General features: G+C 39.9%; 1 pseudogene; it reads left to right on the top strand.

Moving 5' to 3' along the window:
- Positions 1 to 49517: 49517 nt before the first annotated feature.
- LOC118848107 lies at positions 49518 to 50439 on the top strand (annotated as a pseudogene).
- The last annotated feature ends 21650 nt before the right edge of the window (positions 50440 to 72089 follow it).

Here is a 72089-nt window from a genome sequence, read left to right as displayed (position 1 = left end):
TGAATGACTTAGCTATTCTCAACAATACAATGGTCCAAGACAATCCCAAAGGACTAATGTTGAAACGTGTTATCTGCCTCCAGAGAAAGAATACAGAATGAAGCATGCTATTTTTCACTTTCTGTCTTGCTTTTTTTTCTTTCGTCCAAGTCTTCTTCTACAAAATGACTAATATGGAAATGTTTTACATAATTGCACATGTATAACCTATATCTGATTGTTTAGCATCTCAAGGAGGGGAGAGAGGAAGGAGATATAAAATTTGGAACTCAACACCTTAAATAAAATATTTTTAAAAAAATTAAAAGAATTCCTCCCTCCAAAAGAAATTTTAAAGGAAGAAAAAGGGGAAAAGAAGGAAGAGAAGAAAGAGGAGCAGGAGGAGCAGGAGGAGAAGTAAAAGGAAGAGGTAAAAGAGAAGAAGGAAAAAAGGAAGAGAAGATAATAGAGGACGAAGAAGAAATAACAGAGGAGGAAGAAGAGGACAAAGTTTTAAAAATAGTTTGGAAAAGTCTAAGAGAAGTTTCTTTGCTTCCTTTCCGTTTTGGGGACCCATCACCCAGCCAGAAAGTTGCTCCTAATTCCTCTGGTTCTCATGCGCTGTCTAGTACACTTTATGCTACCCCCTCCATGCCCAGGTCTCCTACCTCAGGTTTCATCTTCCTGGGCAATGATCTATTCTCAGGACTGACCACTTTTCTTTCTCCATATCAAAACCTACTCTCAGATACTAATCTTTGGAAAGAAGATAATGTCTGCAAAAAGCAAAATGTTAAGATTAATTATACATAATATAATTAATTAGCAGCACTGAGGATCATATGATTTTAATATCAAATTAGTCACTATTGATTGTCAACTTTCCCCTGCCTTCCTCTCCATTTCCAATGGTGTGACCCTCATTCAAGCCTTCATCACTTCATTCCTGGATTATTGTAAAGGCCTCCTAATTATGCTACTTCGCTCCAAGTTCTTCTGTCCCTCCTCATCATATCACTCCCCTGATCAAAAATCTTCAGTGATTCACCATTGCTTACATTATGACATCCTTATCCTGGCATTCAAGGCCTCCCATTATTTGGCCCTAACTTAACTTTCTAAAAATATCTATTATGTACAAATTGCTATTGCTTTTAAATATATAATAAAGTTATGCAAATTTCTTTTTTTCCTATTTTTCTCTCTCCCCCCACTCTAGTGATGGCTACCATTAGACACAAACATATATATACATATACATACATATATATGTATATATATAATTATTCAATACATACTTCCATTTATCTGTTCTTTCTCTGGATGCAGAGAACATCTTTCTTCATATGTCTTTTATGGTTAATTTGGGTATAAGTCGAAGTGACTTATTTGTTCAAAGTTGTTCTTAAAACAGTATTGCTATTACTGTATTCAGTGTTCTCTTGGTTCTGTTCATTTCGCTCTTCATTATTTCGTGCAAGTCTTTCTATGTTTTTCTAAGATCACTGAACTCATCGTTCTTATAGCACAGTAATATTCCATCACAATCATATGCCACAACTTTTTTAGTCATTCCCCAATTGACAGGCATCCCTGTAATTTGCAACTTACCTTTCAGCAGAGCAATAATCCTAAAGTATATTTAAGTCAGGAGTGGTAATAGAGATCCTGTAGTAATAGTGCTTAAAAACTTCATGTGATAGCTGGACATCTTTATAAAGTTTCATCCAGTCCAAGGGTTCTTAACCTTTTTCATGTCATGGGTCCCTCTAGCAGTCTGGTGAAACTGATGGGCCTCTTCTAAGAAGAATTATTTTAAATGCACACAATAAAAATAAAATACATAGGATTGTATAAGACACTTAAAGTTAAGAAAAATAAAAGTGTAATTTTTTTCCCTATTCAAGTTCATGGAAGCTCTGAATTTTATCCATAGGTCCCAAGGGGTCTGTGGATCCCAGATTAAGAACCCCTGATCTAGTCCAAGCTTCTTGTTTCTAGCAGAAGGAACTGAGGCTTAGAGAGTCTTTGACTTGTCCAAAGCCGTGTAGGTAGTGCATAACAGAATCTAGATTTGAACTCAAATCTTGACTTCAAACCTAGTTCTAATTCCATAACGTTTCTACCATCTGCCTCCCTGGAAACTGAAGCTCAAGAAAGCAATCACCCCTGTGAACTTATCCAGCCATTCTGGAGAGCAATTTGGAACTATGCCCAAAGGGCTATAAAACTCTGCATACCCTTTGACCCAACAATATCACTTCTAGGTCTGTATCCCCAAGAGAGCATAAAAATGGGAAAAGGACCCACATGTACAAAAACATTTATAACAGCTCTTTTTGTGGTAGCCAAGAATTGAAAATTGAGGGGATGCCCATTGATTGAGGAATGGCTAAACAAGTTGTGGTATGTGAATGTAATGGAATACTATTGTGCTATAAGAAATGATAAGCCGGTAGACTTTAGAAAAAACCTGGAAAAACTTACATGAACTGGTGCTGAGTAAAGCAAGCAGAACCAGAAGAACATTTTTAATAGCAACAGCAATATTATGCGATGACTAACTTTGCTAGACAGCTCTTCTCAGCAATGCAAGGATCTAAGAAAACTCCAAAGAGCTTGTGATGGAAAATGCTATCCACATCCAAAAAAAGAACCACGGAATCTGAATGCAGATCAAAGCATACTATTTTCACGCTCTCTCTCTCTCTCTCTCTCTCTCTCTCTCTCTCTCTCTCACGGTTACTTATCAGTGTACAAACTTTAGCCCCACGCCTGAGGAGTTTACACTGGTAGAACAGCAGAAAGAACTCTGGGTTTGGAGTCAGGAAGACCTGAGTTCAAAATTGTCCTCAAATACCTACTAGATGTGTGACCCTGTGTCCCTCTGTCTCAGTTTCCTCATCTGTAAAACAGGGATAATAATGACGCCTACCTCCCAGCGTTGTTGTGAAGATAAAATGAGATGATATTTGTAATCAAGCCCTTAGCTTTGTAGCTGACACATAGTAGGTGTCTTCATTACTACCATCATCATCATCAAGGCCTGTTTCCTTTCTGCCTCTTTTATGCAACATGCCTAGCAGAGGACCCTTGCATAGTGATTGTCCAATAAATGTTTGTTGAATGGAATTGAATTACAAGACAAAATCTTGGCTTCTAAATTGAAGTAAAAGGGAACAAAAAGTGGCCGAACGGGACGAAATTTATCTATGAGTGCTTCAGAGAGGTATTAAGTTTTTAACTGGACCTTGAAGGACTGATAGGCATGGATTAGCAGGGAATCCAAGACCTTGAACTCAGAAGTCATCTAGTTCAACTCCTTCATTTTGGAGGGAAGGAAACTCAGGCTTACAGGAAGAGAAGTGACTTATCCAAGGTCATTCAGCAGAACCAAGATTCAAACCCAGGTCATCTGACAGAAAATCCCATGCCCTTACCTCCTTCTGCTGAGTTAGGAGAATGGCATGTGTAAAGAACACTGAGACAGGAGTTAGCAGTTTGTTTGGAGCAATAGCGATCTCTTAGCGGGTCTCTTAGCAGAGGTAGGAGAATGGTGGTGGGGACCAAGGAGTGACAAAGTAGGAAACTGGGATGTTTGTGGGTTGGGGGAAGGGAGGGAGGGAGTCATCTGCATCAAGATGCCACTCAGAAAGTGTGTCTTACTGAAAGGAATTACAAATCCAAGGTCACGGCTGCAACTTTTGGATTTTGCCTGCCACTGCCTTAGTCCTGGGCAGGTCTGCACAGCTAAAAGCAGACGCTGCATGTTTGTTGATGTTATGGATGGCCCAACAATCTCTGGCCTTTGGAACCAGATGCACACACACGCACACACCCACACCACTCAAATGCTTTTGGATCTATTGCAGAAGACAAGTTCCATAGCATAAAATTTCTGTACTATGCAGTTCTTCCTCCTCCCACGAAAACGGTGCCTGGGAACTCAGGTGAACTCCCCCACAAGCCCTCCTCCTAGCCAGTGAGGCCAGAAAGCAGAATGCTGAGTTGCTGGGGTCAGGAACTCCAGGAAAGAATGTAAAATATGGGAGCATTTTGCTTACATGAACAAAAGTGTGGGTGGTTAGAATCTGCAGGAGATTTTAGATTAAAAGAGTTTCCAAAGACATTTTTTCATAGGTCAGTAAAGAAAAGAAAAAAAGCATATCCCATGCCTTAGGCCCCCAAATTCCTAAGGCTGGGACCCTTTCTTGGGAGTTATGGTTTAAAAGAGTTTCCCATGGACTCCCCTGTTGTGGGTAACTCCCATCCCCAACAAGACTTTTCTACTACTTTGAATTTGAAGTGGGAATAAAACCCCTCCAGATGCTTCTGGCAACCTTTTGGTACCCTATATCCTCTATTTTTAACAGGACACCTTTGGTATCCTCTATTTTTAACCCTTGGAGTTGCCTCCTTGAAGAGATATCATGGCACTGTAGAAAGAGTGTGAGATTTAGTTAAAAGACCTAAGTTCAAATTCTAGCCATGCAATCTCCTACCTATGTGACCTTGGGCAAATAATATAATGTTTCTGGGCCTCTGTTTTCTCATTCTTAGAATGAGGGAGGTTGGACTAGATCAGAGGTAGGGAACTTGGGGCCCTGAGGTCACACGTGGCCCTCTAGGTCCTCAAGTGCAGCCTTTTGACTAAATTCAAAAAGGAAAAGAAATTGGATTCAGTAAAGGGATGCACTTGAGGACCTAGAGGACTATACATGGCCTCAGGGCTGCAGGTTCCCCATCCCTGGACTAGATGGTTTTAGAGGAAAGGTCTTTTCCATTTTTAATCTATGACTCTTTGACATTTTTGTGGAGACTACAGCTGAATTATCCTTCTCAGATCAGGTCAGGTATGGTGTCCAGGTCACTTTGCAATGTGGCTAGGGATTCAGACTAGTGCTACTGACTCCCTGGAGGAATGCCCCTTGGTGAGAAGCTGGATTAGCATAAACTGACTTTTTCTTCACCTTTCCCCCCCTTTTCATGAGAGCATTCCTTTGAGCTGTGCAAAGACATTCCCTGTCTGCCTCCCTCTGAGAGAAGACTCACGAGCTAAGGCCACACAATATACCTCTTACCCCTGGGCATCTGTTGGCAGGGTAGCTCCCCTCCAATGTCTGTCTCCTCCAGCAGGGGAGTCAGGCTTCCCAGCATGGGGCAGGAACAAACATTTGGGTTGGATAACTCAATCGAGTAGGTGACCCTGGCCCTTAGAGATTTCAATAGTAATGCTGAGTAGAGGATAGGAAGAGGGCTTGGGAGGGCTGTGTTCCAGGAAGTCTTTAGAATTCAAAGTCAAGGAAGAGGCAATTAAGTTCATTGTGGAATTTGTCAGGAAAGGGGAACTGCCAGTAACACTGCCCTAGTGAATAGAGCCTTTTAGCACCCCCTGATAAGGCACTGAATATCCCTGGGTCCAGCTTCCAGTGAAATACTTCAGCAGATAAAAAGGTAGATAGGTAGGTAGGAAGGTAGATCTATAGATAAAACATTTTTTAAACACTTACTAAGTGTCAGACATCATACAGAACACTAGAGATACAAATACAAATAAACAAGATAGTCCCTGGCCTCAAAGAGCTTACTTTCCAATGGGGGGAAACACAATACACAAAAGGAGAAATAAAAGGGGTGCAGGGGAGAGTACTCACAGAGTGGTGGGAAGTGCTACAGAAAGCCTGGATCTGGGAAGATAAGGCCAAATCTGATCTGTCAGAGCCCAAGGAGGTTCCAGGCACAGGAGACTGAAATGGTGATAGAAGCAGAGACCTTATGGTATGGCAGGGAAGAAAAAAAAAGTTCATTATGAAATAATTTGGATCTCAGGCAGGTTCCTATCCTTCTCCCCTGTGAGCTTTTCACATAGAACTCTCTAAGGGTATGGGGAAAAAAGTCCATTTCAGTCAGACTTTACCCTTTTCAGACCTAAATTCATATATGGAAGGACCAGACATCCACTTGGCAATTAGCATAGACAATGATCTTGCCATCCAGGCATCTGTACCTTTTCCTGAACTTATTTATGTGGACAAACAGGTGAAATTCAGAAGTGAAAAAATGGTAGAATCCTGAACACCATAGCTGTTCCGTGGTTTGGGAGAAAATAACCATTCCTTGGGTTATTGGCTGAGCTCTATAGGTGAAAATTAAGGAAACATATTTGTTAGGTCTCTAAGGGCATAGAGGACAGTAGCAGAGAGTAGCTGGTGCCACCTCATACATTTCACTCTACGGCCATGAAATCAGTATATAATGATTCAGAATATTAGCATTAAGAAAAAACCATACTAGTGAGACTAGTGATTTTACTGGCCTAAAATGACAGCAAGTGTCTATATTCAATGTGTAACCTGTGTTCCATGCACTCAAAGGGAAAACGGTACCAACTGGTGCTACTCATCTAGAAAGTATAGCACCAGCAAGCCTTAGGAACTTGTATGTATTGACCTTCTGTCTCTAGGAAGATGTAATAATATAAAACATATCATAGTCGTGACTATTTCATCCAGTATACAAAGGCATACTAACCAGAAAGCTATACTGTTGCTACATTGTTAAAAGGGAAATATTCCTCTGGCATGGTTTCCTTGCCAGAATTTACTCCAAGGTATTTAGTAGTTTGAAGACAAATTTCTTAAGGCAAACGTACCAATGCATGAGCATCTCAACTACACCCTGCTGAATATGGTAGCAACCTTAAGGCCAGAATAGAAAACTCAGTGGAGTCAGCACTTAACGTTACTAGTGCATGCGAACAACGACACACTGATGTCACAGGCCACGGGACCATATCTGTCAACGTTTGGTCAAGAATTCCATTTGCTTATTGTCTTGTACTTTAGAGTTTTAAAATATTGAAAAGACGTAGAGACTCATAACCAGAACATGTCTTAATTGGGATATGTGTTGATGGAGGTTTACTGATTAACTATGGCCTCAGCTCAGGAAAGTTCTAGAAGAAATAAGTGGCAAGACTTATTTTCCTTATAACTGCCTCTCTATTTGTGACTTCTATATGTGCATGCTCTCCTTTTGATGCTGTGTATAGGACAGTCTGCCCCAGGTTTATAAGGAACAAATTATGTTTCTTATTGTGCCATTTCAGTAAATGCCTTTGCTTTTGACTTTCTTTGACTATTGAAAGGGAACCATAACGATTCATTGGATGAGTACACTCCTTGGTACACTGGATGAAATAGTGAGTCATTACTTCAGTATAGTTTATCAGTCAATGCACACAAGTTCCAAGAGCTTGCTAGTATACATACTTTCCGGCTGTATATATTAGCAAGGGCTTCTGAGCTATAATTTTGAGATTGCAGGCTCACAAAGTGCCTTGAATCTAAGGTAGTTGATCTGATTCACTACTGAGAGTTGAGGTGGGGGAAGTCAGAGAGGACTTTGCAAGTCTTCACCGACTGCTTTGTGATTAAATGAATCTTATAGTAAAGCAACCTCTGAAAAGCAGACTTCAAAAGACTGGAGTTGGAATTTCTCAGTTAGAAGGAATCCTAAAGAATTACTTTAACCCTCTTATTCCAGAAGAAACTGAGGTCACAAAATCCCAGAATTTGAGAGATGGAATGAACCTCAGCATCTATCTAGTTCATCTCATACTCAAAAGGAATCTCAGTTACAAACACACAGGAGGTCCATCATACAGCTTCTGCATAAAGACCTCCAATGAGCAGCAACCCATTACCTCTCAAGGCAGCACACTTTACCTTGGAATTGTTGTACTTATAAGGGAGTTTTTTGTTTTGTTTTATTTTTTTCCCAACATCAATTTGTCTCTTTGCAATTTCTACCCATTGCTTGTGGTTCAGTGCTCTAAGACCAGGTCTAATCTCTCTTCATATAATAGTTCATGAGACACTTAAAGACAATTCTCACGTGCTCCCTGAGTTTCCTCTTCTCCAGGGTGAATATCCCTAGTCCCTTCAGCTGATTGATGTGACAAGAACTTAAGGCCCTTTACTATCATGATTGACCTCTTCTGGACAACCTCCATTTTGGCAGGCAAAGCATGGCATTCAAAATGGAACCCAGACAGATGTGATCTGAATAGGTTGGAGTACGGAAGACTATCATTTCCTTATTTCTAGAAGCTACACCTCTCTAAATGAAGTTCAAGATGACATTAGTTTTTTTGGCTGTCATACTACACTTCTGAGTCAAATTAAGATTACAGTCCATTATAACCCTTGGATTAGGGCAGCTAAGTGGTGCAGTGAGTAGAGCACCAGCCCTGAAGTCAGGAGGACCTGAGTTCAAATCCAGCCTCAGACACTTGACACACTGACTAGCTGTGTGACCTTGGGCAAGTCACTTAACCCTAATTGCCCTGCAAAAAAAAAAACAAACCCTTGCATCATTTTTTAAAACTGCTGTGTAGCCATACTTTCCCCATTCTGTACTTATTAAATTCACTTTTTTGAACTCAAGTGTAAAACCTTTAACTTATTCCTACTGAATTTCATCTTTTTAAATTCAATGCAATTCTCTCCTAGAGTGGATCACTGGTCCACAACTTCTGGTGGGGATAAATAAGAATAAAATGTAATTGGGAAATGTTTAATAAAATAAATAAAAATATGATACAACATAGATGTTGTTAATTTGTGGTTTTTTAAGTCAATATGCCACTTACAGGGATTCATTTCTACTGAGTTTGAAACCATTACTCTGGCAGTTAGATGGTGCAGTGGGTAGAGTGCTAGGACTAAAGTGAGGATGCATCTTCCTGAGCTCAAATCTGGCCTCAGACACTAACCGTGTGACCCTGGGTAAGTCATTTAACCCTGCTTGCCTCAGTTTCCACATCTATCAAATGAGATGGAGAAAGAAATAGCAAACCACTCCAATTTCTTTGCCAAGAAAACCCCAAATGGGATCATGAAGAATCTGAAATGACTGACCAACAACAATCAGTGCTCTAGGCCTCTAAATGCTTTTAATGTAAACACCTATTGGTAAATTTTTTTGATGTGTATATTTACTCATTTTAAAATATGTATTGCTGCGCTATCATTGCCTACATTACAAAATTTACATTAAAATGGACGTTTTAAATGGACAAGTGTGAAATAATAGGAGAGGATAGTACTAGAAGCTAAGAACCATGGTGAGTAGGAGGATAGTGGCACACTTGACAGTGATAGGGAAGTTTGGAATAGGGGTGGGTTTAGGGATAAAGATAATGGATTCTATTTTTGACACGTTTTTTGAGATGCCTATGAACATCTGATTTGAAATGTCCAGTAGGAAATTGGTGATCTAGGACTGCAACTCAGGAGCAAAACTAGGGATACCTTATAGGTCTGGTCATCATCAGGATAGGGATGATATTTGAACCTGTGGGAGCTAATCTGATCACCAAGTGATATAATATAAAGTGAGAAGAGAAGAGGGCCTAGGAAGGAGCACCGGGGGATACCCACAGGAGAATGATTCAGCAAAGACTAAGTAGAAGCAATCAGACAGAAGAACCAAGAAAGAGTAATGTCATGAAAACCCAAAGAGGAAAGATTATACATAGAGAAGGTGATCAATAGCATCAAACGCTTCAGAAAGTTTAAGAAAGATAAGGATCGAGAAAAAGCCACTAGTTTTGGCAATAAAGAGAACCATGGTAAATTCAGAAAGTACAGTTTTGGCTAAATGATGAAGTCAGAAGCCAGGTGCAAAGGGTTGCAAAAAAGAGTTAGAGAAGAGAAAGTTGAGGCACTTAACATAGGAAGCTTTTTTCAAAGACTTTAGCTAAGAAAAGGAGGTCAAGAATCAGTAAGGATTATAAGATCCAGTTTTTTATATTGTAATTTTTAAGGATGGGAGAGATATGGAAGTGTCTGTAGGTAGTAGGGGGAAATCCAAGAGATACAGAGAAATTGAAGGTAAGAGAAAGAGTGGGAATGATAGTGGGGGCAATCTGCTGCAGAAAGTGGCAGGAGGTAGGATCAAGCTTGCATGCAGAGGGACGGATTTGGCAATGTCAAGACTGCCTCTTCACCAAAGACTGGAGTGAGTGGAGCGGAGAGGTGTAGAAGATACCAAAGAGGTACAAAAAGGAGATACAGGGATAAAATAGCCTCAAAAAAGTTTTGTAGGTGAACTATGAGATGAGGTTTTCAGCTGAAAAGGTGAAGAGGGAGGGGTATGTCATTCATGGGAGGCTTGGGAAAGGGAAAGAATGTTTAAAACAGCTGCTGTGGTGAGTGAGATAGAGAATAAGAGAGAGTAGGATTGCCTTACTGCAAGTGAGGGCCCACTTACAATTAGATAACATATATTTGTCATGGACTCTGTCAACATAGTTTCATGATTTCTTGAGCTCCGTTTAACATCGCATGAGTTGGAGGAAAACAGGTAGATGGAAAGAGTAATCCTCGGAGGCAGAGAGGTAGTTCAGGGGATAAAGGATTGGGCCTGGAGTCAGGAAAACCTGAGTACAATTCTAGCCTCAGACATTTACTAGCTGTGTGACCCCTGGGAAAGTCATTTAACCTCTGTTTACTTTAATCCACTGGAGGAGGAAATGGTAAATCATTCCAGTATCTTTGCCAAGAAAACCCCATGGACAGGATGGTCCATGGGGTCATGAAGCATCATCACGACTGAACAACTGAACAGCAACGAGAGTAATCCAGGGTTGGGGTTTCACAAGGGATAGAGTGAGGGGGCAAAGAATGATAATGTAAAATTGCAATGGTTCACCAAGGGATCTAGACTAGGAGTGGAGGAAAGTGTAGCCAAAGCAAGAATGATGGCCTGGGAAAGTGATCAGAAGTACAGGGATTGAAGGATATAGTACAAGGTACCACAGGTACCATATGGTATAAGGTACCAAGGTTAAAGTACAAGAAAAGTTGGAATAATGAAAGATTATGAATAGAATTATGATGAAAGAATTCCAGATGTCATAATTATGAACGTGGAACAGGTTTTAATTATTTCCATTTATCCACCTTGCTTTTTACATATTTATTTGCACTCTATTTCCCCCTTTAGACTGTAAGCTCCTTGAGGGCAGGGACTGTCTTTTGCCTTTTTTTGTATCCCTAGTGCTTAGCACAGCACCTGGCACATAGTAGGCACTTCATAAATGTTGATTGATTGATTGGGTGATGGCAAGATCGAGAGTATGACTGTCCCTGTGTGTAACTGAGGTGGATTGAAAGAGTAAGTCAGTCATGGGAGTTAAGTAGATTGAGGAACTTGGAAGTATTTGAGGGAACAACAACATATAGGTTGAAACCTCCTAGTGTGAAGGTAGGAGTTAAGGTGGAAAGGAAGACTGTGATCAGGGCACTGAACTCATTGCAGAAGGAGGGAGAATGTTCTGAAGGTCAGCAGATAATAGCCACCAGAATCTGGGATATGTTGCACATGCAGTCTAAAGTCTTCTTAAAAAAATCAGTTGCGTGTGATTTTTTTTCTCAAGTACTGCATATTTTAGTTCACTTTTATATCTTGGGACCAAAAAGCCTAACTGGTGTCTTTTTAGGGTATTTCAGTACTTTGAAAGATCTATGATTTTGTCATTCATGCCAGTAATCCTTTAAATGATGCAAATCACAACCCATCCATGCTCACCTATCCTTTGTGACTCTGGTCTACATATGATAATCTACATAAGATCATCACAGTGGGTCCACCCCCTGTGTCTCTCCTTAGAATATTTGACATTGTGCACATTCTGAGGTGACATTCTAGGTGTCCCACCCTTTGCTCCTGTCATGTGACCAGCTCATCTTTTCTTCCAGTCATTAATTTTTTTCCTGTGCAATTTTTCATTTGTTATGTGTTACAGCTTACTCATGCCTGTCTCATCTTTAGGGTGATAATAAGGAAAAGACTAAGAGTTCTATAGACTGATCCTAAGCTCCCTTTCAGGCACTTGTTCCTCCCTTTTCTAAATATCCTTGCATTACATGTACCTTTCCTGGCCCACTATTGTCAACATGAGCCTCCTCTCCTTGATCCATTCCTCTCCCCAAAGGAATATGCAAATAGTAAATTCTTTGGGGGGAATTTTCACTTTCTGGCAAGCATCCATCTCAAATTCAGCCATACATGCTTACCGCGTGACTCTGAGAAAGGTAAAATCACTCTGAACCTTAGTGTCCTCATATGTAAAATGGAGGTATAACAGCTACTTCACTGGGTTGTTGTAAAATTAAAATAAGATATATGTAAAGTGCTTTGCAAATCTTAAAACTGTACAAATGTATACTTCTATTTGTTATTAATAATTATATCATTAGTGTTTCTTCATTCCCTGGCTACTGAATATACAAGGTGGCTCAAAGAAAAGGAATTCCAAAAACAAAAAGTCTCAAAATCTAAAGCAGAAGGGAATAAGGTGGGGGGGTGGAGGTGAAGAGGGAAGTGTGAGGATCTCAACAAGGCATCTGCTCCACCGGTCTGAGTGGCACAAATCTGTGGAAACTTGCTCCCTCCCTGAATCAATGTGTAGAACCAGGCGTTGTTCAATATAGCTCTGAAGCTTCTCATCCCCCTAAGGCAAACAGAACAGAATCTCTGGGGCCTGGAGTATATTGTCCAAAACTAGAGGGCAATTTACTGATTATTTATAACAAGCCATTCTACTGACTAAGGTATTGAGCCAGGGCCATATTTTTTTTAAAAATAACAGAAAATGTAGGCAAAAAATAACAGAGTTGGAAGAATATGGACAAACAAAAGCCAAATGCCAAGACCTCAAATGTTAATAGTCTTTTCACCTCTGGCCTATGAACTGAGATCCTCATTGCTGTTTTAGGGCATTCTGCCTAGATAGTAACAACTGTCCCTTCACCATCCACAGCTGACAAGTTTGGACAGAGAAGGATGGAAATGGAACATTAGGACATGAGTTTCTGTCCATTCCTTTTACTAAGGTTCCAAAGAGAAGAGTCAGCTTGATGGGAAATTACTCACAGGATTCATCAGATGTGGGGAATTTGGGCTGGGATAAGATTCCCTTCCAGCTGGAGGGAAAAAAGAAAGAAAACAACTTAGTGTTCTTAACTCTCCCCCCACTACACACACCTCCTGGGAGGCCTTGATCTCTCCCTTGTCAGAAAAGAAGTCTCCTTTAATCATCGCTCTAAGTAAAGTATGTCTCTATTGTGGCTATTTGGGCCGCTGTCATCAGAGCCAACACAAAAATCTGGAAATGAAAATGTCAGCTTCACTGTAGAGTTTAAAAAAAAAATTCAAAAAGATATAATGAAATAGATTATGCTCCAGGTTTAAACCTTCTCATTATTTTGTCTCAATTCAGGAGGCCCTTATATTAAAGGACATTTACTTTTTTCCTCTCCCTGAATGTAGTTGAATTGTCAAGTGACACTTTGTTGAAAATATTAAAACCTGGAGGTCAAGCAGAACCTGGCTTGAAAGTAAGGAGAAATTCTTTTTTTTTAGCAAAAGTGCATATTTGGAATTGTAAATGCAAATTCTTTGGAGGCAGGATTGCCTTTCTGGCCAACAAGTACATGTGAAAGCAGGTTTTGCTTTCATTTTCAACACATGTTAGAAATAGATACTTATTCTCAGCTTTATCCAGAGAGATCTAATGAAAGTTGTTGGAGAAGAGGGTTGGAGCAGAGAGAGAGAAAAGGAGGAAAAGAAAAGGAGAGGCACTGGGGAGAAAAATAGGGACAATAGGTGAGAGAAAGAGGGTAAGAATAAGGGAAATAAGGTGGAGAGAAAAAGAGACAGACAGACAGAGAGAGAGGAGAGGGGGGAGAAAGAGAGAAAAGGTAAGAAAGAAAGAGAAAGAGACAGAAAAAAAGAGACACACAGAGAGAGCACATGACTTGTGAAAGCAGTTTGACAATTCAAATCATGTCTTTCTACTGAGATCTTTGTAGTGAGGAGATTTAGAGTAGGAGAGTCATATAACCACAGACTCAAAGTTGGAAAGATACTTGGAAATCCTCCAGTCTATCCCTTATCCAAAGTATTAATCCCTTCTATTACATCTTTGTTGTTGTTCAGTAATGTCCAACTCTTCATGACCCCATGGACCACACTGTCCATGGGGTTTTTCTTGACAAAGACACTGGAGTGGCTTGCCATTAACCAACAGGTTAAGTGACTTGCCTGGGTGAGACAGCTAGAAGTGTCTGTGGCTGGATTTGAACTCAGGTCTTCCTGATCCCAGGTTCAACACTCTATCCACTGAGCCACCTAGCTTCTTCCTTTACCACTTCTAGCCTCTGTTTAAATATTTCCAGTGATGGAAAGTTCACAGCTCTAGCTCATACCCTTGGGCTACTATTCCAAACCCTCACTGGCAGTTCTGCTCCTCAAAAGGCAGCTGGCTACTTCTTCACTCAGGAGGCTAAGGGACACTGAGGAGCCAGAGTGTGGTTTTCTGATACAATAACTAGAGCCCCCACCAGTGTGCTTCTGCCAATAATCAGGAGAAGCACACTGGTTGGGCTCTAGCTATTGTATTAGATATCAATTAAATATCAGTTAACCAGCCAGATCTAGTTATCTTTTCAAAAGAGACATTTACTAAACTGATACATACTAAATAGGCCTAGGAAAAAGGGTTAGCACAAAACATGTCCCCAAAAGTCTTTGACACACTTTCCTACAAGTATAGATAGAATCCAGGGTAAAGTAAACTCAAGCTTTGAATGCATGATATGGCAAAAAGGGTAATTCACAGCTCCTCAAAGTTTTCTTTTATCCCCTCTTTGTGGGGCCCTTATCAGGTTACCTGTAGGTATGGTGTATTTTTCTGCTCGGTTTCTCATAGAGTATGGAGGCTGCCTTTGCTCGGTGTGCCTAGGTTTGTCCTTGCTCCTTAAGCAAAAACTGCCACCAGTCACTGGTCTTCTAGGGGGCATTGTTAGGATGTAGTTAATTCTAGAGGTGCTGGGGAGCCACTGGAGTCTACAGAGTAGACAAGTGGCATGGTCAGACCTGCCCAAGACACTGAGCTAGGTGCTACGGATGCAAAGACAAAAAATATTAACTAATGCTTTTTCCTTTGAAAGGAAAAGTCTACTGATATCAAAGGAATTTTCCCATACTATTTTTTAAAAAAATCATCTTTATCCCAATCTTTTTGAAAGTGGAATCACTTTGTCCTCTTTTAATTGCTCTTATCTTGTCAGACCTGATGTGATTTCTCTCCCCATTACTCAGGTTCTCTGAATATTTCTACAAGGGAATATCTACACCAATGACAGCATAGTTCCATAAGAGCATTAGAATATGGCCTCACCATAGTCTAGGGAGTGGAGTAGTCCCATGATACTGAACATAAGGAAATTAAAACAGAAACGTTAAGTGACCAGATTAAAGTCATTTAGCAGTAGAAGAAAAAGGACCAGAAGCTACAAACTTTATGCTTCTGTGACCTAGTCTGGACTTGTATAAAGAATTGCTCCCATGTTCCCTTCAGACCCAAAGGAAAATTCTACTATAGCCAACAGAAAGGGAATACAAAACATCCCAAGGCCATTCACTTTTTGTTCCTCAAATTCTTCCTCATCTTACCTGCCTCTCTTAACTGCCACATCACCAATTTAATTCCTGTCACCTTTCTATTTCCAACCTGTAAAAGATGAAAAGGAGAGGATAAGTGATATTTGAAGGATAGGAAGGCAGGAAGGCAGGAAGGCAGGAAGGCAGGAAGGAAGGAAGGAAGGAAGGAAGGAAGGAAGGAAAGAAGGAAGGAAGAAAAAAGAAAAAGAAAGAAAGATCTTCATGTAGCTTAGCTTGGCTTACTGGTCGTGTGCATTTCTGTAATTAGCTAGGTTGGTACTCTAAAAGCAGTCTGTTAAAGTCTTTCCAGCATGGTATATCCTTCCAGAGCTTACATTCCACTGGCATTTAAAACCCAATGTCTAAACTTCTAGAACCAAATATTGCCTGCATGCCATAATGAAGCATCAGAATAAGAATTTAATGACGAGTCAATTCTAATGAGGAAGGAAATGGAATTTGTCTGAAGGAGCCAATGTATGTGCAAGCAGAATCACCAAATAACTTAGATTTTAAAAATAAACGTACAGAAAATGGAAGTAAAGACAGGTAATAGAGTGTAACAGGCCATTCAGAGATCTCCCCTGAGAAATGTGGTCCAGTATTTCAAAAAGATAGTATTCCCTACTGAGTTCAGGAAAATGCAGGATCTACCAGGAAGTTTTCACTAGACTGGGTGGGACTATGTTAGCATGAGAAATTGGAACTTGGCTATGAGAATGAGCACAAAAGAGAGAGGAACTGGCAGTAGGAGGGATGGTGGCAACATCCCCTAGGAACTTAATGAAATGAGCTATGACAGAGAAAGAATTATAGCTAGGGGATTTAGGCTGGGGGTAGGGAAAAGAAGACTATCCTTTATCCAATGCTACAAAGCAGCAAAGTGTTCAAATCCTGTCTGTCTTCCCCCAATTTCTCTCCTTGTGCCTGGTGTGCTAATTGGTAATATAAGGTACATTTTCTTTCCATCCCTTTACTTACTTATTTGTCTCCTCTTCTTTTCTCTTTGCATAAAGATTAAGATTGATCACAAATTCTGTATTGCATATATAATGGTAATATCTAGAAAGTATGATCAAGTGGAAGCTAGTGGCTATTTGAAAATACACAAGTTAACTAGACCAGAGGGATATACCTCAGTTCAATCATCTGGGAATTTCATCTGGCTTGGATCTTAGAAACTATATGGTTTATGATTTTTTTAAAAAGTTAATAATTTATGCACATTTCTAAAATGATAGAGTGTAGTATGGATTTGGGGCTTTTCTTTTGCCTCTGGACTAAGAAAGTCATTATTCACCAACAGAGCAGATACCTGATGCTCATCAACCTCCCACTCCCAATATGAGAGAAGGAAAAAAGGACAAAAAGGAAAAGAAGGTTGTGGCCAAAGGAAATGCTCCACCCAATGCCAATCCCCCTGAGTAGATAGAGATATGGTCTAAGTCTAGAATCAAGTCTTTCCTCTCCCTGTTGGAAGTGGGGAAAACCCTCTTCAAACAAACACTGACCTCCAAGGCAACACCTGAAGGCTACATGAATGGAAATTTACAAAACAATAAGGGTTGGCTTTTTTTTGCCATTTTGGAAGAAAATACAGAGATGAAAGGAAAGACTTACAAAAAGGGATTCAAAGTGAAGCTAGCAGAACCCAAAGAATAATATAAAGAATGGCTACAACAATTTAAAAGAACTATGTTAACAAAACAAAAAACAATATGCTGCAAAATTATACTGACCAAGCTTTGCCCCAAAGAGAATTAAAAGAAGACATTTCCCCTCTATTTCTTTCCAGAAGTGGGGACCTTAGATGTGGAATGTTTATACAAGAAGTAGTTTTTAATGGCTCACTATCAATACATCATGGAATCTTCAATGGAGTATGCCCAGGGATCTTTGGTTGGTCCTGTGCCATTTAAAATTTTATCAATTACTTGGATAAGGACACAGATGGGGTGGGGTGGAGCCAAGATGGTGGCTGAAAAGCAGGCACTTGCCTGAGCTTCCCCCCAGGTCCCTCCAAAAACCTATAAAAATGTCTCTGAACAAATTCTACAACTGCAGAACCCACAAAATAGCAGAGGGAAGCAGGGATCTAGCCAAGGACAGCTGGATGAGGTCTATCATGCACAAAGCTGGGAGCGGAGGGAGCAGAGCCCAGCATGGGCAGCATCTGGGCCAACCAGACACAGGAGCCGGGCAGAACAGGCCCTAGAGCCCTAAATCAGTGAGCTGTGGCAGTTACCAGACTTCTCAACCCACAAACGCCAAAGACAACAGAGAAGGTTACTGGGAAAAGCTGTGGAGGACAGAGTGAAAAGAGTTTGCAGTTTGGCCACCACCCTGGGAGCAGCAGGGGTGGTGCAGCTATAGAACTACAACTGCAGTTACTTCCAGCTCCAGGCCCACCTGGTGGAAGGAACTGAGTGGCAGATCAGAGCAGGAGTGCAGTGCCTGCTTAAGATCTGAGTCAGGTCCAGGTTAGTGGTTCTTGGGGGAGGAGGAGTGCAGGTGTGGCAGAGCTGGCTGTATAGAAATAGCTCTGAAAACAACAGGACATCCCCTCAAGCTTGGAACATAGTACTCTTTACTCTACAAGCAGTCATACCCTGACGAAAAACTCAAGGATCAAGTAAGTTGGCTGGGAACATGGCCAGGCAGCGAAAATGGACTCAGATTCAGACTCAGACTTTGGAATCTTTCTTTGGTGACAAAGAAGACCAAAACAGACAGTCAGAAGAAGTCAACAGAGTCAAAGAGCCTACATCAAAAGTCTCCAAGAAAAACATGAACTGGTCTCAGGCTATGGAAGAGCTCAAAAAGGATTTGGAAAAGCAAGTTAGAGAAGTAGAGGAAAAATTGGGAAGAAAAATGAGAGTGATGTGAGAAGACCATGAAAAACAAGTCAATGATTTGCTAAAGGAGGCCCAAAAATATACTGAAAAAAATATTGAAGAAAACAACACCTTAAAAATAGACTAACTCAAATGGCAAAAGAGCTCCAAAAAGCCCATGAGGAGAAGAATGCCTTGAAAGGCAGAATTAGCCAAATGGAAAAGGAGGTCCAAAAGACCACTGAAGAAAATACTACCTTAAAAATTAGATTAGAGCAAGTGGAAGCTAGTGACTTGATGAGAAATCAAGATATTATAAAACAGAACCAAAGGAATGAAAAAATGGAAGACAATGTGAAATATCTCATTGGAATCTCACTGACCTGGAAAATAGATCCAGGAGAGATAATTTAAAAATTATTGGACTACCTGAAAGCCATGATCAAAAAAAGAGCCCTAGATATCATCTTTCAAGAACTTGTCAAGGAGAACTGCCCTGATATTCTAGAACCAGGGGGTAAAATAGAAATTGAAAGAATCCACCAATTGCCTCCTGAAAAAGATCCCAAAAAGAAAACTCCTGGGAATATTGTCGCCAAATTCCAGAGCTTCCAAATCAAGGAGAAAATACTGCAAGCAGACAGAAAGAAACAATTTGAGTATTGTGGAAACATAATCAGAATAATCCAAGATCTAGCAGCTTCTACATTAAGAGATCGAAGGGCTTGGAATATGATATTCTGGAGGTCAATGGAGCTAGGATTAAAACCAAGAATCACCTACCCAGCAAAACTGAGTATCATGCTCCAAGGCAAAATATGGATTTTCAACAAAATAGAAGACTTTCAAGCTTTCTCAGTGAAAAGACCAGAGCTGAATAGAAAATTTGACTTTCAAACACAAGAATCAAGAGAAGCATGAAAAGGTAAACAAGAAAGAGAAATCACAAGGGACTTACTAAAGTTGAACTGTTTTGTTTACATTTCTACATGGGAAGATGATGTGTATGATTCATGAAACCTCAGTATTAGGGTAGCTGAAAGGAATATGCATATATATGTGTATGTATATATATATATATATATATATATATATATATATGTGTGTGTGTGTGTGTGTGTGTGTGTGTGTGTGTGTGTGTATGTATATATATGTGTGTGTGTATATATATAATATATATATATACACACACACACACAGAGGGCACAGGGTGAGTTGAATATGAAGGGATAATATCTAAAAAAATAAAATCAATTTAAGGGATGAGAGAGGAATATATTGAGAGAGGGAGATAGGGAGAGATAGAATAGGGTGGATTATCTCACATAAAGGTGGCAAGAAAAAGCAGTTCTGTAGGAAAGGAAGGGAAGAGGGGGCAGGTGAGAGGGAATAAGTGAATCTTGCTCTCATCCATTTGACCTGAGGAGGGAATAACATACACACTCGATTGGATATCTTACCCCACAGGAAAGAAGGAGGAAGAAGATAAAAAAAGGGGGGATGATAGAAGGGAAGGCAGATTGGGGGAGGAGGTAATCAAAAACAAACACTTTTGAAAAGGGACAGGGTCAAGGTAGAAAATTCAATAAAGGGGAATAGGTTAGGAAGGAGCAAAATATAGTTAGTCTTTCACAACATGAGTATTGTGGAAGGGTTTTACATAATGATACCCATGTGGCCTATGTTGAATTGCTTGACTTCTTAGGGAGGGTGGGTGGGGAGGGAAGAGAGGAGAGAATTTGGAACTCAAAGTGTTAAAAACAGATGTTCGAAAACACCAAAAAAATAGTTTTTGCATGCAACTAGGAAATAAGACACACAGGCAATGGAGCATAGAAATTTATCTTGGAAGGGAAAAGGGGATGGGAGAGGAGTTGGGTGACAGAAGGGAGGGCTGACTGGGGAATGGGGCAACCAGAATATATGCCATCTTGGAGTTGGGGGGAGGGTAGAAATGCAGAGAAAATTCATAATTCAAACTCTTGTGAAAATCAATGCTGAAAACTAAATATATTAAATAAATTAAATTTAAAAAAAGACGTAAATGGCATGCTCATCAAATTTGTAAATGACCCCAGTCTGGGAGGGATAGCTAACATATTGAGCAAATATTGCCAGGATATAAAAAGGACCTGACAGACTAGAATATGGACTTGAATTTAATAAGATGAGATTCAAAAGGGATTAATGTAAAGTTTTATGTTTAAGTACAACAATTAACTTCAGAAGTATAAGATTGGAGCTGTGTGTCAGATAATTGTTCTGAAAAAATATCTGAGGGTTTAGTGGACTGAAAGAAAACTCAATATGAATCAGTGATGTGATGTAACTACCCCAAAAAATAATAATGCCACCTTGGGCTGAATTGAGAGGCACAGCTTCCTGGAACAGGAAGATGATAGTGCCATTGTCCTCCTCCCTTATTAGACTTTTAGACACAATAATTTAAGAAATACATTGATAAACTGGAAGAGCATCCAGAGGAGGGCCACCAAGATGGTAAGTTCATGTCATTTGAGAATTGTTTGAGGAAACTAGGAGTGTTTAGTCTAGAGAAGACTAGACAAACTATAAACATGATAAATAGAGAAAAATGAAAAGACTTATGTCAAGGATATTAAGTAAAGTAGGCAGAACCAGGAAAATAAAACAAAATGATGACTCTGAAACTAGAAGTGGAAAGAACTACAACAACAAAACAGAAACATTTAATGCTGAAAAATTAAATTGACCAAACTTGGCCCCAAAAGAACAATATAAAAAGACACCTCTCCATTTTTTCCTCCTTTTTGTTTGAAGATAAATAGTTGGGTTCTCCTTCCTCGGAAATCTTCAAGTAAAGATTGAACAACTACTTGTCAGAGTCATTATAGGGAAAATTCCTTTTGTTGGACTATACAACCATTGAATTCTTTCCAAACATATAGGTCAGACTATATGGCCACTGAGTTCTCTTCCAATCCTCATATTTTGTGATTCTGTAATTCTGCAAGGGGAGTATGATGGAATAAATTCTTCTCAGTTTGTCCTAGCATTGGTTCAATCTAGAGAATAGTTGAGCAAAATTACCATATTTTGAAAGAATGACAGCTTGCATGTTATTCCTCTGCATCCCCATCACTTAGCATAGTAGGCCTTGAATAATGTTTGGTGACTTCAAATAACCAGTTCTTAATCTCTATAGTAGCATGAACTAGGTCTTATCTAAACTTAGTTATCTCTCTTAACCCTATCACAGTGTTCAATGCAAAGAAGGAGCCTGACAAATGTTTACTGATTGTATGAATGAATGAATAAATGAAAGAATGAATTAATGAATAAGAAGGGCTCAGCTCTATTTCCTAAGCCAGATGAAGCCTCAAAGTAAAGTCCTCTCCAATTGTCTTCATAAAATACTGTTCCAGTACAATCAGCTTTAGTTTTACTCCCAAATCCATTGGCAGTTAATGCTTTATGTGGTTATTTTGCATATAATTTGCATCCTATTCATTTATGCACAAAATACCTCCCTTCCTACCATCCTTTATTTTCCTTCCCCTCCCCTGTCTTCATTTTATCCTCCTTGTGCTGAGTCTAGATGGGCTAAACCAGCTGAAAAAAAACAAACAATATAGCTAAAAGAAAAAATAAGTGGTTGGGTTTGACACAAAAGCTGTCAGGTCCAGCAGTAGCCCTCAGAGCTATTCAGGACCTGTTCTTGTTCCAAACTGTCCCCTGAGCAGCTCTGTGGTGGTGATTTGAAATGTTTCTATCTAAATGACACTGGAACAAAGCACTTGGTTGGATCCAGTTGGGAGCCTGGCCCCTGCGGATAATACCACAGAGTGTCCTCCATTTTCTTCATTTGAATTGCTTTGTTCTTGTTCCAAGAAGTGGGGGGGAAAGGGAAACATTTGGCCCAAAATAAAACATTTTCCTTTTAAGTCAAAAAACTTGAATAAGGTTCGAAGAAGAGAGTTTAAGCTTTGTAATCTCTAGTCCTGAGCAATGCAACGACATGCCTGCAGTTTCCTCTCTGGAAGAGAGCAGTCAGTGAAAGAGGTCCCAAACAATGCAGCACCCATAGCTGTCAGGGCATAAGAGAAAAAGACTCTTCACAGACTCCTTCCTGCAGTGGCTCTGAAACCTCTTCCTAGAATGCAGCTGGTCTTGCCCCTCTTTAAAGGGGGCTAAATCTATGCTTTGTTTCAGTTGTGAAGAAACTGCCTTGGCGGCTTTTCTGTAGCTCTTAGATCTCTTTTCACTTCTTCATCTTTCTGTGGGCACTGTTGGCCAAGCCCATCACCACAACTTTCCAAGCCTGGGGAAAGATTCTTTGTAAACCCAGTGTTAGCCAGTGGGATGTCCTGTTACTACTGGAATATAGGATTGATAACAGGAAGGGATCTTGAAAATCATCTTTCCAACTCCTATCAGTTGAGAGGAATAAAAATTAAGTTTGGAAGAGACCTCCGATATCATCTAATCCAAGCGTGCACCTTATCAAAGTGTGCACCAGTCCAAGGACCTGTGGGCACCCCCAATGACCTTTTAGGACATCTATAAAGTCAAGTTTATTTTTATAATAATATTAAGATGGTATTTGCCTTTTACACTCTCATTCTCTCATGAGTATACAGTGAAATTTGCCAGAGGCTACACAACTTGTGAAATAAAGATTTAGCTACAAAGGTAAAAACTAAGTTAATATCTCAACTGGAGAATTGTACTTTTCTCTTACAAGTGGATGACTCTACAAACATGACTGGACCTGCTGTTCTGTTTGTATTCTTCCAATATCAGCACCAACTAATCATTGAAAAAGATCTTTTATATGAATGCTTGGCAACAAACGTAAGTGACGTTGAAATATTTGAAGCATTGAATAACTTTTTTTGAATCTCATGGTTTATCCTGGAATAGCTGTCTTGACATTTGCAGATTGTGCCAAAGCAATTTGCAATTTATATTTGTGATGTAAACTAATGCCACTTTTCTCACCAATTTTTTTTGTTTTGGAAAATACAGTTATTTTCATAAAAATATGTCATTTATATCCACGTATAATGGGTTTGTTTTATTTCATTGAATTAATGAATAAATTTTTAAATTTATCACTTTTAATAAAAATCTTATGTCTAATATGGCAACTATCAACAGATATAATGCAAATAAACAAAAGCTCTTTAGAATCCTCAATAATTTTGAAGAATTCAAAGGGGTACTGAGACCAAAACTTCTGAGAACTGCTATAGACCAAATCACCAACGCTGCCCACCCCACCCCACCCCCCGCCCATCGCATTTATAGAGAAGGAAAATGAGACCCAGAGAGGCAGAAAGACTTGTTCAAGGTGTCATAGGAAGTAAATAGTACATGTGAGACAAAAACCCATTGACTTCCGGCACAAGCTCTTTTAGTAGCCTCATGTTAATGGGGTTCTAAAGCTAGAAGCTCAGCTACTCTTGGACCAAACCAGCCTGCCTACTCTAAGTTGCTTCTCCATTAGGCATTGACTTGACTCCTGCTGGCTGGTTCTGGAAACAGCTGGATGCCTGAGTTGATGTTGTGGGTTCTAAAAGTTGCACGGGACCACTGTTTGCAAAAGATGAATTGCCTCTCTTCACTGGTGAAGATTCCTACAAGAGTCAAAGGATACTTCCTTACTTCTGATACTATGCCTGTCCACTTACATCTAGCCTTTATACTAATGCTTTTTGTTTGTTTGTGTTTGTTTTTGAGACTGGGTCTCTCTATCTTTCCTCTCAGGCTGAAAGTAAAGCAGCCACTCATAGGTCCAACTCCACTGCGGGATGGCATACTTTGATCGCTTAATTTCTAACCTCGGCTAGTTTGCCCCTCATTAGGCAATCTGGTAGCTCCCCCCACTCCAGGAGGCTCACCATTTTGGTGCTAGACTGGCTGTGGGCACACAATAAACTTTACCCCTACTGAAGCTCAGAACTCCTGAAATCAAGAAATCCCCTTGCCTTAGCCTTTCTTAGTAGCAGGGATTAGAGGTGTGTGCCATCATACTCAGCCTGTGTGCCAGGAATCCAGATCAGATGCTCCTCATTTTTTGACAAAGTATGACTTTAAATTGACCCTTTCCAGACTTCAGAAAAACCTGGAAAGACTTAAATGAACTAATGCTGAGTGAAGTGAGCAGAACCAGGAGAACATTGTATATGGTAACAGCCACAATGTGTGATGACTGACTTTGATAGACTTATCTCTTCTTAGCAATGTGAAGATCCAAGACAACTCCAAAGGACTCATGATGGAAAATGCTGTCCATATCCAGAAAAAGAACTATGGAGTCTGAATGCAGATTGAAACATATTATTTGCTCTCTTTCCTTTTTTCTTTTTTGTTTGTTTCTTTTTTCTTGTAGTTTTTCCTGTTGGTTCTAATTCTTCTTTACAACATGACTAATAGGAAAATAGGTTCACTATGAATGTATGTGTAGAGCCTATATCATTTTACATGCCATTTTGGGATGGGGGAGGGGAGAGATGGGGAGAAAATTTGGAACTCAAAATCTTATGGAAGTGAATGTTGAACACTAAAAATAAATTAATTTAAAAAAAATAAGTTGGCCCTTTCAAGCTTAACAATGTGCAAACACATCTGCTCATTTGTGATGGGAAAGAGGTTTATCAGAAAATGAGTAATAGGACACCTGGTTAAAATGGTGATATGAAAGGTCCTAGAGGAGCCTATTTCTCCCACAGATACCCCAGCAAAGATTTAGAGTACAGCGTGGAATAAAGATCAAGGAGACCAAAGACAAGGACCAATAAATTCCTCCATTCAGTCTAGGACTGAACAAGAGACCAAAGCAAGTTGACACTCATGATGAGCTCCAGGGATTGTAGAAGCCAGAGTGAACTCCAGTAAACTGAGCCTAAAGTCTACAGGACCTCTGAACAGGAAGACCTGAATCAAACTTAGTAGAGGATTTTTACCAACCCTGAATGGTTCAAGGAAAAGGAGACAGAGATGGGCCATAGCTAGCACCCATGTTGGACTACCAAAAAACAGGCAGAAGCCAAGGATATCAGCAGAGGTCAAGATCTAAGATCTACGCTTAGCAACCTCATCTACAACTTCACCAGCAGTGATATCCAGATTATGGAAGGCATATAGGGTTGTATGGGATATTTGGGGAAGACTAGCACCTCTCGTGTAAGGTCCTTTTCAGGGCTGCTCATCCATCTTTAGTGTCCTCCTGTTATCTAACTCTCACCTGTGACTCCAAGAAGCTGTAGTATGTGCAACAGCCATACCTCAGTAAAACCATCTCAGCAGATGGGTTAAAACAGTTGAGGGTAACTGATAGGCCTCAAACCAATTGGCGAGCTAGAGGGACATCTACTCCAAGCATGTGACAACATCCTCAGTGGAATGGAAAGATGAGAACAATTTGTTCCAACAGCCTTGAGGGTAGCTGAAGAACATGCAGTGGAGCACTCTGAATTTGGTCAGACATCAAAGACACAAAGGTCATCCACTGCATCCTGAACCATCACCTGATTTTTGTCTTGCCATTGGACTTCCATCTCTAGAGACAACTGATGAACTCTGAGTACAAACTGAAGTATAACTTTCTCCTTGTCTTTATTTTCCTTGCTCTTAAAAAACTATGGCTCATATGGAAATATGTTTTACATGATTTCACATGTATAATTGATATATTACTTGTCTTCTTGGTGGGGAGGGGAGAGGTTAAAGGGAGAAAGAGAATTTGGAACTCAAAATTTTAAAAGTTTTCTTTTTAAATTAAAATAAATAAATAAAATCTTAAAATAAACAATGAACTGATTTTTTTTTTAAAAAAAACTAGCAAAAAAGGCTGTATAGCTACACATATGAAAGACCCTATAAGCAGATGCTTAGATATGACTCCTAATTTGGACAAGAGAATGATGACTCAATGCTGTGTCCCTGCATAAGGGAAAAAATGAGTTGAAGCACTTTGGAAAGAATAGCCATTCCTCATATTGGCATTGAGAAAGGACACAGAGGATCCCAGATTCTCTTCAAAGGGAAACCAGCAGAGAGTGAGGGAAAAAAAGACTTTGGGAAACGGGAGATAACATACATGATTATATGCAGGGAAAAGAAATATATCCCTTTATTTGATGTTAAAAAGCACAAGAATAAGTTTTATCTGTCTTTAATATGGTAACTAATAAGAGCAAGCATTATGTTTACAGGAAAAACTCTAAAGGCCTTTCCCATAAGTTCAGTGATAAAGCAAGGATGTTCAGCGTCACCATACTTATTTGATACAGTTCTAGAAACGCTATGTATAGCAATAAGAAAAGAAAAAAATTGAGGGGTGGTCCTAGGCCCAAAGTCAGGAAATTGTTTAGTTGTTCGGTCGTGTCTGACCCCATAAAGTGCTTTCTTGGCAAAAAACTTTCTCTAGTGGATTACAGCAAAGGTTGTGACTTACCCAGGATCACACAGCTAGTGAGTGTCAGAGGCAGAATTTGAACTCAGGTCTACCTGACTCCAGGCCCAGCACTCTTTTCAATGAGCCACCTCACTGCCTCCAAAGCAAACAGAGGGTAAGTGACTTGCCCAAAGTCACACAGCTAGTCAATGTCTGAGGCTGACTAGTAAGTGCTCTATGCACTAAGCATCTAGCTTCCTCTCAGGAAGATCTAAGTTCAAATCTGGCCTCAGACATTTACTAATTCTATTCACATAACTTGTTTGCCTCCATTTTATCATCTGTAAAATGGGGATAATAATAGTACCTGCCTCCCAGGTGTGTTATGAGGATCAAATGAGATAATAATTGTAAAGCATTTAACACAATGTCTAACACATAGTAAGCATTATGTAAATGTTGGCTATTGTTACTATTAAACATAAGTGAAGGAGAAGCAAAATTATCACTTTTTAGATGATAAAATAGTTGACTTAATTCCAGACATTCCATTAAAATTTAATAGAAATCATCAGCAACTTCAATAAAGTAGCAAACTAGAAAATAAACCCACAAAATCATTAGCATTTCTGTATATTAACAACAGAACTCAGCAAGAATAGATGAAGTAGATACAGTTCAAAGAATATGCAGATAGAATTCAGAATAACCATAGAAAGTATAAAATATCTTGATGTTCACCTGTCAAGACATGCACAAGAATTCCATGATTCAACTATAAAACTCTCTTTTCAGAAATAAAAGAATTTTAAAATAATTAATCATTTATGATTAGACCATGTTAATATTTTTAAATGCCAATACTATCTAAATTAATTCATAAATTCATGGCATCCCAATCAAACTATCAAAGGATTATTTTATAAAACCACACAAACTAATGACAAAATTCATCTGGAAAAACAAAAACTTTTAAAGTCTCAAGGAAAATCATTTAAAAACAAGAAATGATGGGAGTCTAGCAGTAGCAGACCTCAAATAAGTATCCATCAAAACAATTTGGTACTTATGCAAAATTAGAAAGTTTTCACTGTAATATATTAAATCTGCAAGAAACAAAAGTAATAAAATATTGTGTCATATTGTTGAGTGTTGTTCTGTCATTTCAGTTGTGTCCCACTCTTTGTGACCCTAGTTGGGGCTTTCTTGGTAAAGATACTGAAATGGTTTGCCATTTCCTTCCCCAGCTCATTTTACAGATGAGGAAACTGAGGCAAATAGAGCCAAGTGATTTGCTCTGGATCACACAGCTAGTGAGTGTCTGAGGCTGGATTTGAACTCATGAAGAGAAGTCTTCATGATTCCAACCTCAGAGCTCTTTCCACTATGCCACCTCAGTGCCCATATTGTTAAGTAGTATTTGATAAACCCAGGGCCACTAAGTTTGGTGGTACGGACTTGCTCTTCAGAAAAAAACTGCTAGGGGAAATGGCAGAACTTGGGCCTAGATCAACAGCTCAATCCATATAACACAATCTTCAAAATGGATTCATGACCTAGATACAAAGAATCCCATCATAAACAAATTACGGGAGGCTTAAAAGGGATAGCTTTCATAACTGTGAACAGTGTGAGAGGTCTTAACCAGACAAAGGATAGGGATGACGATGAAAGGCAAAATGGACAATTTTTATCACATAAAGCTGAAAAGTTTTTGCACAAATAAAGTCAATGCATTTATAATTAGAAGGAACGCTGTTAACTGGGGAAAATATTTGCAGTAAATTTCTCTAATGAATATCTGATATGCAAGATATATATGGAATTAATACAAATATATCATAACAAGAATCATTCCTTAATAGATAAGTGGTCAAAGAATATTAAGTCACAGCTCTCAAAAGAAGAAATATGAACTATCAACAATGATATGAAAAAAAATCACTAATTGTAAAAGGAATGCACACTTGAGGTTCTACCTGACACTCATCAGATTGGCAAAAATGAGAAAAAAGGACAAGGGTAATTATTGGAGGGGCTGTCAGAGTACAAGCAGTCTGGTTCACAGTCGGTAGAGCTGTAAACTGGTTCTACTATTCTGAAAAACAACTGAGAACCATACTCAAAAAGTCAATAAACTGCATACTTAATGACTCAGCAATATTGCTACTAAGCTTATGTTCCAAAGAAATCAAAGATAGCAGTAAAGGACCTACATATGCCTAAAAGAAAATTGTAGCAGCACTTTTATTATAGCAAAGAGCTGAAAATAAAATAGGTTCCTTTCAATTGCAGAATGAGCAAACTACAGTATATGGATGTAATGGAATATTGTTGAGCTATGAGAAATTTAAGAAGGGACAGATTCAGAGAAACCTTGGAAAAACTTGCATGAACTACTGAGGAGCAAAGTGCGCAGAATCAGGAAAAGACTACAGGAGTGATTATGTTATAAATTACTGGATGCTTGTCTCATCATTTTGTGCTGTCTTTTGCATCTTTTAGTATTTATTTTGGGTGGGGTATAGGGTGTGTTCAAGGAAGATTAGTAACCCTGATGTGAGGACTGCCAAGTCCTTTTTAGGGTTGATTTTCACTTTTGGAGTCCACCTGATACACCCAACCCTCACTTGTGGATACAAGAAGCTATAGCATAGGCAGTGGCCATAACCCATAAACCATTTTGGCAGATGGGCTAAACCAGTTTGAGGGTAACTGAGGGGTCTCAAAGCTGGTGGTGAGCTGGGGGTGTCTACCCCAAGCATGTGAATACTTCCTCCAGAAGAGTGGATGGATATTCCAATGGCCATGAAGATGGCTGAAGCAAGCGCTATGGAGCACTTAGAACTTAGAGAACAAAGACACCAAGGTCATCCACCGCATCCCAAGCTATCACCAATTGTCTTGACTGTTGTTTTGCCACTGGATTTCAATGACTCTAGAAGAGAGAGTGAGGCCCGTGACTTCACACAACTCTGCCTCACTTAAATCCAATTTATGTGTGAGTTAAAAAACATACCCATACCATTTTACCATTTTTACCTACCTCACAGCTCTATGGCAACAGGCAAGTGATGAAGCAGTAAGTATGGATACTCTGTAATTACAACCCTGCACAAAGATGACCCAGGCCACGGGATCATCTTCTCACTGGACTGAAGCATGAGTGGGATTCAGAAGCCCTAGGTGTCTGAACAGCCTTTTTGAAAGACTGCACTGCTTACTTCTTGACATGAGGAAGGGGCTAGGAAAAGTTCCCTAAAATTTGTCTGTTTCACCTTACCCTGATGGAGATTCCACCATGCTGCTGAAATACAAAAAATAAATAAGGTATAAAAACTTTTGCAAAGATGATTCCATTTACCACCAGTACATAGCATGTGCACATTATTATGAACAACATAAAAGCCAGTAGACCTGAAAGATGAACACCTCTTGCTGCAAGAAAACTCAGTAGGTATCACATCCAAATAATAGCCCTGAGTGAAACAAGGCTGGCAAATGAAGGCCAGCTTACCAAAGTTAGAGCTGGATACAGGTTTTTTTTCTGGAGTGGCCACAACGATGGGGAGTGCCATGAAGCTGTCATAGGTTTTGCAAAGCTTGTACGCCTACAAAAAGGAGTGAATGACAGATTCGTGAAACTGTGATTGCCACTTGCAGGAAAGGATCATACCACCATCATCAGTGCATATGATCCCACCATGAAGAACCCTGATGAGGTTAAAAAAAATATATTATGAAGACCCGGAGACCCTCATCATCAGTGTGCTGAAAGAGGACAAGTTTATAATTCTGGGTGACTTTAATGCCAGAGTAAGCACAGGCTACCAGACATGGCAAGGAGTCCTTGGGAAGAATGGAGTTGGAAACAGCTACAGCAATGGTCACTTATTGCTGAAGACTTGTGCATCTCGTGACCTCATCACCAACACTGTTTTCCACTTACCTAAATGCAATAAAACTTCATGGATACACCCTTGCCTCAAACATTTGCATTTGATAGCTAGATCATTGTAAGAAAAGACAGACAGGATGTGGGAATGACAAAGGTGATGTATGGTGCAGAGTGCTAGACTGATCATAGACTTAGCCTCTAAAAGCTAAATATTCGCATTCAAGGAAAACGGCTGACCCAAGGCAAGACAGCTAACGGAAGACTTCATATCAGCAGCTTAGAGAGAGCCCTTCTCCTAGCAGGAACAATTCACTGCTAATTTAGCAAGGTCTTTAGAATTGATTGTGTGAAGTGGGAGACACCAGCAATAGACCACCCAGTACAGAGGTGTGCCTGCATCAAAGACGGCACTGTGTTCTATGAACGAAGCAGAATTACAGTAATTCAGAAGAAATGTGAGGTGCTTAAATTTAAAGACATTTCCACTCCAAATGTTCATATGGATTATTTGTGCCTGACCTATGGTAGAGTCTTCTGAACTCATGTTGGTCTGATCAGCCACAGTCACACTGTATCTTGACTCCGACATAGTGATATCATTTTGGTCCTCTTTCAAGAATGAAGGACAACAACCAACCAACCAACCAGCCAATTTAGTTTGGATGTAGAAGATAAATATCTGTCCCATACTTGGTTAATATTGTACATTGGGTGTTTATCTACCCCACTATGATAGGATCAGTATCAACCAACCTCTTTCCCCTACCTCCACTTCAAATTTGATTAAACCAGGGGGCTATAATAAATAACAACAAAAAAACCTAGTATTTATATAACATGTTAAAGTTTGCAAAGCACTTTACACATTAACTCACTTGGTCCTCATAACAACCCTCTGAGGTAGGTGCTGTTATTATCTTCATTTAACAGATCAGAAAACTGAGATGGAGAGAGGTCAAGTGATTTTCCCAGGTTCTCACAGCTAATAAGTATCTGAGGTGGGATTCAAACTCTGATCTTCCTGATTCCAAGTCCAGCACCCTATCCATTGAGCTACCTAGCTCCTTACATTGTACAAAAAGCAACACCATTGATCAGGTTTCTAGTTGGCCTAAGGTCATGTCTGACATGGCTTCCTAAGGGCATAATATATATCCACCCATGTGGACTCAGGATTCAGACTTGGCAGACATACCAGGGCCTCATGACTCAATGTACCATGTCTGGTTGAAAGGATATATTTCCATGTGAGGGGATGAGAGGGGGGAAACTACATCCATCAGAACTAAATGTTGCATACGCTTTTTGGGCATCCTTTCTGTTATAGGGTGAGAGATAAGTGCTTCAGTAACCCTAGACTCACCAACAGTTTCTTGTGGCTTAGTCTAAGATAATTGCTTAGTTCCAGACTTCCTGTATCAAATCAGGACTCCTGGCTGATAGAGATCTCTCTATGAAATAATCCCATCCTCTTAATAAATATTGTTTCTAATAGATCTGATCATTAGACACAATGTGGAATGGTTTTCTTCAACAAATTCATCTCAATTCTCTTAAATCTAATTAATATTTCTCAGTCCTCATTTTCCCTCGCCTTTCTGCTGTGTCTGACACTACCTACCACATACTCAGCCTACACACTTGGTTTCTATGACTTTATCCTCTGCTAGTCCTCCTCCCTGTTATAGTTTCTCATTCTTCTTTCTTGGCTCATCCATTTCCTCTTCTCTAATCACGATTTGTGCCCAAGGCTCTGTCCAGGGCCTTCTCTTATCTTTCTACTTTTTCTGTCTTAGTGATCTCATCTACTCCCAGGAGTTCAATTATCATCTCTACACAGATAACTCCCAAATCTATATTGTGGAAGAAAAATTCTATACTCTGCACTTTAGCCAAAATCTGTCAGAGATAATTTGTTAATATACAAACATTTCTCCTGGAGAGAAATTCAGAGTTCCCTTTCCTAAGCAGAAGATCTTCTCTCCCAAGCTATGTTCAAATTACATTTTATAGTAACCCTGAAACAGAACAAAATTCCACAGCAAAGTAAAACAAAGACATAGAGTTTTTAAGTTTCTTTCCTAAGTTTTGATTTTCTTAAACAGAACAGTAGTAATGTTAGTGCTGGCGTACCAGCACTGGGAGAAAATAACTTCTTGACATGAATTACTTCTCTTTAAACACGTCTTCTAAGGATTCCCCCTTTCAATCTTGTCAAAGGTGAACAAAGAGATACGTCTTTTAGCCAAACATTAAACCAAATATTAAACAAACAAAAAACCATTTCTACTCTTAGTTTGGTCATCATAAACAATACAAACTCCCTTTAATCATCTTAGTCTCAAGGAATTAAGTTCTCTCCCTGAAATTAAGCCTCCCATTCAAGGAAGATTCCTTACTTCTTTGATTCAAATGAGACCAAGGACTTCAGACTAGGATACCATCATAATGTTGTTTATTAATCAGTTGCAACACAAGACCTTCATGATATATTTTCCCACAATGTCTTAATCTTTCTTGTGAAATCCAGTCTTACATTTCTAAATGCCTGCTAAACGTTAAGTGGATATCTCATCTCAATTTCAACACGTCCAAAACTGAACTTGTCATGTTTCCCCCTAAACCTGCCCCTTCTCCAAAGCACCTGCCTCTGTAACCCAGATTCATTACTATGGAGTTATTCTTTTTCCTTTTCCCCCATATCTAATCAGTTGCCAAGTCCTGTTGATTCTATCTCTATATGTCTCGCTTCAGTCTCCTTCCCTTCACGCATATAACCACTACTTTATTTTTTAAAAAAGTAGTGATGATGATTCTGATAAAAAATGACAATAGCTAACATATGTATAGTGTTTTAAGATTTGCAACGTGCTGTATGTCTGTTATCTTGTTGGATTTCAGGCATTCAACACCTCTTACCTAGACTGTTTTAGTAGTATTGCTTGGTCTCCTTGCCACCGGTCTGACCCCTTTCAATCCACGGCTACCAACATCATCTTCTTAAAGTATGTCAGATAATGTTACTCCTGGCACTCTAAAACCATTAATGGCTGCCTCTTGGGTAAAGTACAAATTCCTAATAGTGCTAATTTCAAGCCCTCCACAGTCTGGTTCTAATCTATGTCTCTAGTCTTTTTTTTTACATTACTCACCTTCAAATTCTCTATGTTTTGTCCAAATGGGACTATTTGCTATTCCTTGAACTCAGTCATTCCCCACTCTTGAAATGTACCCTATTTTCATTTTCACCTTTGAGTGTCCTTCTCTTCCTTAAAGGCTTAGCTCAGGGTCTGCCTTATCCATGAGGCTTTCCTTAATGTCCTTAGTCATTAGTGTTCTCTTTCATTCAAGCATTCCTAGAAGTCTTCATTTTATCTCCCCTTTGCCCTTGCTGTTACATGCATTTCTCTGCATACTCTTTGAATTTAAGCTCTTTGAAGGACAAGGGCTATTTTATTTTTGTCTTGGTATTCCCCAGTGCCTGGAGCAGAGTATGTAAGGAGAGGGATTGGTCCTATGATTTCTTTAGTATAGGCAACTCTCAGGAAAGGAAATACTCCGCACCAATATGGACTAGCACCTTTGCATTAACTTTCTGACAATCTCTCAGTTGAATGGCCTTTTCTCAAACTTCATTCTCCTCAGGCCCTCTGCAGTCTTTGGCACAATGATTACTCCCCCATACTTGTCCTTGAAAGAACAAATCTAGATTTTCAGGAGAACATCTCCTGGTTCTCCTCCTACCTATCTGACTACTCCTTCTCAGTCTCCTTTCCTGGATCCTTACCCAGATCACACTCTAATTATAGGTGTCCCACAGGGTTCTCTTCTGGGCCCTCTTCTCTTCTCCTTCTATACTACTTCACTTGATCTCATCAGCTCCTATGGATTTAATCTCTGTGCTGATGATTCTCAAATCTACCATCTTGCTCCAGCCTCTTTGCTGACCTCCAATCTCACATCTACAACTGCTTTTCAGACACCTTGAAATAGATGTCCAGTAGGCATCGCAAACTCAAGATGTTCAAAACTAAGCTCATTATCTTTCCCCTTAAACTCCCCCCCCCTTATTTTCGTTTTACTTATTTTAGTCATTTATTACTTATTTATTCCCTTATACTTCTCTGTTACTATAGAGGGAAACACCATCCTCCCAGTCCCTCAGGCTCATGTCCTAGATGTCTTCCTCACTACATGACTACCTTTCATGCCTCCAATCTATTGCCAAAGCTTGTTGAGTTCACTTTTGCCACATCTCTCAAATACACTTCTTTCTCTTCTCTGATGCTACCACAACTCCAGTGCCAAATTTCATCACCTCATACCTGACCTATTATAAAAACCTGCTGTTGGATCTGCATGCCTCAAGTGTCTCCTCAGTCCAATCCATTTTCCATTCAACCATTAAAGTGATTTTCCTAAAGTACAATTCTAACCATGTACATACACACATATACACACACATACACACACACATTCAATAAACTCCAATGGCTATCTATTGCTTCCAGGATCAAATACAGGCATACCCCAGGGATGTTGCAGGTTCAGGTCTAGATCACCACAATAAAGCAAATATCGAAGTTAAGTGAGTCACATGAATTTTTTGGTTTCTCATTGCATGTAAAAGTTGTGTTTGCACTATATGCTATAGTCTAGTAAGTGTGCAATAGTATGTCTTTTTTAAAAAATGTACATATCTTAATTGTTTTATTGCTAAAAAAAATAAAAGTACTAACCATCATCTGTGCCTTTATCGAGTTGTAATCTTTTTTGCTGGTGGTGGGTCTTTCCTCAATGTTGATAGCTACTAACTGATCAGGGTGGTGGTTACTGAAGGTTGGGATGGTTGTGACAATTTCTTAAAATAAGACAACAAGGAAGTCTGAAGCATCCATTGACTCCTCCTTTCACTTGAACACTTAAAGACCACTGACGGGTTATTGATTGACCTAATTTCAACATTGTTTTGTGTTAGGGAATAAGGAGAAGGAGTGAGATGGGTGAAAAGACTATCAGTGGAGCAGTCAAAACACACCACATTAATTGATTAAGTTCACCACCTTATATGGAGGAGGCTCATGGCAACCCAAAACAATTATAATAGTCACATCAAACATCACCAATCACAGATCACCAGAACGGATATGATAATAATGAAAAACTTTGAAATATTGTGAGAATTACCAAAATGGGACACAAGGACACAATGTGAGCACATGCTTTTGGAAAAATAGAGCTGAAAGACTCACTCGATGCAGGATTGCCACAAACCCTCGATTTGTATTAAAAAAGAAAAACCCATCATATCTGTGAAACCCAATCGAGGGAAGTGCAATAAAATGAAGTATGCTGTACAGAATCTTCTGCTTGGTGTTCAATGCCCTTCATAACTTACCCCCCCCTTTTTCAGTCTTCTTACACCTTACTTTCTAACAGGTACTATTCAATCCACTGACACTGACCTCCTTGTTGTTCCATGAACAAAACATCCCATCTCTTGGCTCCAGGTATTTTCCCTGGCTATCCTCCATGCCTGGAATGCTCTCCCTCCTCATCTCTTCCTACTGACTTTTAAGTCCCAACTAAAATCCCATCTTCTACAGGAAGGCTTCCCTACTCCCTCTTAATTCCAGTGCCTTTCCTCTATTAATTATTTCCTATTTATCTTATATATAGCTTGCTTTGTGTATATCTGTTTGCCTGTTGTCTCCTCTATTAGATTGTGAACTCCTTGAGGGCAAAGAACTGCCTTTTGTCTCTTTTTATATCTCCAGCACTTAGCACAGTGCCTGGCACATAGTAGGTATTTAATAAATGTTTGTTGATTGATTGATTAAAAGAGTTGCTTCAAGCATTAGAGGTTAAGTGATTTGCCCAGGCAGTTTGTGTTAAAGGCAAATCTTATTGGCTTTGAGGATGCCTTTCTATCTACCACATCATGCTACCTCTTTGGTATCTAATAAATATTTTTTAAAAATCTAATTTCTTGAATTCTCCTCCCTCCATGGTCCCTATACAAACGTACTTTCTGCCTCTACATCTTCTGTTTCCAATATCCACAAGAAAACATATGATAGAAAGAATACTGAACTTCAAGTCACCGAACCTAGGCTTCCTCATGCATGTATACATTATTTCTTCCAATAGTATATAAAAGACTCTTTCAATTTAGTTTTGGTATTGCCAGAACCTACAACAGTTGGTACTGTTCTAGAGGAGCACATAGCATGTTTTTAATAAATTTATGGTGATTGATTAATTAATTACCAATTATATGTGTGGCTTTGAGCAATTCACTTAACCTCCCTGGCCCTCAATTTCCCCTTCTGTAAAATGAAGATGCTGGTTATGATCACTTTAGAGATTATTTCCATTTCTCAGTCTATGAGCATGATCATGATCTATATTCATTTAGATTCTCAGAATTATAAAGCTAGCTAGAATGGACATTGAGAGATCATCCAATTCCATCCCAGGTTCACAGACGACTCAACATTCTGCTTATTTGGTTCTGTTGCTCTTTTCTCTTCACTTCCATTGCTACTGTTCCATTCTTAACTCCCTCTCACCTATAGGCTTGTGACTAGCACAGTGACTCATACATAGTAGGTTCTCAAAAAAACCACATTTCTTTAGTGATTTAATCCCACCCTCTAGTGTTTTCATTTTTTTCATACTTGCTGTAGTCATGGAAATAATGGCAGTTCAACCTAATCCAAGCATAGCTATTTTTTTTATACTCAAACTTCTGAGCTGGTCAAACTCAAAAATGACCATATGATAATATAATATTAATAACCCAGAAGTTCACATTTATATAGTTCTTTAGGGCCACAAAAAAGGGCAGCTAGGTGGTTCACTGGGCCTAGATTCCAAATCTGGCCTCAGATACTTACTAGCTGTGTGATCCTGGGAAAGCCATTTAACTCTGTTTGCCTCAGTTTCCTCATCTGTAAAATGAACTGGAGAAGGAAATGGCAAATCACTGTAGTGTCTTTGCCAAGAAAACCCCAAATGGGGTCACAAAGAGTCAGACACAACTGAAGCGACTGAACAATTATGACCACAAAAGCCTTGAACATCATTATCTCTTTGATCATTATATAACAGGATATGGAAGATTAATGTTCACTAATGTGTAGAGATTGACCACTGTTTATTTACTTGAGCATCTGAGGAGTCATTGAGATTGTTACTGAAAGTCTAGCCTTTCTCTCTCAACTAAAACCAAAAGAAGAGTGAGACCAAAGAGGGAGAAAAATGGCAGGCCAGCTGGAGTTGTGGGAATGAAGCTGTGGCCTCCACAATTTATACCTGTACCAGTCAAAAGAGTAGGCACTTAGAGCCCTAGAAACAGAGATGGGGAGCAGAGGATCGAGAGACATGGCTTTAGAAACTGAGAAAAGCACTCACCTTGGAGGTGGGAGCAAAGTTGAGGCAACGAGGCCACCAGTTCCAGGCTCTGAGGACACAAGGGCCAATCTTGCTTTTATTGAATTCACCCAAAGTGTCAGTTGTAAAGAAATCATTCCATTTTCCTTATTTCTCGGAGGGCGTGTGTTTGTTCCAAAAGCTTCTCTGTGCTTCTTTAGAGTGTATTTAAAGTTCTATTTATCTCGTCTTGAAGGCCATTGTTAAAATTAAGCTGTGGTTAACCATTACACTGCTAATCTCTATATGTTTCTTTGTCTAAAGGCTGCTGAGGAAGAGGCAACAGGTAAGGAAGTACATGGGGGGGAGGGGGGGAGAAAGAGAGAGAGACAGTCACAGAGACAGAGAAAGAGATTTTTATTATTTCTAGTACTCCTGGGACCTTTCCTGGCAAAGTGAGGGCCCAGAGATGAAAAAAGAGACTTTGCTGATTCATATTTTTATAGCTACCCAAAAGTAGAAGACAACATGAATATAGACCAATCCTAGACAAACAAGCTTTGCAGTCTTTGGTGGAGAAAGGTTGTAAGCAAGCTGGGCACTATTATCACACATGCAGTCATCCCAAACACTTCTTTTTTCACTTGTCTTTCCACAACAGGTTTGAAAAGAAAATCATTCCTTAGAAAGTGCTGAGCTAAGGGAATTAACTAGAGAGAAAGTCATTTCCAAAAACAGGAACTGGGAAAGGGTAGTACTGCCCACACAAGTGTAGGGGCCAGCAAGAGGGAGCAATTACTTCTCTGCTTAGAGTCCAACAGCATCTACCACACATACTTATCACACCATTGCTAGACTCACAACAACCATTTTAAGCATTATTTCTATTTTACAGGTGAAGAAGCTATCAAAAAGGCTATTGTTTAAGATCACAAAAATACTTAAATGTTGAAGCCGGGACTTGAATCCAAGTCAAGTCATCAAGTATTTATTAAGTGCCTACTGTACGAAATACTAGAAAAACAAAGAAAGGCAAAAACAACCTCTTTTCTCAAGGTAGCCACAGGCTAATGAGGGAGTTGTTTGCCAACAACTATGTACATACAAGATACATACTAGTTAAACTGGAGATAATCTCAGAAAGAAGATACTAGGTGATCGAGGAACCCAGTCTTCTTGTCACAAGTCTTGTACAGTTTCTACCACATACAGCCTTTTGTTAATGGGACAGTTCTCCCACTTTGTAGAATGAGAAATACAACTTTGACTTGATTCTTTGAAATGAGTCATTATTTCTGGATTTTTACATTTCCCCTTTCTAAAGGGGTTGGAACCCAGGCCTTGAGACAAGGAAAATTTCTCCAACAAGTGAATTACAAACCTGAAGAAAGGAGGTTAGAGCTGAGCCCTCACCAAAGACATGAGCCCAGATTAAGAATCACCTAGATCAGGGAAACTAATGAGGTTTTAGTTTCATTTCTTCTCTTGCTTCTTACTTTGCCATGACTCCGGAGAAGTCTCTTAACTTCTTCCCTGTGCCTCAGTTACCCAAAATAGAAATTAGAAATAAGAATATCTGCTCTAAATAATTTTATGTGGCAACTGTCAATGGCAAAATATCAGGGTTGATTATGAATTTGGAACTCTCTGGAAGGAACAAGTTTTATTAATAAGAACTGGGTTTTGCCAAGTGATCTGACTATTTCCTAAGTCTGCATGTAGCCCTTCTAGAGGTATAAATGAATAACCAGTAGCTTGCTGTTTAATGACAAAATTATTGCCATCTCTCTCTAAATCTAGGCCTTGATGAATCCCAGGGGTTCTGTCAAGACAAAATTGGGTTCTGGCCACAAATAAGTCCAAACTGAGGCAAAATTGCAAAGCAAAAGCCTGTAGGATTCAGAGCTGGAAACAACCTTGGAGTTCATCTAGTATAACACTTTTATTTTACAAATGAGGAGGCTGAGGCTCAGCAAAGTTAAGCAACTTGCCAAAGGTCACACAGTAGTAGCAAGTAGAAGAACTGAGCTTTAAATCCAAGTCAGCTGACCACAAATCTCTCCATTAATGGCATGTTGCCTATTTGGGGTGGGTGGGAGATATTTTGTAACTGTAGTTCTAACTATATCATTTCAATAAATGCCTTTGCTTTAAGCTAATTGGGTCATTTGGCTGAGTATTAAAGGTGAATGTCCTGGTGAGAACTTGTGAACTATAGTTTAAGAAGTATAGCACCCTGAACCTACAGTAACCATCCAAGAGATTCAACATATGTTTGACATTTAAAAAGTTCAAGAGACATAATTTCTGGATAATTAGTCATTTTATTAATAATGCTAATATTTTAATAAAAGAGGTCAGCGGCATTGTCAAATGCCAAAGACAACCATTGCAGCTGGCTCTCAGTTTATGTGCCCTTAGAGGATGGGTGTTCCCAAGGGTGGCAATCACCTCTGATTGGTTAGCAATTAATGAGACAAAAAGTATTACAGAGGGGCTGGACCTATTCTAATGAACTTTGATTATGTCATTTACTTCTAAATTACCCCCAGCCTTGGGCTATCTAATTAAAGAATTTATATCCACCCTAACCTGAGTAAAACACAATTAGGATTAAATTCTTTGTAAGGTTGGGTGGGGTCTGACCAAGATTGAGGACAGTTAATTCAATGTCCTTCAAGAGACTGAATTTTGAAACAAGTACTATAGAAAAAGGAGAGATGCTGGATCTCCCCAAATCATTGCTTATTAATAATCATTTCTCTCATATGTAAATTGGGTAGGGGAATGGAGGCTATGAGTTAAATAAAATAATTTAAGGAATTAATAATTTAGAAGAATCATGAAAGTCTTCACCTAAAGGTAGCATCAGACATAAACCTTGAAGGAAACTCAAGATTCTAAGAAACCAGAATGAAAGGAGGTATTCCAGGCATGGGGGGAGGCCTATGAAAAGGCATGGAGTCAGAAGATGTGACAGAAATGCAGAGTGCCTGAAGAAGGGAGCACGAAATAGATCTTGAAAGTAAGACAAGTCAGATGGCTGTTGTTGTTCATTCTTTGTTTTCAAAGAGGACCAATGACATCACAGGGCAATGTATTGACTTGCACATGCATTGGATTTAAGTGAGGCAGAGTTGCACAAAGTGGTCAGCCTCACTCTCTCTTCCAGAGTCATAGAAGTCCAATGGCAAGACAAAAGTCAGGAAAACTGGCAATGGCCCAGGATGCAATGGATGACCTTGGCATCTTCCACGTCTGATAAAGCTCTAAGAACAACATGATGCCTGCTTCAGCCACCTTCATGGCTATTGGAACAAATTCTTCTCATCCATCATTCTACCAGGAGAAGCCTTCATATGCTCGAGGTAGATATCCCCCTAATTAATTGATGGGTTTGAGGCCTATCACTTACCCTCAACTTGGTCTGGTTTAGCCCATCAGCCAAGATGATTTTGCCAAGATGTAGCTGCTGCACACACCACAGCTTCTTGGTGCCACTGGTGAGAGTTGGGTGACAGGTGGAGGTTGGATGAAAGGTTGGAGTAGGGAAGGCCTAGGAGCAGGGAGGCATCTTGAAGGATATTGCGATATTCCAGGCAAAAGATGATGAGGAACTAAATTGGCATAGTGGTCAAGAAAGTGGAGGTAGATCTGTAAGATTTAACAACTGATTGCCAAATAAACTTGCATTTAATAGTACCTAACATTTATATAATGCTTTAAGGTTTGCAGAGCACTTTACAAATATTATCTCATTTCATTCTTAGTCTTCAAAATTAGGCTATATAAATATGAACTGTTAGAATCATTAAACTGACCAAGCCTCACCACTAGTGGGAGTATACTTCATTTAAATAGGGGACATGAAGAACCACTGAAGTTTTTTAGTAGATGGATGGCATAATGACATTAGAAAACTTACTTAGGCATAGATATAAAAGTACATAGTAAAGGAGAGAGAATAGAAGGAAAAGACTAATTAGGAAACTATAACAACAGTCTAGGTGAACAATGGTGAAGGCACAAAGAACCACAGTCAGCATCACATAAGACCTAGCAGCCATTACTAAAAAGGAAAGGAGATCTTGAAATATAATACTCCAAAAAGCAAATAATAACAGCTTAAAACCAAAAAACTTACCTTGCAGAACTATGCTTCAGCTTGAAACCTAGCCCACTTAACTTACACCAGCCACTGGCTAGCTTTAGACATGGGATCATGCTTCAATGTCACATTCCATTTCACCATCTACCCAAGTCATCTCACCATGTGTCTGTCACCATCGGTCTGCTTCTCCCCACTTAGATTATCACCCTCGCTGGAACGTGAACCTTTATACCCAGATTTCCCTGAACCAATTCCTAGGGGAAGTAAATCTACTCATTTTTGGAGCGCCCATCCTATGACCAGCCCAGTTGATTGGTAACTGGACATGTGCAAATGAACCCACTAGACACCAGACTATGCATTAGTTTCACATTCCATCAACCCAGTCATCCACCCAGACTATCTGGCTGTGACTACTGACCTGCTCCTTCCTATTGTAGAGGGAGTTAAGTAAGACAAAGAGAGGGCATGGCTGTATGCTCTTCTGATGGTCTCAGGAAGAGTATGAAAACAGAAGTACAAGAAACATATTAGGGAAGAAAGGAGATGAAAGCAGGGTGGAACTTACTACCTCATATATTCAGGATTTATGAACTATATACATATATGTATTATGTGTATGTATGTCTGTGTGTGTATGTATAAAATGTAAACATGAAATATACATATACAAGCTTGGAAGAAGTAGAGGTGGGGGAAACAGGAATCACATGAATCTCACTTTCATCTGAATCAAAGAATTGAATACACAGCTTTGTTGTTTAATTGTTTTCAATTGTGTTCAACAGGTGAAGAAACTGAGGCAAGTAGGATTAAGTGACTTACCCAGGGTCACACAGCTAGTAAGTGTCTGAGGCCAGATTTGAACTCATAAAGATGAGTCTTCCTGACTCCATGCCCAGTGTTCTATCCACTGTGCCACCTAGCTGCCCTAGAATACATAAGCATACATACAAGGAGTTTGATGTAAAAATATATTAGGAACAAGGAAATGGGGCAGGGATTTAAGAGGGAGGGTAGAATTGGGGTAGTATTAGGCAGAAGCAGAACAAACTCCAATTTAGGAGGATAGATCATTAAGTCAGGATAAGAGGGAAGGTAGAAAGGAACAATTGCTTCCAATCTGAATTTTGTCAGAAATTTGGGTCTGGTAATTCACAGGATACATCCTGAGTGGGTCTAAGCTCATGCCAGTATGCCTATTCTACTATCCCCAACTCTTTTTTACTATGGACTTCAGGACTTTCATAATATTTTCAGCTCTATATCCAGAGTCTATTCCGAATATCAACAATGAATGTTAATATCCATAATGTCCATAAAATGATGGTACTTTTCAAGTACTCATATTTTTCCAATATTTCCAATATTGCCAAGATTTGAGCAACCACCAGAGGAAATTGTAGTAACATATCCATTTTATGGGTCTGTTACAGAACCTTAAGCAAATAGCAATAAGGCACATATGCAAATTGAAGGTAATAAGGGCACCAATGGGCAGTTTAATAATAATATCACATTTAGCACCATTCATTAAATGGGCATTCATGTCCAAATACAATATGAGGATGCAGTAGATTAAGTACACTATAGTCAGGCACACAGAGTGGAAAAAACCCACATTATTCAACAAAGTTAAACTGTTTACATCCTACATGGGAAGATGATACTTATAACTTCAGAACCATATCTTCATTATGGCATTTAGAGTGGGTATATGTAGAAAGAAGGTATGGATATAAGTTGACTTTGATGTGGGGATTAAAAAAAATTAGGGGGTGAATAAAAGGATTGTACTGGGAGAAGAGGAAAGGGGGAGGCAGAGTAGGATAAATTACATCACATGAAGAGGTGCAAAGACCTATTACAGTAGTGGAAAAGAAGGGAGGAGACAAGTATTGTTTGAACCTTACTCTAATCAGATTTGGCTCAAAGAGGGAATATTATACACACTCAATTGGATATAGAAATCTATCTTATCCTATAGGGAAGTAGGAGGAGAAAGGAGAAATAAAGTGGAGGGTGGATTAAATGAAGGGCAGAAGGGAGGGAAGAAGTAGTAAGGGAAAAGGGAAAGAAAAGGGAGGGGGCGACAGAAGGGAAGCCAGATTGAGGGAGGTGGTGGTCAAAAACAAAGTACTAGTGAGGAGAGAAAGGGTGAAAAGAAAGAGAAAAGTGTAAATGGTGGGGGGAATAGGATGGAGAAAGACACAGTTAGTAATCATAATTGTGTATGTGAATGAAATGAACTCTCCCATAAAATGAAAGTGGCTAACAGAGTGGATTAAAAACTAGAATCCTACCATATGTTGTTTACAAAAAACACATCTGAAGCAAAAATATACACACAGAGTAAAGATAAAAGGCTAGAGCAGAATATATTGTGCTTCAGGTGAAGTAAAAAAAAGAGCAGGAGTAGTAATCTTGATCTCAGACAAAGCAAAATCAAAAATAGGTCTAATTAAAAAGGATAAGGAAGGAAATTAAATCCTACTAAAAGGTACATAGACAATGAAGTAATATAAATACTAAATATATATGCACCAAGTGGTATAGTATCCAAATTCTTAGAGGAGAAGAGAAGTGAGTTACAGGAAGAAATAGACAGCAAAACTATACTAGTGACAGACCTCAATCTCTCCCTCTCAGAACTAGATAAATCAGACCACAAAATAAACAAGAAAGAAGTTAAGGAGGTGAACAGAATTTTAGAAAAGTTAGATACGGTAGACCTCTGGAGAAAATTGAATGGGGATAGAAAGGAATATACCTTTTTCTTAGCAGTATGTGGTACCTGCACAAAAATTGACCATGTACTAGGGCACAAAAACTTCACAATCCAATGCAGAAAGGCAGAAATATTAAATGCCTCCTTTTCAGATCATGATGCAATAAAAGTTACATTAATAAAGGGCCATGGAAAGATAAACTAAAAATTAATTGGAAAGTAAATAATCTAATCCTAAAGAATAAGTCAAACAGCAAATCATCAAAATAATCAAAACTTCATCCAAGAGAATGACAATAATGTGACAATATACCAAAACTTGTGGGATACAGCCAAAGTGGTTCTTAGGGAAAATTTTATAACTCTAAATGCCTACAGGAATAAAATAGAGAAAGCAGAGATCAATGAATTGAGCATGCAACTAAAAAAGCTAGAGAAAGAACAAATTTAAAATCCCCCATTAAATATCAAATTAGAAATTCTGAAAATGAAATGAGAAATTAAGAAAATTGAAATTAAGAAAACTATTGAACTAATAAATAAAACTGAGAGCTGCTTTCTACAAAGGGCTTTCTGTATGTATGCACAGAGAGTGAAGAAGGCAATATGATCACAATATGATCACATAAGAAGGCAATATGATCACAGCCCGCCATCTCCCTCCCCAACCAGGAAGCCAGCTGCTATTTTTAGCTCTTAAGACAGAAGATCCAAATCTGTGTTTATTCAACTTCAGGAGATTTACAAAAATAATTTGGTGCCATTCTAGACTTAGTTTCCAAGAGCAAGGCCAGATGCATCTCCCCTCAGGGTTCTATGAACAGGGATCAGGATATTTCTTTCTCTAATGTGAGGGGTTTAAGCCCCCATTTTAGTACGCTCTACCCATTGTCACCTGCCAGTTATTAGAGCCCAGTTCAATTTAACCAATTCACATCAATTAGCTTTTACAAAGAGATACTTACTTTGAAGTTATAACTACCAAAAGGAAGTACAAACATCACATCCTGTCCTCTAACACTTGGGGCACACTCTAGATCCCTTAAGAAACTGGGCTCAAACTTAGTGCAATTTTTACAAAGCATTTGCTCCACCAATTTTACTTCTAATTTAGCATGGTCCTCGGGTGGCTGAGTCTGCATCTCTGTTACTGATGATAAGTGGATAGGTGCCTCAGGATTTTGATCCTTACATTTGACTTCAGGAAAATCCCAGCATGGACTCAGCCCACAGACCTCTGGTGAGTTGTTCTCCAAACCTTTCAAAGCTCACAAGGTTCTGACCATTCCTGATTTCCTTCACCCAAAACAAGAAAGAATAAATACAAATCGAAGCAGAGAACAAAGGCCCATATTCACATACCGCACGTTGGCCTAGAATGAGGAGGGCCTGAGGCTTCTCCCCTTACAGCTTGACCTCTCTTACCAGATCTAGACAGGAAAAAAGACCACCTAGGCCCTGGCTAGTTAGTGCTTTTTTAAAATATACCTTAGTTCTATCTATGAAGCCAATCAACAGACCATTTTCTCATCACATGGTTAGCAGACTGGTACCAGTTACAAAACATGTGGAAATACTCCAAATTGGGGAACAAGGCACGTCCGTTAGACATCATCAAACAGACCCCCAACCTTTTCCATGTGAAAGATTAAATCAGTCTCCTTGTTACAATAGGAAATCAATGTCAATAAGAATTTCTCTCATTTATCTCCTGATCCCCCAGTTGAGGAGTGGGATAAAAGGCAAAAAGAGAAAAACTCGCTGCCCAATGACTCAGACAGATCATCTGCTCTCCATCTTTCTATATAAATACTTGCCACTCTTCCTCCCTATTTTTCAGTTCCCCAATCACCATGCATGCCACCAAAGTAGCTATGCTCAATCAACTCTTTGTCTAAGTCACCTGTGGTACTAATTAAAATAAGAAGAATAAATCAACTTTAAATAGCAGGAAAATCTTGAACTCAACCTCTGCCCTCTCAGACAGAGAAAGGGAGAAAGTAGACAGATAAACTATATGGTAACTATTCTCCAATTGGAAATCCAGCCACCTGCATAGCTCAGCAAGTCCCTCTTTGGAGTCTCAAGCTGTCCCATATGGCCGCTGAAGGTGAAGGCACCAGCGGTATTCAAAGCTGGAGTGGTAACCTCAGCACAATCCCACCAAATCAATTCCCAGTTGCCCTTTCGATTCATATTCCAAGCCAAATGTAAAACCTAAACTGTCTATACTGCTCTCCCTGCATGTGGTTTATATTTCTGCCACATGGAGGAGCTCCGGCCAGCCCTCCATGCCTACACACAGGCTGTCTCTCATGAGGGTCTCTCTGTCTTTTGCAGGGTAGGGAGAAAAGTCATGCTATCCCTTTAAGACAGTCACTCTTCACTTCTTGGTCCTGACATGCAAAAGAATTCCATTCCTCCAGCAGAACTTGATTCCTCAGTGTGCATTACTGTGTCAGATAAGTACCAGGTTACGCTTAAAAAAAAAAAAAAGCTGTGTAACTTGTACTTTCATATACAATCCTCTCTTTCTGTTCTTCTTTGCATATGGAAATGAGCCTGTTTGTCAAATTCATAATACAAATGAACATTTAAAAAATAACCATCTGGCCATGAGGGCTATGAAGGACAAAGCAGGTAAGCAGGCCCACGTTAGCTAGTTCACCATAGGGGGAAGTTCTGGTCAAGATAGTGTTGCCCTAGGAAAAGAAGCAGCTGAAGAGGAAGAAAACAAACTGCAAGGTTGAAGGGAGAGGTGAGGGTCATGACCAGGACTGAATGCGGAGGTATAGGAAGCCAAAGTTCACAGGGTTACTGTGAGCAGGCTCACCTAATCCAGGTATATCTGTCCAACAAGTAACTCAGTGATAAGAACCCTGCCTGATAGTTTGTATAGTTGAAGGAAAAAAAAAGAAAAGAAAAAGAAACAATCAAGCACCTGCTTCCACCTTTGGGTTTGATAAGCCAATATCTTTCATCTTTTTTTTTCTTGATGACTGAAGTCCCCACTCTGTGCCCTTCGGCTCAAGCCAGCCACACTGGTAATAGTGACGAGACTTTGATGTCCCCCTCATTCAACAGACTGTTGTTTAGTTCAAAGGGAAGAACAGAGGCAATTCTTTGCTCTTAAATTATTAGCTGCCTAAGTCTTCTGTAATGGTATAGTTTGACTGAAGTGTGCAGTTTATTAACTACATAAAGACGATATTATTAGAGCAGGAGAAAAAGCGGTTGGAAGCTTTGCCTTTCAGCTCCCCAGCAGGGGTTTTCTGATACTTTGATCTCCATCAATACTAAATGTCTTTGTGAGATAGAGGGAGCAGTAGAAATTACCTTTGGCATGGTGGCTACATCAATTATGCAGGCCCTTTCCCTGATAAATTAAAGTATTCTTCAACTTTTACCCCACCTGGGAGTCCTAGGTTTGTTTTTTTTTTTCCCTGTCATGAAAAAGGCACTTGGAATAAATCTCTCTCCTCACACTAATGGTAAGCCAGCTGACCTTTTGCAAATCTGTCCTCCACAGTCTCTCAATCTCTCTCTCTCTCTCTCTCTCTCTCTCTCTCTCTCTCTCTCTCTCACACACACACACACACACACACACACACACACACCCTCAAACTCGTGTCTTCTCTCAGCAGACATAAAGGTAAAGAATTAACCAGAAAGAAAGGGAGCATTGTTCCAATTTGTCTATGGGCCAAAATGATCAGCAGAGGCTAATGAAGTGACCCTCAAAAAGAAACTTTGGTGTTGAGAGTATACAGACCACAGAGGAAGTTGCTTATTGTATTTCTAGAGATATGGTTTGATTAGCAAGTTGACCTTTTATCAAATGAGAATATTTGTTAAGTTCTTAGCACAGTGCCTGGTACTTAGTAGGTGCTTAATAAGAGTTTCCTTCCCTTCTTTCCTCCTTCTGCTCAAATCTCCTTATCTTCTCTACTCCTTATTCCTCTATTGTCTAATAGAGATACAAGTTATCCCCACCTTGACCTATTCATTAGTACTTGAAAGAAGTGCTCATGTTTGAGAAATAGTGTGCTGTAATGAATAGAAGACCTGGGTTCAAATCTCTGACATTAGCTGTGTGACCTTGCTCATATATAAAATGAGAGGATTGACCCTTAGTAAGGGACCCTCAGTTTCCTTATCTATAAAATGAAAGGGAGAACTAAATGATCTCTAAAGTTGTTTTTCCAGCTCTAAATTTTTGCTCCTGTGACTCCAAAACCATCTTCAAAGGCTGAACATTAACTCTTATTCTAAGACCTTGTTTTCTACTGTTCAGTGCCATTTAGTAATCCCTAATTGATCAAACAAAAAAATATTGTCTTTTTCTTTATTGACCTGTCTGAATTTTTGACGCTGTTGACCACCCCTTCTTCCTACATACTGTTTTCCTTCTCTAGTTTTGCTAAATAGCACTCTCCCTGGTTCTTCTAGCGTCTTCTCTCTGTTAATAATTTTCTATTGCCCAGCGCTCTGAGGCCTGGGACTGGTCTCATCCTCAGCTTGCTGGAGCCACTGCCCCATAAACCCCCTCCATCATCTCCCCCACCTCCCCGGCCCCTCTCCTGTCCCTTATATAGTTCCCGCATCATCTGGGACATTTGGACTAATTTTTCAGGGTGAGGAGAGGACAGACCCCGGGGGTAGGTTTGCTACTGAGGAAGAGCAGCCACAAGGAGCTCAAGATGATAGAGGCACTGATAACAACTAAAGCTCAGAAACTGCTGCACCAGCTGAATGTCCTGTTGGAACAGGAGTCCAGATGTCAGCCAAAGGTCTGTGGCTTGAGACTAATTGAATCTGCTCATGATAATGGCATTCAGATGACAGCAAGACTGAGGGACTTCGAAGTGAAAGACCTTCTTAGCCTAACTCAGTTCTTTGGTTTTGACACGGAGACTTTTTCTCTAGCTGTGAATTTACTGGACAGATTTCTATCCAAAATGAAGGTACAGCCCAAGCATCTTGGATGTGTGGGATTAAGTTGCTTCTATCTGGCTGTGAAATTGACAGAAGAGAGAAATGTCCATTAGCCACTGATTTGATACGAATAAGCCAATACAAATTCACAGTTTCTGACCTGATGAGAATGGAAAAGATTGTGTTAGAGAAGGTGTGTTGGAAAGTCAAAGCTACTACTGCCTTTCAGTTTCTACAGCTCTGTTATTCACTCATTCATGAAAACTTACCATTTGAAAGGAGAAAGAACCTAAGTTTTGAAAGACTGGAAGCTCAGCGTAAGGCACTGTAGGATTATGTTTTCTAAAGCAAAGCCTTCTGTATTGGCATTGTCCATAATTGCACTGGAGATTCAAGCACAGAAATTTATAGAATTGACAGAAAGAGTAGAATGTCTTCAGAAACACCCCAAGATAAATTGCAGAGATCTGACCTCCTGGCAGGAACTTGTAGCAAAGTGCCTAACTGAATACTCCTCAAACAAGTGTTCTAAACCAAATGTTCAGAAGTTGAAGTGGATTGTGTCTGGACCTACTGCATGTCAATTGAAGCATAGTTATTACAAAATCGCTCATCTTCCAACAATCCCTGAAACTGGGTCTTAATAGGATTCTTGTGGTGAAGAAATTCAACTGTTTTGAAGGCTAATTTCACATCAGAACTGTGGACTCCAATATTAGAATGGATTTAAGCTGTGAAGCCTGAAACATAGCAACTAGGTTAGCATCGATGTTTTCAGACTTGAGAGGAAAACAGGCTATAGTTGGAAATTGATTATGTGTGCTGCAGTTGGAAAAGTGTTCAAGACTAAATTATGATCTTTTTTGAAGCATGTTTATGAAAACTGAAACTCAAATGTGAAACCCTAATGCAGAATAAGCATGGGAGACTATACTGTGAACTGACAATTAATATTGATTCAATCTAGCAGTGTCCGGATCAGTATACCGATTATAGGTAGTATTGATGGCAAGGTGTGATTGAGTTTAATTGATGTTATTTGAATTGTGATGCAAGTTCATATCAAAACAGATCAACTTCAGAAAAATGGTATGATGCACTTTAGTATAGTCAGGGTTACTAGTCTTTGAGGCAGTGTAAACAACCGTGTTAGAGCCTTTTACAGCTAGATAATCCAATAATTCTAAAGATTTATTTTTGTCTGGCATATTTTTCATTTAAATTTGATTATAAAATTCTATTAAAGTTGTAGACAGTGATCTTCAACATTATCCTAGGGAACAAGTGATACAGTATATGAAGTTTTATACAGAATGATTTTTATCTCAATATCTAGCCCCTTAGAAAACAAATAAATTTCTCTTATTACGAGCAACTCTTATAGTCTTGCAAATCTGAAACCTCAGCTGTGCCCTTCTAAAGCAATATATGCTGATGCTAACACTCTAGAGCTTTTAAATAAGGATTACGGTTGGTATGAAACTGGACCATTAGTATAGAGCTTTGTATTTAAAAGCAGTACATATGGGTATGCTATTGTCACAGTGCTCCTGTAATAATTCAACTTGGAGACTAAAGTGAGTTGTCTGTCCAAATTCAAGTAAGCAGCAATTTAATTGACTAATTATGTGGCAGGTGGAGTACTTAAGGCTAGTTGTAGGTTAATGAATCTAAATTGACATACAGGATTGGGAAAGCATATAGTTAATCACTGCAATACATAGTCTAATTTCCACAATAGCTATAACAAAAAAAATCTTCCCTTTAAAGATAAACCAAAGAACTACAGTATGTCTCATATGTCTTATGCTTCATTTTGTAAAGCCTCTTGTAGATGCACTCTTCAGTTACTCCTCAACAGCTGATTCATTGAAGAATTTCCTTTCTAATTCATCAATGCAAACTTAAGTTGGCTGAAGTAACCTAACAAAAGTACCATTATGTTCCGGTATTAAGAAAGTGACCTTTCAATAAAACTATTGAAATGCAAAAAAAAATAATTTTCTATTTATACCATATAGCTTGTTGTTTGCATGTTGTCTTACCTGTTGGACCATGAGCTCCTGGAGAGCAGGGACTGTCTTTTGTCTTTGTATCTCCATGGCTTAGCATAGTGCCTGACACATAGTAGATGCTTAGCAAATGCTTCTTTTTTATTTGATTTTATGCTGAAATTAAGAAATAAGACAAGCATTTCCACAGAGAAAAAAAAGATGATTGTACATGAAACTGCAAATCTATTGTGTAGAACTTGCTATTCCTTTTAAATATATAATAAATTTATTGTATAAATTTCTTTTTTTCCTTTTTTTCTTCCCTCCCCACCCTGTTCTAGAGATGACTACCATTAGACACAAATATAGACATGCATGTATGTATATATGTGTATATATGTATATATAATGTATATTCTATACATACTTCTATTTATCGGTTCTTTCTCTGGATGCAGATGGCATCTTCCTTCATATGGCCTTTGTAGTTAATTTGGGTATTTATAATAGTTAAAATGACTTAGTCACTCAAAGTTGTTCTTAAAATGATATTGTCAGAGCAGCTAGGTGGCAAAGTGAGTAGAGTACTGGCCTTGGAGTCAGGAGAACCTGAGTTCAAATCCAGCCTCAGACACTTAACACACTTACTAGCTGTGTGACCTTGGGCAAGTCACTTAGCTCCAATTGCCCTGCCTTCCCCCCTCCAAAAACAAACAACAAACAAAACGATATTGTTTTTACTGTATACAGTGTTCTCTTGGTTCTGCTCATTTCGCTCTTCATTATTAAATGCAAGTCTATCCATGTTTTTCTAAGGTCATCAAGCTCATCATTTCTTATAGCATAGTGGCATTCCATCACAATCCTTCTTTACTGACTATCTGACCACTCTTTCTGGATCTCTTTTGCTGTGTAATGATCCCTGCCCAAACCATTTTCCACCAGGTTTTCACCAGCTGCCCAGAAGCCCAGACCAGAGACCAATCAATCAATCAGTATGTTCTAAGTACTTACTATGTGCCACAACTGTGCTAAATGCTGGAGAGATAAAGGCAAAAGACAATTCCTGGCTGGCCTCAAGGAGCTTACAATATAAAGGAGGAGACAATATGCAAAAAAATATTTACAAATAAGCTATATACAGGATAAATAGAAAATAATTAACAGAGAGAATGCCCTGGAATTAAGAGGGGTTGGGGAAGGCTTCCTGTAAAAGATCAGATTTTAGCTTAAAGGAAGCCAGAGAAGTTAGTAGGCAGAGTTGAGGAGGGAAAGGCTGAGGGACAACCAGAAAAATTTCTGGAGCCGAGAGACTAGGTGACAATACCCTAAAGGACTTAATCCTTTTAGCTCCACAACTCCCACCCCAGGGCTCCTGAGGTCCTTACTGTTGTCATGTGTGGCTGCTTTCTCCACCAACTTCTTTCTCCACCAACTTCTCCACCATCATTTTCTTTCTCCTTTCTCCACCATCTTCTCACCAACTACCTTGACTTGTGTATCCTCCTTGCCGCTCCTTTCTGGTGGATTCTTAGCCCTCTCACAAAGTCCTATACAATCCTTCCCAGACTCTTGGTGCCACCCTGTAGTTTGAACTCCCCCAGAAGGCAAACACACTTTGGACCTGCTAAACAAGTGACTCCCTTCCCATTAGACATTCATTGTCCAAGTAATTCACTGGCTTTCCTATCCAAGTTGTATGCTGCTCAGAAACTATGTAGGTGATCCTCTTCTTTCTCTAAATGTACGAGGAAATCAATCCCCTTTTCTCTCTAGCACATTCAATTCTCAAATTGTCTAACTTGGGAACCCTCAAAAATAGCCTCACCCTCAGTCCTTTCTTGAGCTGAATAGGCACATACATCTCTCCTTCTGCCATTCACTTCTACAAGAGCTCTCTCTGTGCCTAGAAGCTACCATATCTTGCACTAGGAAAGTCAGCTTTCAGATCTCTCCATGCTGAGTGCATATAAGCACATCCCAGAATACAAGTCCTGTGTTTTGGCCCCAAGGCAACCATTTCCATTTCCTAGTAGGAAGGAAACTGCAAAGAGATTGTTCTGCAATCCTCTGTACCGAATACAGAACACAGTCTGTTGTGTATATATGTATGTATACATGTGAGTATATACATATGTATATACATGCATGAAAACATATATGATCTGTGTAATTTATATGTGATATGATCTCTATATTTATGTGTATGTATGTGTCTAATCTCAGTCAAGCCTTGGAGTTGTTTACAATCAGGTGAGTCAAGATTTACATACATGGACCAAGACTGCAAAGCAATGACTGTTATAATATGTAATTGGAATAAGATCACCTAGTATAGAGATGGAAGTGATATTACAAATAATTTAGTCCAACCTTTTTATTTTACAAAAGAATTAGTTGTAAGGGATACAGTAGTCTCTTGTACAGAAGACTTCAGGGAAGCTAAACAAACAAACAAAAACAAAACAAAGAACCTGAGTTATCTTGTCAGAATAAAATCAACAGTAATGACCCAAAGCCCCTTTCAGCTTGCCTCAAAATCCCCAGGAATCTTCCCTCCTCCATGAATCATCACCAGTGCCCAGGTCTATGATCCTTGATCTCTTCCCCCAGTGCCTGGGCTGACTAGATCCAGATAAGAATCCTTATATTAATTATTAAATCATTGTATCAATATTATATTAAACACATTAGACTCCACTGATCTGGAGTGAGAGGGTGCCCCATTCCTTCTGGGATATGTGTTAATGGATTGATTGATTGAGATCCCAGCAGGGTGTTCAACTCCATTCAGAGTACCCAGACAACCTGACCTGTTTCTGTTGTTCTCCTTTGACTACCCTTCATTTTGTATCTCCCCTCAATAATGCTGGCTGGATTGCTTTACTATCTTTATTTTTTTTTTTATTTTTTTTTATTTTTTTTTTTTTGCTTTTTGGCAGGGCAATTGGGGTTAAGTGACTTGCCCAAGGTCACACAGCTAGTACATGTGTCAGTGTCTGAGGCCAGATTTGAACCCAGGTCCTCCTGACTCCAGGGCCGGTGCTCTACTGACTGCGCCACCTAGCTGCCCCATTGCTTTACTATCTTTTGTGAGTTCCATGTTCTCTCATAGGGACTTTGGTATTCCAAACTTTTTAAATTCTGTATTAAGGTAGGAGTAAATAAGATCAAGAGAAGGGAAGCACTTTGTTCAAAGTGACGTGGTGAGTAAGTAACACAGATTTGAACCCAGGTCCTCTAACTCCACAGCCAATACTACCTCTAGCCAGCCTTCCTGTTAGAGACTGTTCTACAAGTTCCTAACATCTGCACAGACCCTGAGATAACAAATGAGAAGACCTGACAGATGCTGAAAGGATCTATCACACTAGGTTGTGGACTTGATTCAACCAACGGTGTAGGCCTGCCTACAAACAAACCTCTAATCAAGTTGCCCTTAACTGGCCCCACCTGAGGCCTATTGAATGGGCAAGGAAGGTCTTTAATCACTGATTGGCATCACAGGGGGCTACCATGGTCCAAAGTCTGGTCTTCAGCTTTTCAGATTCACAAACCTGATTTATTATCAATATCCGCAGAAATGGACAATTTCAATAGGAGTCTTCTTGCTTATCCAACCTTATTATTATCAGATAATTTCAGAGTTGGAAGGGAATTGAGTGGCCACCTATTTCAACTGATTCCTGAACAATAATTCCCCCTACAACTTACCTGACAAATGATCAAGGAGTGTAACCTACTCCTTCTCCAGGCATCCTATTGCACTTTTCAATAGCTCAAATTATAAGAAGTTTGGTTGTTCTAAATCAAGGCAAAATTTACTTCTTTGCCATTTCTACCTAGTTTTGTCCTTTGAGGCCAAGGAGGACAAGTAGAATCCCTCTTCCAGGGGATAGCCACTCAAATACTTGAAAGCAGTCATCATGTCCTCAGCTTCCCCCCACCCAAGTCTTCACCAGGCTAAACATTCCTAGTTCCTTCAATTGATACTTGTATAATAGGAGTTTAAGAATTCACTGGCATCCTGAAAATCATAGTTCAGAAGAATAAGCATTCCCTCTCGGTCCTGAGAGCAATTTGGGTATTATCAGGACTATCAAAATCTTTGAGGCAAAAGGCAGACTTGAGTCCCAGCTGGGAGTTTTTAAAGGAACACACAGAGTCTGTAAGAGACTAACTGAGAGGAAGGAGCAGGGACTTGGAGAGCTGAGCATCAGCAGTAAGGAAAAAAGCATCCCCAGCCCTGCAATGTACTTAATGAGCTGAGCCAGAAAGAATGAGCAGCACAAGGGCAACAATTGAAAGAAGAAACTGAAAGTAGAGACTGAAAGGAGAAAGTAAAAGAAGGTCCAAGCTATAGCAAAGAAGAGAAAGATTTAAGAGGGCTATCAGGCCCCTACAGGTAACTTGAAGCAGGACTCAGACTGAAGCTAACAGGTACACCCACCTCTCCAAGAACTCAAAAAAGTCCCCCCCCCAAAAGTCTGCTCTTTCCCTAACTTCCCCTCCTCATGCCTGTCTAGTAATCAAGACTACAATATACTCTGCTTGCTCCTTTTACCTAATGATTCCTATATCTTGATTTTTGATGTAAATCTACAGTGAGAATAGGAGTGGGGGAAGAGACTTGAGAAGACAGTGATCTAAACTACTCCCAGGGAGGAGATAGGAAAGGCTTTCATCATGGACTAGAATGGGTGATGGGACCAGAATGGATCAAGTATCAGACAGTCAACTTGAAATTCCACAATGATACCCATGAACATTATATTTGTATGGCATGAATTTCCAGACCTTCACCATTTTGGTTTTCTTCCTCAAATCAACCAAATGATTGTCATTCCTAACACATGGTGCCAAAAACTGAACACAATATTCCAGATCAGAAGATACCCATTTATCTTCTAGTTGTTGGGAATACATGTGGATAGCTTCACCTGTAAAATGAAAGGATTGGACTAAATGACCTCCAAGATCACTTCCGGCTCTAAATCTATGACCCTATAAGCACCTTTCAGGTCATATCTTCAACCAGCTATGCATTTATCTGACTATACCACAATCCAGCCCACATTGCCACTTCCGGGTTCTCTTTCTTCCTTCTCTCCATAACCTCTCTGCTTTTGAGGTTCATGCTATTGACATCCACCACCCAATCAAAATCCTGGTAGCTATTGTCTACAGATCCCAGGGACATTCCCATTCTTTCCCTAATGAGTTCAGTACTTGACTCAAATGTTTTCTCTCCTCCCAAACTCCTGCCCTCCTACTAGGGAACATCAATATACATATTGACTTTTCCCTCAAATATCTGAACTACTCAGTTCCTCAACCTACTTGCTTCTGATGAGCTATTCCTCCACCCCAACTCAGCCACACACAAAGATGCTCATACTCTTGATCTTACCGTCACCCACAAATATCTATGTTCAAGAATTCTAAAATCCCTTTATCCAACCATAATCTATTGGCTTTTTACTTCTCCCTCTGCCTTCCCTTACAAAACTCTACGCTTTTTCCACACCATGACTTCCAATTTCTTGACCCTTCAATTGTCTCCCAGGCAATCTCTCCTACATTAATCAATCTCTCTTCTCCCCATCTAGATCCCTAGGTAAACCAATTCAACTCCATACTGTCCCCTTCTCTTGATTCCCTAGCCCCCTTATCGTATTGCTGAAGATACCTAGCCAAGCCTCAACCCTGGGTCACTCCCACCATTCACCACCTTCACTCCTACAAAAAGGCTGCTGAACAAAGATGGAGAAAATCATGCAACCATTCTGACTGGGTCTGTTACAAATTTATATTATACAACTCAACTGGGCCCTCACTGCTCCTAGGCAATCCTACTATACCTCTCTTATCAACTCACTAACCTACTCCCCACAGAGGCTCTTCCAAACCTTTCCATCCCTCCTCAAACCTGCCATAGCTTATCTTCCCTTGACTCTCTCAGTTCAAAGAGAATCTTCCCTCATATTTTGCAGAAAAAATTGAGACCATTTGCCATGAGTTCCCTCATTTCTCCTCTTCTTCATCTTCTATCACTCAGATGCCTCCCCCATATCCCTGTCTCACAGGATGACGTGGCCTTACTGTTTATCAAGGCTAACCCCTCCTACTTGTTCAAACAATCACATTCCATCCCATCTATTTCAACAGATTGACCCCTCTGTCATCCTTGCTCTTTCACTTATTTTCAGTTTGACTACTGGCTTATTCCCTACTGCCTACAAACATGTCCATGTCTTGCCCATGCTGAAAAAACACTCACTTGACCCTTCCATCCCTGCTATCGTCTTATGTCTCTTCTGCTTTTTGTAGCTAAACTCCTTGAAAATGCCAGCTACAACAGGTGCCTCCACTTTCTCTCTTCTTGGTTCCTTGGCCTTATCATTTCACTGAGACTGCTGTCTCCAAAGTTTTCAATGATCTCTTAGTTGTCAAATCCAATGGCTTCTTCTCAAAGCTCACTCACTCTGACCCCTCTTTCTCCTTTCCTCTCTCTAGGTTTTCCGGACACCACTCTCTCTCTTTTTTCTCCTCTTACCTCTCTGTTTCTTCTCTGTCTCCTTTTCTGGATTCTCTTCTAAGTTACCCCCTCTAATTATAGGTATACATCAGGGTTCTATCCTGGGCCTTCTTCTCTTCTCCCTCTATACTACTTCACTTGAATCTGCCTTTCCTGCTCTAAACTCTCTGCTGACTTCCAATCTTGCATCTCTAATTGCCTTTCAGACACTTTGAACTGGATATCTAGTAGACACCTTAAACTAAACATTTCCAAAACAGTACTCATCATCTTTCTCTCTAAACATTCCCCTGCTCCTACCTTCCCTATTACTGTAGAGGGCAACAACATGCTCCCAGTACTCCCTTTGACATACAACCTAGAAGTCAACCTGGACTTCTCATTCTAACCCCACCCCCATATCCAATCTCTTGCCAAGGCCTCTCAATTTCACTTTTGCTACATCTCTTGAATGTACTGCCTTCTCTCCTCTGATACTGCCACCACTCTGGCACAAGCCCTTATCACCTCACACCTGGACATTGCAGTAGTCTACTGGTGGGTCTGCCTACCTCAAGTCTCTCTCCACTCCAATCCATCTTTCATTCAGCCACTAAAGTGATTTTCCCAAAGGGTCGATCATGTCACCCCTCAATAAACTCTAGTGGCTTCCTATTGCCTCAAGTATCAAATACAGAATTTTCTGTTTGGTGTTCAAAACCTTTCATAACCTAATTTCCTGCTACTTTTTTGTCTTTTTATATCTTACTCTCCAACAGATAGTCTTCAATCCAGTGATACTGGCCTCCTTGTTCTTCCATGAAAAAGACTCTCCAGTTCTCAGCTCCAGGCATTTTCTCTGGCTGTCCCCCATGCCTGGTACATTCTCCCTCCTCATCTCCACCTACTTATCTCCCTGACTTTCTTTAAGTCCAACTAACACTCCATCTTCTACAGGAAACCTTCCCCAACCCTTCTTAATTCTAGTGCTTTCCCTCTATTAATTATTTCTATTTATCCTTCATTGTTGGCTCTCCTATTAGATTGCAAGCTCCTTGAGGGCAAGTACTGTCTTTTGCCTCTTTTTATATCCTGACACTTAGCACAGTGTCTGGTAGACAGGAGGTGACTAGGAAATGTTTATTAATTGGTTTTTATCAACAAAGATATTATGAGAGACTTTATCACATCCTTCTTGTAATCAAGATGCAATATGTATACAGCAAGCATTCTTCTGATTTACCAACCTATTAATCCTATTGTAACTTGAAGCTACCACTCTGGAAGGCAAAATTAGTTAGTTGGCTGACTGGAGTACTTTGCTCCCTTTTCCCTTCTGAGAGTAGGAATCAAATCCTGTCTCCACTCCTGTCTCCACCTGCAGACTGCCTTGAAAACAGGACTTTCTCTTCTGGTACCTTCTTTCTCTTTGTCCCTCACCATCCTTTCTGGTAAAGAGTAGAGGTCTTGTCTAAGAGGCCTGTACATCATACTTTCCTGCCCTTTCCTTTCCTTTCTCTTATTAGCTTTCTGGAGTTTTTTTCATGCATACTTTATTACAACATGGGCTCATTATTGTAGAGGCAAAAGAAAAAGAACCCTAATTAGGTTTAAAGTTTTGCCTGTTAGGTTATTTGTCCAACTGCATGAATTAATAAACATCATAATGGGGAAGGAGCCAAGATGGCAGCTGGAAAGCAGGAACTAGCGTGAGCTCCCCACCGAGTCCCTCCAAAAACCTATAAAAAATGGCTCTGAACCAGTTCTAGAACTGCAGAACCCACAAAACAGCAGAGGGAAGCAGGGCTCCAGCCCAGGACAGCCTGGATGGTCTCTGGATGAGGTCTATCCCACACGGAGCTGGGAGCAGAGCAGAGCAGAGCAGAGCCCAGCGTGGGCGGTGCAAAACAACCAGACCAGGAGCCAGGCGGAGTGAATCAGTGAGCTGCAGCAGTTACCAGACTCCTCAACCCACAAACACCAAAGACAACAGAGAAGGTTAGTGGGAAAAGCTGCTGGGGACAGAGTGAAAAAAGGAGTTCCCAGTTCGGCTACCGCCCCGGGGGCAGCAGAGGTGGGGCAGCTACAGAAGCACAGCTGCAGTTGCTTCCGGCCCCAGGCCCACCTGGTGGGAGGAATTAAGTGGCAGATCAGAGCAGGAGTGAAAAGCCTGCTGAAGATCTAAGTCCAGTCCGGCTTGGGGGTTCATCGGGGAAGGAGGAAGGCTGGTGTGTTAGAGCTGGCACATCCCCCCAAGCCTGGAACATAGTTCTCTTAACTCTACAAGCAGTCATACCCTGCTGAAAAACTCAAGGGTCAAGTTAGTTGGCTGGGAACATGGCCAGGCAGCGAAAATACACCCAGATTCAGTCTCAGACTTTGGATTCTTTCTTTGGTGACAAAGAAGACCAAAACATACAGCCAGAAGAAGTCAACAAAGTCAAAGAGCCTACAACAAAAGCCTCCAAGAAAAACATGAACTGGTCTCAGGCCATGGAAGAGCTCAAAAAGGATTTGGAAAAGCAAGTTAGAGAAGTAGAGGAAAAATTGGGAAGAGAAATGAGAAGGATATGAGAAAACCATGAAAAAACAAGTCAATGACTTGCTAAAGGAGACCCAAAAAAATACTGAAAAATACACTGAAAAAAACAACACCTTAAAAAATAGACTAACTCAAATGGCAAAAGAGCTCCAAAAAGCCAGTGAGGAGAAGAATGCCTTGAAAGGCAGAATTACCCAAATGGAAAAGGAGGTCCAAAAGACCACTGAAGAAAATACTACCTTCAAAATTAGATTGGAACAAGTGGAAGCTAGTGACTTGATGAGAAATCAAGATATTATCAAACAACCAAAGGAATGAAAAAATGGAAGACAATGTGAAATATCTCATTGGAAAAACCACTGACCTGGAAAATAGATCCAGAAGAGATAATTTAAAATTTTTTGGACTACCTGAGAGCCATGATCAAAAAAAGAGCCTAGATATCATCTTTCAAGAAATTGTCAAGGAGAACTGCCCTGATATTCCAGAGCCACAGGGCAAAATAGAAATTGAAAGAATCCATCGATCACCTCCTCAAATGGATCCCAAAAAGAAATCTCCTAGGAATATTGTGGCCAAATTCCAGAGCTCCCAGATCAAGGAGAAAATACTGCAAGCAGCCAGAAAGAAACAATTTGAGTATTGTGGAAACATAATCAGGATAATCCAAGATCTGGCAGCTTCTACATTAAGAGATCAAAGGGCCTGGAATATGATATTCCAGAGGTCAATGGAGCTAGGATTAAAACCAAGAATCACCTACCCAACAAAACTGAGTATCATGCTCCAAGGTAAAATATGGATTTTCAATAAAATAGAGGACTTTCAAGCTTTCTCAGTGAAAAGACCAGAGCTGAATAGAAAATTTGACTTTCAAATACAAGAATCAAGAGAAGCATGAAAAGGTAATCAAGAAAAAGAACAAGAAAAAGAAATTTCAGGGGACTTGCTAAAGTTGAACTTTTTTGTTACATTCCTACGTGGAAAGATGATGTATGTGATTCACGAGACCTCAGTATCATAGTAGCTGAAGGGAATATGCACATATATATATATGTTTGTGTATATATATATGTATATGTGAGTGTGTATGTATGTATATATATGTGTGTGTGTGTGTGTATATATATAGATATATATAGATATATAGATATAGATATATATAGAGAGAGAGAGAGAGAGAGAGAGTGAGAGTGGGCACAGGGTGAATTGAAGATGAAGGGAAGATATCTAAAAGAAATAAAATCAAATTAAGGGATGAAAGAGGAATATAGTGAAAGAGGGAGATAGGGAGAGATAGAATGGGGTAAATAATCTCACATAAAATTGGCAAGAAAAAGCAGTTCTGTAGGAAGAGAAGAGAAGGCAGGTGAGGGGAAAATGAGTGAATCTTGCTCTCATCAGATTTGACCTGAGGAGGGAATACCATACATACTCAATTGGGTATCTTACCCCACAGGAAAGAAGAAGGAAGAAGACAAAAAAGGGGGGATGATAGAAGGGAGGGCAGATGGGGGTGGAGGTAATCAAAAACAAACACTTTCGAAAGGGGATAGGATCAAAGGAGAAAATTCAATAAAGGGGGATAGGTTAGGAAGGAGCAAAATATAGTTAATCTTTCACAACATGAGTATTGTGGAAGGGTTATACATAATGATACACATGTGGCCTATGTTGAATTGCTTGACTTCTTAGGGAGGGTGGGTGGGAAGGGAAGAGGGGAGAGAATTTGGAACTCAAAATTTTAAAAACAGATGTTCAAAAACAAAAGAAAAAAAAGTTTTTGCATGCAACTAGAAAATAAGATACACAGGCAATGGGGCGTAGAAATTTATCTTGCCCTACAAGAAAGGAAGGGAAAAGGGGATGGGATGGGAGTGGGGTGACAGAAGGGAGGGCTGACTGGGGAACAGGGCAACCAGAATATACACCATCTTGGAGTTGGGGGGAGGGTAGAAATGGGGAGAAAATTTGTAATTCAAACTCTTGTGAAAATCAATGCTGAAAACTAAATATATTAAATTAAAAAAAAGACTGGAAAAAAATCATAACAGCTTATCACAGCCTCAGTTAGAGATCTTAGAATCTCTCCCTTATCTTGTGTAAATTTCATTTAGCCATTGTATTTCCCCTTAACCTTCCAATTCAACAACATACAAACATGCAAACACAGCTTTCATTGTCAACCATAATTTAATGTGAAAAGGAAAACAAAGTCAGGGTGAAGGAATAACTTAGAACATTTCAAAGAAACACATCAGGAGTGGACACCAAGCAACGCCGGAGGGAAGAGTTGGAGAGAAAGAAATCTCGTTGACCTTCCTCAGCTTCTTGGAGTAGGAACAGTCATTTCCTTGCAACAAACATTCTAAGTGCCTTTTGTTTTCTGCTCAACACATAATCCTGGTCACCATAGCTGTTACTAAACTCCATAGTTCCCTTGCTCCTTTGCATTTGCTGCTGCTGCTTCACTCTCACCCTGTTGCTCCTTTAGAATAGCTCAAAGCTTCCCACAGGCAGAACAATCCTATTCCATTCTAGTCCAAATCGCTCAAAATTTTAATCTTCTCCTAGCATAAGAACAAGAAAGAAGACTACAAGCCTCAGGGTTTTCATCATGGATGTATATTAATTCATCTGAACCCATCCAAACATCCGTCACATTTTTTAAAGAAAGGAAATTAGTTCATTGATTCACTCAATATTTACTAGGGTTCTATTATGCACCCAGGACTCCACTAGGTCCTGAGGTCAATACAAAGCTTAGAAGACTTTGTAGCCCTGCCTTCATGGAGCTCATAGTCTAGTAGGAATATAAGGTAACTGTGATATACAATATTATATATATATATATGTATGTATGTATATATATAATAGTGTGTGTATATGTGTGTGTATACATACATACATACACACAGTAACAAGTGCTACGTTGGGACTAAAGAGGAAGGTCATTGTCAGTAGGGAGAAACTCAGAAAAGCATCCTGAAATAGGGACCAAGCAAGTGGGGCTTTGAAGGATGGGTAGGACTTAAATAATCAAAAAGGAATAGGGAATACCATAAGCAAATTAATGGGGCAGGAAAGCACAAGATGTGTTGGAAAAATAATGTGGGAGGAGCATAGAGTGTGTAGAATGAAGGGATATGAGAAATAAGACTAAAAGGTCATGGTGATACTGGTTGGTGAAGGGTCTTGGATTCCAGGTAAAGGATCCTCAATTGTATTTATTATATTTACTGTGGCAGCCATAGCAACTTTTTGAACAGAGTGACATGGTCAGAACTGTACACAAAAAAAGGTAATTCTGGAAGTGGTGTGGAAGATTATTGAAGGGAACAGAGATTGGAGGTGGAAAGGAAAATCTTTTAGGAAGCTACTAAAATAGTCCAGTTTTATTTGGCACGACTTATTCTTAGTTAAACTACGTTGGCCTCTTTGATTTCCTTACCGCTTAGAAACCATCTAGTTAATAATTGGTTTTCAAATCTTACCAACCTCTAGTCTTTCATCTTTTTCCTTGTGAAAAATCCCGACCTTTTCTAGCACTTCTGTTTTTGATGATTTATCAAAGATCACTGATAATGTCTTCATCCTTACATTTGGAGGTACCTTCAGAACACCAGTATGCCTTCTTGTCGGCGGCCGGACGGGTGTGCCCCACTATGGCACCCCGTACTCCCCGACTACCGCCTCTCACTCACCCTGCCCACGGGTCTTCGGACGTCTCCGGCTCCTCCCGGGGGATGCGAGAGGAGAATCACCAGGCAGTCACCGGAATGCGACAAGCAGTTTTATTGCAATGGCGTACCAGAAATCTTACACAAAAATCCCACTGACCCTCTCTGGGGAGCGCCTTATATTGGGTGTTTCGGGTTGGCTCCTCCCCAGTTCCTCCCCGAGGGTGGAGCTCCTCCAGTAAGAGCCGCCCCGGTACTGACGTGGTGGAAGCCACACAGGCACTGCCGCGTCAGCAGGTCCAGACTCTCTGGCGTCTCACTACCCTCTCGGGGGGCCCAGGTCCAGAGCGCCCCTAACACCCTCTATCTAGACCTGTAGGCTAAAACAGTCAAAATATCCAAGTACTTTCTTACCTTGCCCTCTCCTATCTGGAGATTTTTAGACAGCTTCTACTTTAGTGTAATGCTATGTCCACAGGAGGGTATAAATCTCTGAGAGTGTGCATGGGCTCCCCCAAAAGGTAAATTGTCCTTAGGTGACTTGAAAGCCAACTTCCTACTTCTTCTATTGAGTAGCATCTTTCCCAGGACCTTTGTGGTTTTCTAGATGTGTAGCACCACCCTGTGCCCTTGAATTTGCTTAGGAGCAAACCTTCTCCCTGCCCTCCCCTCTGGACTTGAACTTGTACAGCTCTCATAACTCAGTAACAGTAAAAGGTAAACTCAAGGTTTGATGTTGAGTCATTTCAGTCATCTCCAACTCTTCTTCACCCCATTTGGGGTTTTCCTGGCAAAGCTACTGGAGTGGTTTGCCATTTCCTTTTCCAGCTGATGTTTTCAATAGCAAACTGAGGGAAAGAGGGTCAAGTGACTTGCCTAGGGTCACATAGACTGTAAGTATCTGAGGTCAGATTTGAACTCAGGAAGATGAGTCTTTCTGACTCCAGGCACAGCATTCTACCCACTGTGCCACCTAGCTGCCCAATTCAAGGTGTACTACTTCTCATTGGGTTTGTTCTTTATTGTTCCTCTAGCTCCTGGAAAATGTGGTTGTTCCTCCAGGAGTTTTGGTCCAGAATTCAAATTGAACATCTGCCCTTATTTCCAGGAGACTGAGTACCAGAACTCATCTTCTGAGTGGTTTCTCTAACAGAAATTCCTTCACTGTTCTACTACTGCCTTTCCATGGCTACCATCTCTGAGGAGGAAATGAATGAGTAAATAGTCTTTACTTCCTGGGGTGTCTGAGTGTCTGTGTCTGCCTGTCTCTCTCCTTCCCTCTTTGTCCCTCTTCTCATCTCTAGTGTCTGTCTGTGTTTACTGTACCTTTAAAGTTTTCTGCTCTGCTAGCCTTATCTGTCTCTTCGGACTTAAAGGCAAGCCCAAAGTTAAAATTCAGATCTGTAATCATCATTACTTGATTATCCTCAATATGATGCCAATGGCCCATCAAGTACCTAGAACCCAGAAGTTTTCCCATGATGGAAAGATGTCAGAACCAAAACCCCAAATATGGTGTCAAGATTGATGTCTATACTCTTCAGACAAAAAATAAGAACTAAAGTCTCAATCTCCAATCTTGTCAGGCCAGCTCTGGTCTCACCCTTTACACTATATTCATCATCGATGAAACTATCTTGATCATAGCAATTTTGCACCTCAACTAGGTAACTTAGTTGAGGATGAGGTCATTTTTTTCTGTCTTCAGAGTCCAAGACGAGTCCTATTCTTCATCCTATCTCCATTTCCTGAAGTTAACTCTTTGAAATTCACCTTTTTCACATTCTAAAACTTCGTTCCAGCACACACATCATTCGTATGTCCATCCAGGTTGCCACTATAACAAAAACTACCTTTGCGACTTCTTTGTCCTGGGCTAATCTTCCATCAAAGCATCAGGCTTTTTGGTCCTTTGGTCTCTGGTTATAATAAGAGATAAGCTCTGGTCTGCTATTCATTGTAATACAATATTATAAACTATGGGATGGGAGAAGCCCATTCACATCTGTAGTTGTTCTTAGTATTTCAAGTGGTTTTTTTATTCCAGGAGAATTTGAATAACTTATCTCCATATATGCCCTCCTTAATTAACATCAATTCAACACAGGGAATATGCATATATATATATATGCATATATATATGTTTATGTATATATATAAGTGAATGTGTATGTATGCATGTATCTATGTGTATATGTATGTATGTGTATGTATGTGTATATATATATATATATGTAAAAGAGAGAGAGCAGACACAGGGTGAGTTGAGGATGAAGGGAAGATAGCTAAAAGAAATAAAATGAAATTAAGGGATGAGAGAGTAACTTACTGAGAGAGGGAGATAGGGAGAGATAGAATGGGGTGGATTATCTCCCATAAAGGTGGCAAGAGGAAGCAGTTCTAGGAGAGGAGGGGAGTGGGCAGGTGAGGGGGGAATGAGTGAACCTTGCTCTCATCAGATTTGGCCTGAGGGGGAATACCATACATACTCAGTTGGGTATCTTACCCCACAGGAAAGAAGAGGGAGGAAGATAAAAAAAAAATAAAAGGCAGGGGGATGATGGAGTGGAGGGCAGATGGGGGTGGAGGTAATCAAAACAAACACTTTGGAAAGGGGACAGGGTCAAGGAAGAAAATTCAATAAAGCGGGATGGGTTGGGAAGGAGCAAAATGTAGTTAGCCTTTCACAACATGAATATTGTGGAAGGGTTATACATAATAATACATGTGTGGCCTAGGTTGAATTGCTCAACTTCTTAGGGAGGGTGGGTGGGAAGGGAAGAGGGAAGGGAATTTGGAACTCAAAGTTTTAAAATCAGATGTTCAAAAACAAAAAACTTTTTGTATGCAACTAAAAATAAGATACACAGGCAATGGGGCGTAGAAATTTATCTTGCCCTACAAGAAAGGAAGGGAAAAGGGGATGAGAGGGGAGGGGGGTGATAGAGGGGAGGGCTGACTGGGGAACAGGGCAACCAGAATATACGCCATCTTGGAGTGGGGGGGGAGGGCAGAAATGGGGAGAAAATTTGTAATCCAAACTGTTGTGAAAATCAATGCTGAAAACCAAATATGCTAAATAAATAAATTGCATTAAAAAAAAAAAAACATCAATTCAACACTATGAAGTATCCTCTCCTCTGTGAGACATTTGGCAATCAGACTCCAATTACTTTCTGAAACTCTTATTTTCCTGGGAATTTGAAGAGTGCCTACATCCTCATTCATGGAAAATAGGATGTTAGCTTTTCCTCATTTCTCTGAATACTTCACATTTCCCTACATTTTCAATAGCATCTTATGAAATAGCTTCAAATACCTTTATTTCTTAGGTCAGGTGACATTCCCTCCTTTGTGGTTCTATCTGCATAACTAAATCTCTGTGCTCTAAACATACTATATCTGAATAGCTCAAAATCTTTACATAACAATTAATGAATAGGTAAATCAATAGGCATTAATACTTAAATATCCAAATAAATAATCAATACTATTCAAATAATTAATTTCTTTATTTAAAAAACTAATTATTTGATTAATGTGATTAATTAATAATTATTCAAAATTGTTCAAATATTTATTTAATACTTAAATAATCAAAATTATATCACAAAAATGATTTGATTTGTGAAAGGAAAAATATGCTGGACAAGCTGCTTAAAATTTTTTTTAATTCCCTTTAATGGATCTTGTGACACCAGGGTATTCAAGAAATCCCAATCAGAAGACCTTTCCAGTGAGTGCTTGCCCATGCCAAAGGCACCCCCAATAAATCCCTGGTATAGGCCAAGTGGGATCATTAGTCCATTTATATAGGCAGTGAAGCCTTCGAGTATGGCATCAGATGAGGCATCTATATTCCCCTTGCTTCTCTCTGAGATGGTATATCACCAAGGCAATATTCATATTATTTGTAAAATACTTCAAATCTAAATTTGTAATGGTAATTTAGATTTGAAGATCTTTCCCACCCATTAATAGGCCATGTGACCTACTTACATCACAGGAAGCCTAAGTCAGACGCGGTGAGAGGAGCTTGCTGAGAAGAAAAGGAAAGTGTGTCGCAGGAAATAAAGAGAGCAGTTAGAACGGAAGGAGAAAGCAGATGTGCTGTGAGTGTGTTTGTGGGATGGCCCCGGGGGCAGGGGGGATGGCTTTGGGATGGAGTGGTTCTCTGCTGTGATGTTGTGTATTGAATTCTTCACTGCTGTGGTGGATTGGGCTCATTGGTTTTGGGATCTGGTTCTCTGGTGTCTGAATAAATGGTTTACTTCTACCTTCTATATGGAGGACTCTTATATTTTGCAATACAAAACTACACAGGCATATTGGCAATTTTTGTCTATATGGTGATTATTGCCTTGCTGATACAGTGCCTAGCACATAGCAGGCACTTAATAAATTTCTATTCCATTCCATTCCTATTGTCTGTTCTCTGAACATTCCCTGTACTTTTCCACCTATATTGTTTTGTTCATGGTGTTATCTCAGAGCAAGCCTTCAAGAGTCTAGGAATGCAGCTCCATGCTATATTTTGCAATCAGTCCATCAGTGCACTGAGCATTGAAGAGTAACCTTCAGGACATAGCCCATCAGCAACTGGGATAAGGATTCATCTGGCAGTTGTTTCGTATCTGGATGTAAAAACCTGAGCTAAGTCTGAACCTGCTCTCTCTCAGAGGCCAAAGATACTTTACAGTAGAGTGTTCCCCCCAAATACTTTTGTTGTTGCTATACCTTTGTAAAATTCAATTGATGTTAACTGGTTAAATGGATCTAGAGGTCTAGCTATTGGTGCCTGACGGTGGGGAGATGGTGTAAGTGAGAGTGGGCAATACAGCCAATGGAACCAACAGTATTAGAGAAGAAACACAATAAACCTCTCAGAGGTACCTCTGGAACTCTCATGGGAGAGGGAATGTAGCATTGTGACTCTGAGATAGTGAACCAGAGCATATGAGACGTTCAGTTGTGTCTGCTATATGAATGTCATGGAATACTATCATGCCATAAGAAATGAGTATGAGAAATTCAAAGAAGCATGAGAAGACTTTTATGTGAAGCAAGCAAAACCTGGAAAATATACACAATGTCTATAATAATAAGATTTAAAGCGCACTAAAAACTAACTAATCTGTACTTACAGTGATCCAACTTGACTCTTCAGAAGAGAAGAGGAAATGCACCTCCTTCCCTTCCTAAGAAAAGTAGGGAATCATGAGTTGTCTTACAGATCAGGCCTGACTCAGACTTCATCTGGTGCTTCAGGCTTGGAATTGGAACAAAATGAAACATTCATAAATCACCCAACAGTTAACAAAAGGAGATTTACTTAACCGTAACAAGAAAATTGTATTCAGCAGGGATACAGTATTCATTCAGTTGGGTACAATTTTCCTGCCTCTGTTTTGACCATCCTGGGCCACCAGTCCGCAACTTGAAGGTTTTGCTGTTGTTCAGTCATGTACGACTCTTCGTGACCCCATTTGGGGTTTTCTTGGCAAAGATATTGGAGTAGTTTGTCATTTCCTTCTCCAGCTCATTTTACAGATGAGGAAACTGAGGCAAATAGCGATTTGCCCAGGGTCACACAGCTAGTAAGTGTCTGAGGCTGGATTTGAACTCAAGAAGATGAGTCTTCCTGATTCCAGGCCTAGAACTCTATCCCCTGCAACACCTAGCTGAAGTAGGAACAGCCTAGAGTAGAAACTGCCAACTCCTTCACGCTGGCTCTTTGTGCTTAGGCTCCAAAGGCTGCATCAACCATCTGGGCCTTAGACCCCTGAGCCAATAAAGTCTCAAGAATGGTTTGAATACCTTTTAAGGAAAAGCTGTCCCAGCTTTTGTGGCAGATGTCACTCCTACCATACCTCACCTCTTGGTGGCAGTACTAAATGTCTTGTAGAGGACCTTCTGCCATTTAAACGACTCTAAGGCCATTACCGGACAACCCTAATCTCAGGGATATGAGATAGCTGAAATAGGCAGCATTAGAGAAGGAAAAAGAAAAAAAACAATGAAAACACAATGCTAACAACAATCACACCAAACCAAAACCCGACAGCATCAATAAGCAGTGTAATGGCCCCCTGAAGCGGTGACGGAATGTGGAGGAGAACAAAGACCAGAAACCCCTGGCTTGGCCTCCTTCCCCCTTCAAAAGGACTGAGTATCGGATCTCAATGATCTGTTCTGCCTGGTAGATGTCAGCAAATCTACAATTCATAGTGGATTTTCTGGTGTAAAGTAGGAGCAGCACCAGGAACAGGTCAGGGTCACCTACAGTAAAGAAACTAAGAAATCGGAATCTTTTTGCATGCAGCCTGTCCCTCTCAGTGCCAGGGCTGATACCACCTGCCGTTCTCACCAGGATGTCCCCCTCCCTAGGGGCATCACGGGGGTGGGAGGGGAAATTGAGGGATGCCAAATCTTTGTTCCTTTAGGGGCCTCTTCTAACATAGTTTCACCTGCCCTCTTGTTACCAGAAAACAAGCGCTCTCCCAATAATGTCCAACCCCTTGGTCCTCTCTGGGAAGGAGCTGCCAATGATCATTGGGTATTGTACCGGGAGCAAAGTAGAGAGGGCCCCATAAATTCCAGATTAAGATAAGCAAAAGACTATCTTGCACCTGTCTTTCCTGCTCTGCCTATGCCAGTGCCCACTCTCCTGGCACCTGGACTGTGACTGCTCATTTATTATCAGTGTACACACACACACACACACACACACACACACACACACACACACACACGCTGCTTATTCTATTGCAACCCAGCACTAACCCACTGCAGTGGGGCCTAAGATGCCCCCTTATTAGGGGACCTAAGGACTGTCCCCCTATGTCAAGGCCTGAGAAAGGACTCCATTCCTGTGCTACTTCAGGCACTACTAATTCTAGGGCCTGGTCATAGTGGCTGCTATGGGTGTCCCACTGCACCTGATTAAGCTTTGTCATATAGCTTTGGATGCTGTGGATGGACCCCTATATTGAGGTCTGCTCTGAAAAAACCCACCCTCCATTAGAATAGAGAGAGGAGGAGGAGGAGGAGGAGGAGGAGGAGGGAGGAAGAGAGAAAGAGAGAGTTCATAAGACTGAGAGTGGAAGCTATCTCTTCTTTTACATTTTTTAAATTGATGCAGTCTACCTCACCCCTCAACAAATGAACTGGGGTATATTGGACACATTCGTCCATACCCCCATTCTAGAAAGTTCTCAAGGTTCCTGGAGAGAATTGAGCATTGTTCTTTCAAATGCCACGCACCAAAGAGTCCCAACAAAGTCTACATGGCATGGGTCTCAGTGGCCTCCCAAGTGCCATAAAAAAAGACCCCAAAGTAGTTCCTTCAGCACAGTTCTTAGACAATCTCCAAATTCCCATCTTTAGGGCAGGCTTACTATCAACCCTGGAGTGAAACTGACTCAGGCTAATCTGGTAGCTCAGTTTCAGGATGGAAGTGAAACGAGATATTCATGGAACTTCTGACTGTTAACAAAAGGAAGCTAACTGAGCCATAGCATATCCAGAAAGGTTATAGCGTTGATTCAGTCGGAAGCAGCTTCCCTGCCTCTGTATTTGCCATACTAGACCTTAGGAAGTTGCTA

Source organism: Trichosurus vulpecula, chromosome 4, assembly GCF_011100635.1.
Source record: "Trichosurus vulpecula isolate mTriVul1 chromosome 4, mTriVul1.pri, whole genome shotgun sequence".
Lineage (NCBI taxonomy): Eukaryota > Metazoa > Chordata > Mammalia > Diprotodontia > Phalangeridae > Trichosurus > Trichosurus vulpecula.
The sequence above is the reverse complement of the archived record's forward strand: the minus strand, read 5'-3'. Positions and strand labels throughout refer to the sequence as shown.